The following is a 71,476-nucleotide window of genomic DNA, read 5'->3' as shown; positions in this document are numbered from 1 at the left end:
AAATATTTCTGAGCTGTTGAAGTCTCTTCTACTCCCTAGACCTCAGTTTTCCCATCTATAAAATAAAGGGGTTGCATTAGGAGATCTCTAAGATCCTTCTGGCATTCTATGTTTTGTGTCCAGCTCTGACATCCTGTGTTCCAAGGGCCCTCCCAGCTTTCACATCCTGGGTTCTAAGGGCCCTCCCAGACCTGACCTCCTGGGTTCTAAGGGCCCTCCCAGCCCTGACCTCTTGGGTTCTAAGGGCCCTCTCAGCTCTGACATCTTATGTTCTAAAGTCTTCCTAGCTTTGATATTCTGTGTCCTAGATATCCTGTGTTCTAAGGGTCCTCCCAACTCTGAAATCCCATGTCCTAAGGGCCTCCCAGCCCTGATACCCTGGGTTCTAAGGGCCCCTCCAGCTCTGAGAGTATCTAAGGGTCCCCCCAGCTCTAAGAGTATCTAAGAGCCCTCCCAGTTCTAATATTCTGTTGAGCATAAAGTTCAGAAAAATGTAGTCCTAATTGCCCATTTCCCTAATTGGACTCTTTCTAGAGTGCTGTGCTCAGTTCTGGCCACCACATTTAAGATGGACATTGACTGATAAAGAAAAGTGAGCAGTTCAATTCAAGTGATTGGAGACCATAGGCTGTGCAGAAAATTTGGTTGGAATAACTGGGGATGGATGCCTAGAGAAGAGACTATTGGTACATGTGAATGGACAGGATAGATATTTTTTAACATCCCAAGGGTTGTCAATCAGAAGAGAGCTCGGCTGTTTGGCGCCTAAAGAAAAAGCCAGAACTCTGGAGAGAAGAGACAGAGAAGCCAATTGAAGCTTACTTTCTACTTTTTACAGCTGTTCTGAGATGGAGTGAGCTGCAGCAGGGTCCCTTGTATGGGGTAGGGGGCAGAGATTGCTCCCAGAGTAAAATTTGTATCATTACTTGTCTTGGACTTTGGAGAGAGGATTCCTTTTTTCTTAGGAAGTTCATTGATTCCTCTTCAATTTCTTTTTCTAAAATGGGACTATTTAAGTAATTTATTTCTTCTTCTGTTAATTGAGGCAATTTATATTTTTGTATATATTCATCTATTTTGGTTAGATTGTCAGATTTGCCGTCTGTCATACATTTGGACAAAATAGCTCCTAATTATTGTTTTAATTTCTTTTTCACTGGTGGTAAGTTCACCCTTTTCATTTTTGATGCTAGTATTTTTTTTCTTTCCTTTTTCTAATCAAATTAACCAAAGGTTTATCTATTTTGTTGGATTTATTTTTTCATAGAGTATTACTTTTTTAGAATGGAGTGTGTCAGATGTTATCTGAGCACTTTCTGCAATTCAAATTCAAATTCAAATAAGTAACCCCGGACATAAGTGATTGATCTCGACTCTGCCTCCCTTAAAACCAATTTGCACACGAGTCAAGCCATTAGCCCATGAAGTCACTGGTCCTCTTCAAAAAAAGGATGAACAATACCCTATCCTATTAGCTCTAAGACACATCAGGTAGCTGAAGCCATGGAAAGTTACATAAAGGCATTGGTAGATGGCATGCAGCTTTCTGGGAGGGCTCTTAGAACGTGGAATATCATAGTTAGGAAGAACCTTAGAACATGGAATATTAGAGCTGGAAGGGACTTTAGAACACAGAATGTCAGAGCTGAGAGAGCCCTTAGGGCACAGACCTGGGAGAGCCCCTAGAACATGGAATGTTAGAATTAGGAGAGGCCTTAAAACATGGAATGGCAGAGCTAATGTCAGGATATAAAAGAACATGGAAAGCCAGAGCCAGGAGGGATCTTGGAAGTAAGTAAGAACGAGGAGGGCTCTTGGAACATGGAATGTCAGAGTTAAGCGGGACCTTGAGACATGGAATTTCAGAGCTAAGATAGCTTTGAGACTATAGTATCTTATGCTCCAAGTCATTATTAATCAGAGAAATGCAAATTAAGACAACTCTAAGATACCACTACACACCTGTCAGATTGGCTAAGATGACAGGGAAAAATAATGATGATTGTTGAGGGATGCGGAAAACTGGGACATTGATGCATTGTTGGTGGAGTTGTGAACGAATCCAACCATTTTGGAGAGTAGTTTGGAACTATGCTCAAAAAGTTATCAAACTGTGCATACCCTTTGATCCAGCAGTGTTACTACTGGGATTATATCCCAAAGAGATTATAAAGAAGGGAAAGGGACCTGTATGTGCACGAATGTTTGTGGCAGCCCTTTTTGTAGTGGCTAGAAACTGGAAACTGAATGGATGTCCATCAGTTGGAGAATGGTTGAATAAATTGTGGTATATGAAAATTATGGAATATTACTGTTCTGTAAGAAATGACCAACAGGATGATTTCAGAAAGGCCTGGAGAGACTTACACGAACTGATGCTGAGTGAAATGAGCAGGACCAGGAGATCATTATATACTTCAACAACAATACTATATGATGACCAGTTCTGATGGACCAGGCCATCCTCAGCAACGAGATCAACCAAATCATTTCTAATGGAGCAGTAATGAACTGAAATAGCTATGCCCAGAAAAAGAACTCTGGGAGATGACTAAAAACCATTACATTGAATTCCCAATCCCTCTATTTATGCCCACCTGCATTTTTGATTTCCTTCACAAGCTAATTGTACAATATTTCAGAGTCTGATTCTTTTTGTACAGCAAAATAACGTTTTGGTCATGTATACTTATTGTGTATCTAATTTATATTTTAATATATTTAACATCTACTGGTCATCCTGCCATCTAGGGAGGGGTGGGGGGTAAGAGGTGAAAAATTGGAACAAGAGGTTTGGCAATTGTTAATGCTTTAAAGTTACCCATGTATATATCCTGTAAATAAAAGGCTATTAAATAAAAAAAAAAAAGAGACTATAGTATCTTAGAATATGGAATTTCAGAACTCAGAGGCCCCTTAGAACATAGAACACCAGAGCCATGAGGGACCTTGGAACATAGAATGTCAGAGGGCTGGGAGGATCCTTAAAACAAAATATGAAAACCTAAAGGGACTTTAGATATGGAATTTCAGAATTGAGAAGGACGGTATTCAGTACAATCTTTATATTTTATATATGAGGAAACCAAAACCAGAGAATGGAAGAGTTTTGACTAAGATCACATAGCAGTCAGTGTATAGAACCCAGACTAGAATCCAGTGAAACCAAGGGTTCTAGGAAATCCTAGAACCTAGGAAATCAACAGGATTTTTTCCTTCCACTTAAAAAAATGGGAAAAAAAAATCAAGTTCAAGGGAAAAAAAATCTATCTATATCTATAAATACACACACACACACACACACACACACACATATATATCTGTCCCTTTTGATTTCAGTACCTGATTTTTTAAAAGTTATATATTTTCTATATATATATTATATATTTTTTCAAATTATAATAACAATTTTAACATTCATTTTTTGAAAAATGTTTATTTTTTCTCAATTACATACAAAAACAATTTTTAACATTTCTTTTTTGAGCTCCAGATTCTCTCTTTCCTCTCTCCCCTTCCTCACTATCTCCTTGAGAAGGCAAACACTTTGGTATAGATTATACGTGTGTAGTTATATAATAATCATTTTTTAAATTATAACTTTCAAATTCTCTCTCCCCTTCCTCCTCTCTCCCTTCCATGAGAAGGCAGTCAATTTGATCTAGATTATACATGTGCAGTCATGCAAAATAATATTAGCACCTGATTTTAGTTTCTTTGATTATATAAAAACAATCTCCAAGGAGGAAGATCTTTACTTGCCTACTCCTTTCTCTATTACCGACTTGCTTATGAGAGGATCTGGTTTTAGGTTGAGAAAGGATAGTCAGGTGGGGAAGAGATGGACCCAAGCTCCCCCCAAGCTCTACACTGGCTGATGCTTGACATGTGTCTGGCCTAAATGGGGGGCTCAGTCTTCATCTTCACAGGCATACATTCCGGCTTCCCAGCGAGCAGCCAAGTAATTTTTATGTCGAGTCACCCTTGTGGCTTCCATAATCTGCAAGAGGGAGGAAGGCAGAATAAAATCAGAGAAAAGGGGGAGGTTAATATTTGTGGCTAGTGAAGGTGGGAAGAAGGGGATCCCCAATTTAGTACAGGGTCTGGAACATAGTTGGCACTTTATAAATAATGGAATAATGGCCTAGATTCCCACTTCAGTGACTGGATTTCAAGTCAGAAAACCTGAATTCAAATCCAGGTGAACCATTTAATACTTGGTCCATCACTAAATAATTTACTTCTTTCTTCTAAACCTCAGATAACATATCAAATTAAGATGGGGCTGGATAAACTCATAAGATCATAGATTTAGAGCTGGATGGGATCTCTGAGGCAAGACAAATTGAACCTCCTCATTTTATATATGAAAGGAGTGAGGGACAGGAAAGTAAAATGCTGGTCATATAGCTAGGAAATGTCTGCGATGAAATCCTGACTCCAGGGTCAAGATTCTGTGCCCTATGGCACCACTAGTGGGCTCAAGGTAGCAAATGACCTGCTTGATTCACACAAATAGTGTCTGTAACTGAGATCTCTTGATTCGAAGGCTTGCATTCTTTTTGTGAAATTCCACAAACCCCAGCAAACATTTATTAATTTATTAATAGTTTTTTGCTTTTCCAAATACATGCAAAGATGGTTTTCAACATTTACCCTTGGAAAACCTCATATTCCAAATTTTTTCCCTTTCTTCCCTCTTCCCTCCTCCCCTAGATTGCAATATATAGCCATCCAATGTAGATTAAATATGTTCAATTCTTCTAAACATATTTCTACATTTATCATGCTATGCAAGAAAAATTGGATTAAAAGGGGAAAGAAAAAATGAGAAAAAGAACAAACAAGAACAACAACAAAAAGTAAAAATACTGTCCTTTGATTCATATTCAATTACCATAGTTTGCTCTCTGGATGTGGATAGTTCTTTTCATCACAAGTCTATTGGAATTTCAGCAAATATTAGGTACCTGCTGAATGCAAGGACTGCTTTAAGATGTTTCCCTCAGAGACTTTGAATTCAGGTGAGAGGAAAGCTAGAGATAAAAATATAAAATTCTCCAAAAGTCTTGGAAGGGAATGGGCCCATGTTAGAGATCAAACAGAAGGAACCAAGATTTTTGTATATATCTGTAATCCTGAACTGATTCTTGGATTGTTGCATTCAAAGTGCCTTAAATGACATAGTCTGAAGTCTCACATATTAAAAAGGACCAAAAATTTGTTGATTATTGCAAAGTGAATTAGGAGCTGTGGGAGGAGCCAGTGTCCTCCCACATTTAAATGCCAGTGTCCTGATTCCCAGCTCAGGGCTATGTAGCCTTCATTCGGTCTGTGGCCTGATCTATTCTCACATGGGGAGGACTGAACTTCTTATTGCCTTCCATAATGTTGATTAGTAGGAAAAGTACTAGATGTAGACTAGAGAAGATCTGAATTCTAATCCTGGTTCTAGTACTTCCTAGCTAGGTGACCTATGCCAGTGACTCTCTCTCTCCATGGGTCTCCCTCTTTTTTGTAAAATGGATTTAATAATTTTTAATCCCTTCTAGTTCTAAAAACTGTGATTCTTTGTGACTCTGAGACCCTGATGGCTCAGGAAGAGACTGGAGGAATGAAAAGGGCAAAGGCCCATACTGGAGAAGCTGATCTTAAAGTCAAAGGGAAGGTGACAGCTGAATCTTGGTACTCCATCCCAAGGCAGCAACCTGGTTTCTGTTCCCTTCTCCCATAGCTTAGGTACTGCAGCTAAGGAGAGTGAGACTTACCTCTAAGTCCACAGTGTCAGATGTGTCAAGGCCGGCATACTGTAGGGAAGACAAACAAGCTTCAGGCCCAGGGTGATGTCCCTCACCTCCCGGGGGGCTCTTGCGCCCCCCCCCCCCATTCATAGCATGGCCAGGTGCCAAGTCAGCAAGAAACTCCAGCTCTAAGCCTTTCCCTCCCAACTCTTTTCCACTCAGACACTGACAATCTGAAAAGGGAGCCTTGTGGTCACCCCCTGGAGGCAATTCTGGGCCACTAGGTAAAGCAGAGAGAAGTCTCTCCTTGCTCACAACTTACCCCTACATCCCTTTTCTTCCAGGACTTATCTTGTCCCGGTGACTGGTCTGTCACCTTCCACACCAAGTTTGAGTGGAAGCAGACAGGGGAGAAGGTAGGTGATTCCGAGAGGGAGTAGCTCCCCGTTATACCTGCAGCAGGGAGGAACTGACATTAGCCAAGATCTCAAAGTATTCTGTAGACAAATTTCTCCCTTTCATCCTATACTTCTCTTCAGTTGATCCCTGGAACAAGGCCAAAACAATATCACTAGTTTACCTATCTGAAGCATTTTAAGGTTTACAAAACATCTCTTCAACAACCCAGTGATGCAAGTGATGCACTGGACAGGTAAGGAAACTGAGTCCAGGAGAAGAGATTACTGCTTTGTTTAGGGTCACACATTTAGCAAATAGATTTTGAAAGGCAGAGGCAGTTTCTTGCCTTTAAGTCTACTCCATGGAAGGAAGGAAGAAGAAGGAAGGGAGGGAGAGAGGAAAGAAGGAAGGAAGGAAAGAAAGAAAAGAAGTAGTATGAGGGAGGAAGGAAGGAAGAAAGGGAAAAAAGCAAGGGATGGAAGGAAAGAAAAGAGAGAGGGAAAGAAGGAGGAAGGAAAAAAGGAAGGGGAAAGGAAGAAAGGGAGAAAGGGATGAAGAAAGGGAAGGAAGGAGGGACAAAGGGAGGGAGGAAAGAAGGAAGGAAGGAAAGAAGGAAAGAAACAAGTGGTTATTAAGCTGAAAGGAAGTCAAAGTAAGATAGGCAACATGGTTCTCCTCTCACAGCTGAACAGAAGCCAGGGATGCTTCCTCCTTCCACACATGTTTCCATGGGCACACACACACACATACACACACACAGCCCAGTCATCTCCCTTTCCAAGCCTGAGAATGAGGATGCTACAAGAATAAAGCGGCCTGGTTCAGGAAGTTCCGTGTTTTTGAAGTTGAGAGGGAACCACAAAAAGTGAGTTGGGAACCCACAGAACTCGGGAAAAGAGAGAATGTGAAGGGAAGAGGACACTGAAGGAAGCCTGAGATGCAGACTGAAAAATTAGGGGGGAAAGGGAGTTCCTGATGGGGAGCAAGGCAGGGAGAAAGGGGAAGGTTTGGGGGATGCTGCCTAAGGCTTTGCTGAGAACAATGCAGGCTCCTCACCTGAAGCCACTGAGGAGTGTCTGGAGTGTGAATCTTCCCATTCAAATGTCTGCTCCATCTCTTCAGTAGGAGAGAACACTTCTGGGAACAAGGCATTCCGGCGTTCTTCTTCCAGCTCCCTCTCCCGCTGCAGGACATTCTGGATCTCCATCTCCAGCAGGCTAGAGGACTGGGACCTTAGAGGTTTGGTGTGGATGGTCGCCTCTTCTTTAACAGAGATTTTGGGCTGCCAGACACGTTCCTGCTTGGGAGCACTCACCTTCTCTGGCCCAGGGATGAAGGTAAACTTGAGCTTCATCGGTCGTAGATGGAAGTAATCCCGAAGCACCACGCCCCGGCTAGCATCCCCTGCAACCCGTTCCTGAGCATCCCATGCCTTTTGAGTGATCTTTTGAGGTGGTGACCTCCATGGCTCCTGCCTTTGAGTGGTGGAGGTTTGTGACTTCCAGGGCTGCTCCCTGACCTGTTCCTCTCTCCAGGTAGAGGTTTGTGACTTCCAGGGCTTCTCTCTGATTTGTTCCTCTCTCCAGGTAGGGGTTTGTGACTGCCAGGGCTGCTCCCTGACCTGTTCCTCTCTCCAGGAAGGGGTTTGTGACTTCCAGGACTGCTCCCTGAACTGTTCCTCTCTCCAGGTAGGGGTTTGTGACTTCCAGGACTGCTCCCTGACCTGCTCCTCTCTCCAGGTAGGGGTTTGTGATTTCCAGGACTGCTCCCTGACCTGCTCCTCTCTCCAGGTAGGGGTTTGTGACTGCCAGGGCTGCTCCTTGACCTGTTCCTCTCTCCAGGATACCTTTCGTGAGGAGGGTGGAGGTGTAGTCACACCTTGCTCCCACCTGGAGCTCATGGTGAGGTGCCCAGAGCCCAGTGAGGAACCCGGTTTGTAAGAAGAGTAGGATGGGAATTCCTTCGATGGGAATTCCTTCTTTGTGCTATGTGGATTCAGGTAAGGCTGGTAGGCCTTCAAGGGAATGCGACTAATCTTCTTTCCTTCCAGGTTGGCTTCTTTTGGATGGGTGTCAGAAGTCAGGCTCAGGATGGAATCAGAGCTCTGGACTCTCCTTATCTTGGGGAACTCTGAGTCTTTGGCCCGCTGGTTTGGTGTGGAGGCTGTCCTGCCATCACTGATAAGCTCGGAGAGCCCAGCTTGCTGGCGATGGTCTTCCTCACGCTTTGTGTCCAGGGCTATCTCTCTCTGAATGTATAAGGATAGTGGCCGCCCCTTATCCTTTCCTTTCTTGGCAGTGGAAGTGAAGGTCAGGTTCACCGTGGACAACAGAGGCCGGATCGGGATCTCCACGAGTTCGGCCTGGCTGCCCGATTGCTGCAGGCCCCTCTGCTGCCGAAGATCGGCCTCCCGCTCCTGAGCCCTCCGGATCTCTCTCTCAATGGGTGTCTCCTTGGGACCCTCATCACAGGGAACCAGTTCTGGGCCCTCCGCAGAGACCAGGGTCAGGGCGTCATCCACAGATGACACGGATAAGTGGTCCACAGAGATGCTTCGGGAGCTGGGGGCCAAAGTGTGCAGGCCAGACCTGACTTCCTCAGCATCGTCCCTGATGGAGACAGTATGGCCGTTGGTCAGGCCAGCCCTCCCGGACCCAGAGGAGCTGATGCTTTGGCCAGCATCAGTCTGGATGACTGTAGGCTGCATGGTCTTTTCCCTTGGCTTCTGAGCTGGCTGGGAGCTCGCAGTTGGCTTCTGAGCTGGCTGGGAACTTGCGGTCAGCTTCTCCAAATTCAGGAACTGCTGCCGGGCAGCCAGGAAGTTAATCTGGTCGGTGTCAATGACACTGTCCGAGTCAGAGGCTGAGATGGAGGACGGGCCCTGGCCAGGATGGAACCCATCCAGCTCCTCTTGGGAGCTCCAGCGAGTGGCCACCGTCGTGCTCCTCTTCACTACCTGGCCCCGGATGACCGCCTCTCGCTCCCGCTCGAAGTCCTCCATCCCCTTTGGAAAGGCGTTTTCCCCAGGACCCAGGAGGTACAGCTGCTGTTCCCCCTCCTCTTCCTCCTGAGAGAACAACCTGCCGGGCTGCCGCTCCCCCGGCCAAGCTCGGAGGCTGTAGTTAGGACCCACCTTCACCACCTCTCTTTGGGTCTTTCGCTCCCAGGAAGGAGTCGGTCGCTTGGCGCTATAGTTGTCAGTCACGACATGCTGCGTCTTCTTGACCAGGTGGGACATGGGGACAATTTCCTGAGTGACAGTCACCACCCTCAGGGCCGAGGTCTCCTCTGGGTCAAACCGGAAGCTTTGACCACCAGAATCCATTCCTCTGATGTCCTTGTCCCAGCTCGGGGACATCGACTCCACTTTAACAACATCAAAGGTGTAATGGCTTTCCAGGTCAGTTGACAGGTCACTGACCCTGGATGAGTGGGGAATGTTGAAGATGGGGTACCTGGTCACTCGGTCCATCTCGTTAGGAGCTTCAGGAGCTGCTGACTCCTCCCAAATCCCTGGGCCCTTTTCAAGGCTGGCGTCTTCTCTGAGCTCTGGGGCAGGCCCTGGACTCTCTTCGTCAAGAAGGAATGGACAGCTCTGAGCTCTCTGTGAGAGAAAATATTTGTAGGAACATGACATAGGGGGTCACTTGTGCTTTTTAAAAACACCTACTTCATTCACAGAACCACAATATGCCAGAATTACAAGGAACTTGAGAACATGGATGAGCTTGTGTTTTATACTAGACTTGAAATATTTTAGGACCTAGAATGTCAGAGCTGGGAGGGCCCTTAGAACCCAGGAGATCAGAGCTGGAAGGGTCCTTAGGATCCAGGAGGTCAGAGCTGGGAGGGCCCTTAGAACCCAGGATGTCAGAGCTGGGAGGGCCCTTAGAACATAAAGTACAGAGTGAACCTAATTGTCATTTGATCTCAGTGCCAAGATGGAAAGGTCATATCCATGCTTCTCCAATAGGATTTCTCACTGTTCATCTCCCCATTCTCACTCTAACTAAGGTCACTCATTATTTATACCACTTCAGTATGTTCTTTGGAACTCCTGCTCTCTTGCTCATAAGCATCTCTCCATCCTCAGACTTTTCATCCTTCCGTCCTTGCATTTCACTCACACTTTCCCAGTTCTATCCTCAGGACAACACACCCCAATAGTATGGCAGCTCTCCCCAAAAGTGGCTGCATCTATGCTTGCCCTAGAGCTCCAGAGGGATGGCACTCAGAGTGACCCTGCGGTTTCCAAACCATTCTCCACCATTGCTGTTTTAAATCCATTTTTATCAAACCTCCTCATTCATTTTTACTGGCCTCCAGAACTAGTGGTTGCCCTTTTTTCTCAGTGGCCAGACAACAAACACCTGCCTCTGTCTAGCTTTGAATGCCTTTCACAATCTGAGCAGGATCCACTTTTTCAAGTTTCTCTCTCACATGATCCCCTAACATTTAGGGAGATGTCAGCCAAGTCAAATCACATCAATAAGCATTTATTAAGCACCTACTATGTGCCAGGCCCACTGATAGGTACTTCAGATTAAAAAAAGGCAAAAGATAGTTCTTGCTCTTAAGTTTGTTATGCTTTATTTTGCTCCTTGGTCATCATTCTTTTTTTTTTTTTTTTTTTTTAATAACTTTTTATTGACAGAACCCATGCCAGGGTAATTTTTTACAACATTATCCCTTGAACTCACTTCTGTTCCAACTTTTCTCCTCCCTCCCTCCTCACCTTCCTCAGATGGCAAGCAGTCCTATACATGTTAAATATGGCACAGTATATCCTAAATACAATATATGTGTGCAGAACCGAGCAGTTCTCTTGTTGCACAGGAAGAATTGGATTCAGAAGGTATAAATAACCCAGGAAGAGAAACAAAAATGCAAACAGTTTACATTCATTTCCCAGTGTTCTTTCTTTGGGTGTAGCTGCTTCTGTCCATCATTGATCAATTGAAACAAAGTTAGATCTTCTCTTTGTTGAAGAAATCCACTTCTATCAGAATACATCCTCATACAGTATCATTGTTGAGGTATATAATGATCTCCTGTTTCTGCTCATTTCACTCAGCATCAGTTCATGTAAGTCCTTCCAGGCTTTCCTGAAATAAGCCTGCTCTTCATTTCTTATAAAACAATAATAATTTATATACCATGACTAATTCAGCCATTCCCCAAATGATGGGCATCCATTCAATTTCTAATTCCTTGCCATCACAAAAAAGGGCTGCTGCAAATATTTTTTGCTTATATGAGTCCTTTTTTATAATCTTTTTGGTATACAGACTCAATAGAGACTCTGCTAGAGCAAAGGGTATGCACAGTTTTATAACCATTTGGGCATAGTTCCAAATTGCTCTCCAGAATGGTTGGCTCAGTTCACAACTCCACCAACAATGTATTAGTGTCCTATATGTCCCACATCCCCTCCAACATTTATCATTCTCTTTTCCTATCATCTTAACCAATCTGAGAGGTGTGAAGTGGTATCTCAGCATTGTCTTAATTTGTATTTCTCTAATCAATAGTGATTTAAAGTATTTTTTCATATGACTAGAAATGGCTTTAATTTGAAATGAATTTCAATTAATTGAAATTAATGTGAAAATTTTGTTTATATGCTTTGACCATTTATCACTGAAGAATGCCTGGACATATTTCTACCAACTGTCTTACCAATGAACACCTTTTTGCTCCCAGTTTTCCAGTTTTGGAGTCATGTTTAAATGAGTCTTGCACTTGCTTGAGATTGTGTCCATGAATTTCCCACTCACCATCCGTAAATTTCCATAACAAAAAGTCTCTTCCAGGCTCTTCCAGAGTTGTTCCAGCCCCAATCAGAATTCCCTGAGGGCATGCAATTCCATCCCTTTAATACTTGCATCTCCACTACTTAGCACAAAGCACTTAGTAATAATACTTTTTCTTTCATTTATTGAAACTCTTCTTCAGTAGTTCCAAGGTTCATCCAATTGTTGTTCATTGTATCTTACATATTCTCTCTTCCATCTTTCTCCTCCATGCTTTCTCTCAGGTGCCCCCCATGACTGCAATCCTTTCCCTCCTCAACTCCACCTCATAGAATCCCTCACTCCCTACAAACTTTAACCAGAATCTCCTCCTACAAAAAGTCTAGTTGGATCCCTCATAGCTAATGTCCTCGGTCTCTGTCTCAGATATTACTTTGCTTCTGTTTTGTTCATATGTAGTTGTGTTCATCTTGTTTTCCCCCAATATAACAAGAGGATGAGGATGGTTTGGGTTTTGCATTTGTACATCCAGCGACCAGCACAGTGCCAGGTGCACATTAACAAATGCTTGTTGATGAAGGAATGAACCTTTGTAACTAGGGTAGCAGGACCTCTTCTAGTTCATTCTTCCAATATTTCCAATGAGTCCACCATCTAGCTCATAATGGCAGACCCCATCCCAAGACACCTTTCCCAAAGGATTTCGGTATCCGTATTGTTGATCCCTCTGATCCTTCCACTTCTCACTCTTTTGGACTCTGGTGACTTCCTTTCTCCACCCCCACTTCCTGCCACAACCATAGCTCAGAAACCCACAATTCAGTTTCTCTACTACTTCATAGCTGATGGAGAAAATAGAAAATCACATTGATCTTACTTACTCCAGATTCATTACTGGGCCCTGATTCGGTTCTATATTTATTGCCTTCTTATCTCATTGCAAGGCAACAACAGCAACCATAACAAAAAAAAATATTAATATTAACAGTATTTCTGTAGCACTTGAAGGTTTGAAAGCACTTTATCAACATTATGGCATTTAATCTTTACAACAAGCCTGAGAGGTAAATGGTATTAATACTCCCATTTTACATATGCAGAAACTAAGGCTGACAAACCTAAATTAACCAATCGATTTGCTTAGAGTTAGCCAGCTAGTAAATGTCTGAAGTAGAATTTGAATTTACATTTTCCTGAGTCCAAATCAAGTGCTTTATCCACTACATTAACAGCTGTCTCAATAAGCTTTTATCAATCAAGAAATGATTGTTTCTCTCATGTTAATAACCAATTATTAGTTGAGAATAAGATTTTCCCTTTTCTATTCTGAATTCAGAAATCAGCCCCTAATAACTTATTTAGTCAGCAACTGAAGAAGAGGTTTGATTATGAGACTGGATTTAACATTCACCTTAATCTTGGGGAAGTGCAGTAAAAAGAATTCAAAGTAAATTTTGCCCAATTGTGTGCTATGATTCAGGCAAGCTTGGCTGGGAGTGTGATGATCAAAGAAATGCAAATTAAGACAACTCTGAGATAGCACTACACACCTTTTAGATAGGCTAAGATGACAGGAAAAGATAATGATAAATGTTGATGGAACTGTGAATGGATCCAACCATTCTGGAGAGCAGTTTGGAACTGTGCAGAAAGGTTATCAATCTGTGCATACCCTTTGACCCAGCAGTGTTACTACAGGGCTTATAGCCCAAAGAGATCTTAAAGGAGGGAAAGGGACCCACATGTGCAAAAATGTTTGTGGCAGCCCTTTTTGTAGTGGCAAGAAACTGGAAACTGAGTGGATGCCCAACAATTGGAGAGTGGCCGAATAAATTGTGGTGTATGAATGCTATGGAATATTATTGTTCTATAAGAAATGACCAGCAGGATGATTTCAGAAATACCTGAAGAGACTTACACGAATTGATGCTGAGTGAAATGAGTAGGACCAGGAGATCATTGTATATGGCAACAAGACTAAACAAGGATCAATTATGATGGACGTGGCTCTCTTTAACAATGAGATGATTCACACCAGTCCCAATGATCTTGTGATGAAGAGAGCCATCTACATCCAGAAACCGTGGGAACTGAGTATGGATCACAACATAGCATTTTCACTCTTTTTATTGTTGTTTACTTGCATTTTATTTTGCTTTTGCTTTTATTTTTTTTAACTGGTTTGATTGCATTTTTCTTGTGTGGTACTGTAATTGTATAAATATGTGTGCATATATTGGATTAAACATGTATTTCTACCATGTTTAACATATATTTGACTACTTGCAATCTAGGGGAGGGTGTGGGGGAAGGGGAAACACACAAGATTTTGCAATGTTGAAGAATTGTCCACATATATGTTTTGAAAATTAAAAGCTTTAATAAAAAAAAAAGAAAAATCATTTTAGTGGCTGATGGACAATAGATTCAAATGGGGAAAGTCCCTGGCAGGTAGGAGTCTCCCCTCATCTCCAGGTTCTTACAATAATCCAGGAGAAGTGATGAGGGTTTATATTAGAGGGCTGGTAGTGTTCAGGGGAGAAGGGAACATATTCAAAAGAGGTTACACAGTTTTAAAAGATATGAAGGAGAAAGCCATCTGCATCCAGAAAGGGAACTATGGAGACTGAATGTGAATCAATACATAGTATTTTTACCTTTTTTTTTTTTTTTTTGGTTGTTGTTTGTTTGTTTTTTTCTTTCTCATGTTTTTTTTTCCCCTTCTTGATCTGATTTTTCTTGCACAGGATGACAAATATGGAAATGTTTAGAATTTCACATGTTTAAGTTATATCAGATCGCTTCCTGTCTAGGGGAGGGGGGAAAGAAGAGGGAAGAAGAAAAATTTGGAACACAAGGTTTTGCAAAGGTGAATGTTGAAAATTATCTTTGCATGCATTTGGAAAATAAAAAGCTATTTTTAAAAACAGAGAGAAAGATGCTGCAAAGGTAAAATTAACAGGTCTTGTTAACAGCTTGAATATGGGGGGGTGAGAGATAGTGAGGAGTCCAGAATGACTCATACATTGTGAGTCTGTGGGACTGGGAAGATGGTTTTGTCCTCTATAGTAATATGGATGATAGGAAGGAGGTTGGAGCAGGAATGGCTTAGAGAAAAAGATGATGAGTTCAGTTTTGAACCTATTGAGTTTGAAATGTCTCCTGGACATCCAGTTACAGATGTCAGGAAGGCAGCTGGGATTTTGAGATTGAAGATCAACAAGAAGTGGGGCTGGAAAGGTAGATTTAAGCATCACCAGCACAAAGAAGATAATTAAATCCATGGGAGCTATGAGATCACCAAATAAAGCACTATAGAGAAAGGAAAGGAAAGTTTAAGACAGATCCCAGAGGGATACCTCTATTTAAAGGATATGATCTGGAGAAGGATCTAGTAAAACACACTGAGAAGGAACAGTTGAAGAGATAGGAGGAGAACCAGGAGATAGGGGTGTCCTGAAAATCTAGAGAGAAAAGAACATTAAGGAAGAGAGGGTGATCCAAAGTGGCAAAGGCTGCAGAGAGGTAGAGGAGAATGAGGATTGAGAAAAGGCCATTGGATTTGGCAACTAAGAGATCATCAGTAACTTTGGAAAGCAGTTTCAGTGATGATGAGGTCAGAAACAAGACTGTAAGCAGATAAGAAGCAAGTGAAAGGAGGGAACATGGAGACTTCTGTTGTAGAGACCTTTTTTTTTTTTAAAAAAAAATAATAATAGCTTTTTATTTTTCAAAATACATGCAAAGACAGTTTTCAAATATCCACTCTTGCAAAACCTCGTGTTCCAAATTTTTCTCCCTCCCTCTCCACTTCTCCCCTAGACAGCAAGTAATCTAACAGAGGATAAACATGTGCAATTCTTCTAAACATATTTTCACATTTATCATGCTGTACAAGAAAAAGCAGATCAAAAAGGGGAAAAAATGAGGGAAAAAAAGCAAGCAAACAGCAACAAAAAAGGCGAATATATTATGTTGTGATCCACATTCAATACCCAGTCCTCCCTCCAGATACAGATGGCTCTTTCCATCCCAAATCCATTGGAATTGTCCTTGAATCACCTCATTGTGGAAAAGAGCCAAGTTCATCAGAGATGATCATCTCTTGTTGCTGCCATGTACCATGTTCTCTTGGTTTTGTTCACTTAGCATCAGCTCATACAAGGCTCTCCAGACCTTTCTGAAATATTGAGGTCTTTTTAAGGAATTTCAAAAGGTAGAAGAGATATATAGGACGATAGTTAGCAGGGATGGAAGGATCAAAGCTGGACATGTTGTTTATTTTAGTCATTTCAGTCATGTCCAATTCCATTTGGTTTATTCTTGGCAAAGATGTTGGAGTGGTTTTCTACTTCCTTCCCCAGTTCATTTTACAGATGAGGAAATTGAGGCAGACAGGGTTAAGTGATTTGTCCAGGGTCACATACCTAATATGTATCTAAGGCCAGTCTTGAAGTCCGGTATTCCCAACACCAGGACCAGTGCTGTAGGTTCTATGGTGCTATAGTGGCACAATGGGGAATGAGCTACTAGTTGGGGAGAGATTAAAATTTAGTCAAAGAGTAGGAATGACAGAAGAGGCAATCTGTTGGAGAAAAGGGCATGGATTGTAATCATGTGAAAAAGTAGAAGGGTTAGCCATAGTAAATAGTAAGGCCATTTTATCATGAGAGAAAGAAAAAATAGAAGAAAGTTTGAGGAGATGAAAAAGAGGAGAGAAGAAGAAATTCAGGGCAAATAGTCTCAAATTCATCTCGGAGATACGTGGCAGGTTTCTCAGCTGAGAGTCAGAGCCATGGGATGTTTGAGGAGGGATGAAAAGGTCTGGAAGAGCCACTGCTGTGGAGAGTGGAAGAAAAACTTGACAGAGGAGGTATAATAGGATTGCTTAACAGTGGTGAGAACCCAGTTGAGGTTATGAACTCAATCAGAATAGTTGAGGGACTATCACTATTTTTATTTAGCACTACATGCATAAAGGTGACAAATGGTGGGAGTGATCCAAGGCTGAGCCTTGCCAAGGTATAATAGGTGATAAGGGGGCTAGGGATTCAAGAGAGAATAACTGCAGAGTTGAATTGGTGCACCAATGGGTCAAGATGGAAGGAGAGGAGAAAGTGAAGTGCAGAGGAGATGGCTTGGAAGAGAATTGAGGGGTCAAGGGATTGGAGCAGATGAAGAGCTGAGTTTTGTAAGAGAAGGCAAAAGGAGAGGTGAGAAGCCAATAGATTGTTATTGGATAGGGGGATTTAAGAATTCTTCAACATGAAGTAATACATTTGTGAATGAGAGCAAGATCAAGGCTATGATCATCTATGTGTCATACACAGAGTCAGAGGAATAGGTCATGGAAAGCAAGTAGAGAAAGCAACTGAGTGCTTAGGGAATTTGAGGAAGAATCAATATGCATTTAGAAGTCTTTTACTGTGAAGGTGGGCAGCTAGATGATGCTGGGTCTAGAATCAGGAAGACCTAAGTTCAAATCCAGTCTCAGACAATTATTAGTTGTATGACCCTGGGCAAATCACTTAACCATGTTTGCCTCAGTTCCCTAATCTGTGAAGTGAAATAGAGAAGGAAATGGCAAATCACTGCAGTATTTTTGCAAAGAAAACCCCAAATAGGGTCACAAAGAGTCAGATGTAACTGGAAGTGATTAAACAACTATGTTCCAGGTACTGTGCTAAAAACTATAACTATTACTTCACAAAATTACACATATTTAATCTATATTATATTATTTGTTGTCTGGGGGTGGGTGGGAGCTGAGGACAGAGGGAGAAAAATATGGAACACAAGGTTTTGTAAGGGTGAATGTTAAAAACTATTTTTGCATGTATTTTGAAAAAATAAAAAGCTATTATAATAAAAAATATTACTTCACAAATATAAGTCTGGTAAATAGGTGCTATTATTACCTTTATTTTACAGTTGAGGAAACCGAGGCAGAAAGTACCCATAGTCACAAAGCTAGTGTCTGAGGTTGCATGTGAACTAGGGTTTTCCTGACTCCACTGTGCTATCTAGCTGTCCCAAGAGGAGAGGTTAGACCTGGTTAAGTAAATCTGAGAATCATCCACATATAGAAGATAATTGAATCTGATGAGATCACCAAGCAAAACAGTTATAAAGGGAAATGAGAAGAGGGCTCAAGATAGAGCTTTGAGTAGTAGCCATTACTACTAGGTAGTGGGCATAATTGGGATGATGACGGAGGATGAAAGAGTGAGAAGAAGCAGGCAGAGAGGTAGGGAGAGAACCAAGAGAGAGCAGGAATATGAAAATAGAGAGAGAAGAAAATTTGAAACCAAAAACGATGATTGACAGTATCCAAGACTATACAGAAGTCAAAAAGACTGAGAAAAGGTCATTGATTTGGCAATTAATAATTAAAAAACTAATTATTATAATAATTAATTATTAACCTTAGAGAGACCAGTCAAATGATGAATTCAGAAACCAGATTGTATAGAACTTTTCAAGGAATTTAGATACAAAAAGGAGAATACCTGGGATATCTGGAACAAGTTGGATTTTTTGTAGACTGGGGAGACATGGTTATCTTTGGAGAATGAAAGGGGATAAGCATCTATAAAGCACTTACTATGCTTTACAAATAGGATCTCATTGACTCCTAAGCATTTATATAGCACTTACTACTCACACCTTCCAATTCCTAATTCAATGTTCAATCAGCAAGCACTTTTTAATGTAAAAGCATTGTCCTGCTGAGTGAAATAAGCAGAACCAGGAGATCATTATATATGGCAAAAAGATTATACGATGATCAATTCTTCTCAGACTCTTCAATAATGAGATGATTGAGGCCATTTCCAATGATCTTGTGATGGAGAAAGCCATCTACACTCAGAGAGAGAACTATGGGGACTGAATGTGGACCACAACATAGCATTCTCACTCTTTTTGTTGTTGTTTGCTTGCATTTTTTTTCTCATTTTTTCCTTTTTGATCTGATTTTTCTGATGCATCAAGATAACTGACATAAATATGTATATATACTGGATTTAATATATATTTTTAACATGCTTAACATATATTGGATTATTTGCCACTTAGGGGAGGAGGGGAGGGGAAAGGGGGGAAATTTGGAACACAAGGTTTTTGCAAGAGTCAATGCTGAAAAATTATCCCTGCATGTTTTTAAAATAAAAAGCTTTAATAAAAAAGAAAAATTAGAAAAGCATTATACTAGTTACTATGGAGATGTAAAAGTAGAAGAGGTCATTTCAGGATTATTTAAAGGCAATAAGAATATTTGCCCCATAAAGAAGAAAGAGATGGTTGTTTTCAAGTGTTAAAGAGCTATCATGTGCATGGAGAACTATGCTTATTTTTCTCAGCCCCTGAGAGCATAACTAGGACCAACAGTAAATACTTGTAGAGATATTAGCTCTGATAAAAACTAGTAGAGATGTTAAGAGTCAAATATTAGATCAATATTAAGAAGAACTCCTGAACAGTTACAGTTTTCCAAATATAAAATGTGTTGTCAATGCCACAGAATCACAGATAAAAGTCTCATATCTACCAGCCCTGAAGTCAGGAAGACCTGAGTTCAAATCTGGCCTCAGACATTTAATTTCTTTGTTGTGTGACCCTGGGCAAGTCACTTAACCCCAATTGCCTCAGCAAAAAAAAAAAAAAAAGTCAGAACTTTGTCAAATCTATAAGAATATGAGTCATTCCCCAAGTGATAAATAATCAATAGATATGAACAGGTAGTTTTCCAATGAAGAAATCAAAACAATTTATAGTCATATGAAAAAATGATCAATAGATCAGAGAAATACAATTTCATCCAGGGCCATTTCCAGTCATCCTGATCTATCTCTGGACCCAAAAGGCTCTGGAGGGGAAAGTGAGGCAAGTGACCTTCACAGCCTCCCTCACTTAAATCCAATTTACTTGCATGTCAGGGCATCACCTCTCTGATATCATGAACAACAAAGGACAAAAAACAACTATTTGCCGGGTACTGGCATTTTATTTGATCTTCAGAACACCCAAGCATATAGGTGCTATTATCCCCATTTACAGAGGAGAAAATTGAGGCAGATGGAACTTAAAAGACTTGCCCAGAATCACACAGCTTCCCGACTTCAGGTTCCAAATTATTTTAAAAGGTCGTCTGGACTTACAGGAACTGATGCTGAGTGAAAGGAGCAGGACCAGGAGATCATTATATACTTCAACAACAATACTATATGATGACCAGTTCTGATGGACGTGGCCATCCTCAACAATGAGCTGAACCAAATCAGTTCCAATGGAGCAGTAATGAACTGAACCAGCCACACCCAGAGAAAGAACTCTGGGTGATAACTAAGAACCATTACATAGAATTCCCAATCCTCCTATTTTTGTCCACCTGCATTTTTTATTTCCTTCACAGGCTAATTGTACACTATTTCAAAGTCCGATTCTTCTTGTGCAGGAAAATAACTGTATGGACATGTATATATATATATAATATATATTATATTTAACTTATATTTTAACATATTTAACATGTATTGGTCATCCTGCCATCTGGGGAGGGGGAGGGGAAAGGAGGGGAAAAGTTGGAACAATTTGGCAATTGTCAATGCTGAAAAGTTACCCAAGCATATAACTTGTAGATAAAAAGCTTATAATAATAATTTAAAAAGAGGTTATCTGTGCACATATTTAATCTGTATCAGATTTCTTGTGTCTTGGAGAGGAAGGAAGGGAGAGAGGAAGGGAGAAAAATTTGCAACACAAAGTCTTACAAAAATGAATGTTGAAAACTATTCTTTCCATGCATTTGGGAAAATAAAATACTATGGGGGTGGGTGGGGGAGAGAAGGAATTTGCAGGAGAAGATGAGATGGAATGAGATCACTTATGCATTTTGAGGAGTTTGCCTTGGCCATCTTAACAGGAGAGTTGGGGTTAAAGGATATGATGGGAGGAAGGTACCTGAGTGTCATAAGCTGGATAAAGGAGGAGAAAAAGGAGCTCTCAGCAAACGCTCTCTGTGAAATATGAGACAAGGATTTCAGCTGAAAAGGAAGGAAGGAGACTGTGCTGGGAGGTTTCAGAAGGTCTGGAAAAGATTCTGTGTCTAGTGAGTGCGATCGTGAATCCATTAGGGAGTTATAAAAAGATATCCTTGTTGTGGGGAAGGCCCCATTGAAAGAAACTGAAGATTAAAAAGAATAAATGGTTCCTTCTGGCCTTAAGTCTACGACTCTCAAACAAATCTCACTTCTGAGCTTGAGGTCCACTGTTCCAAATCCCTGAGAGTCATTTCCACTTGGATGGAGTATAGGTACCTCTAAATCAATACATCTAGAATGGAACTCATTATCTCTTCCCCTAAATCCCTTCTGAATTGGTTCTTTCTGAGTGTGGTATTATGTCAGCCTTCTGCATTCAGTGTGGTATTCTGTATAACCCTGGGGTTTAACTTTGAATTTTTTCTCCCTCCTTCACCTTTCACACTTACTCTTACCCACCTCAGTGGGGAGCTTCCCAAGACTGGGGGCTCTCTTTTACCATTCTGTGTATCTTCAGGGCTTAGCACAGAGTATGGTATATGGTAGGAGCTTAATAAATATGTTTATTCATTCAGTTATTTATTTGTTTGTTTATTCATTCAGTTATTTATTCATAAGAAATTTGGGGTTAAGTGACTTGCCTAGGGTCACACAGCTAATACATATTAAATATCTGAGCCCAGGCTTGAATTCAAGTCCTCCTGACCTCATGGCTGGTACTCTATTTACTGCACCATCTACCTGCCCCTTAGTAAATATTTATTGACTGAATGACTGATAGTGACCAAGTTTCATTGACTCCGTCCCCATAATATAACTTGGATCTGTCCTCCCCTTTCTATTGACACCATAACCATTCTAGTTCAGACCCTTTGGACCATTATAAATCATTTTCTAACAGGTGTGTCCCTCACTCTAATTCACCTTTTATAATGTTGTCATTATATTTCTTTCTTTCTTTTTTTTTTTTCCTGAGGCAATTAGGGTTAAGTGATTTGCCCAGGGTCACACAACTGGGAAGTGTTAAGTGTCTGAGACCAGATTTGAACTCAGGTCCTCCTGACTTCAGGGCTGGTGCTCTATCCACTGTGCCAACTGGCTGACCCACTATCTTTCTTTATACATACATTAATTAGTCTCTCACCATCACTCCTCTGCTCAGAAATCTTCAGTGGTTCCCTACTGTACAATTTAAGCAGGGATAAGACATTACTAAGGGAACCCCTGAACAGGGGTTCAGAAAGACAGTTTTTATTGGGGGCCTCCTTGAGAATCATACGACTCTTTAGAGGCAAGCAACCACTGCTTCTGTCTCTTCCCTTAGACATATCCCCCCTCCCTGCCTATCATGTTCACATTGGATATCCACATTACCAGCCTGTTGAGCCAGGGGACCAATGGATACTTCCTAGGGACTTCAGAATTAGATAAAGGAATCAAAGGGCCTCAAGGGCCCTGGTTGAGTCCATGTTCCTCAATTTTTTTTTTTTTTTTTTTTTGCATTCTAAAATTTTTTTAGTGTAAAAATCGAGGCAAAATATTAATAGATTTGAGGTATAAACTCACAACAATAGTAGTCTTTCTACTTCATTAAAAAGATATCTCATATTTGAAAGCACGGAAGCATCTTCTCCTTCCTTGGACTAATGAGAACCGTTTTGGCCATTGATGAGTTTCAACTTTAAATCCCTGTTTTTCAATCCATATAAATCACAGAAATTCACACCTAGGTTACAACCTGAAGCAGTGTAGTAGAATTCTATTATCCACTATAATTGGGGGAAATGATAAGATTTTTTTGAAGTCATGGAATTTTTATGTTAACATGAACCTAAATCTAGAAGTTTGATTTAATTTTAATCAAATAAACCTTCCTCATTTTTAATAAATGAAAGATCACAAGAGATTCCAGGGAAGTTAAATGAGTTAGCCAGAAAGACAGTAAGAAGCAGAAATGAGATTTCAAACCAGGTCCTCTGAATCCCAAGAATATTGTCCCATAATGCCTTTCCATTAGGCAGGGGCCATCAGACAAGTGCCCAGATAGGGAAGTAACTAAGAATGCAGACATTCTTCATATCCAAAAAAGGATGTGATAAGGTTAGAATAGCAGTTGGCATTTACATAGCTGCAAAGCACTTCACATGTGACCAAAGCCAAGGTTGGTCTCTTGGATGTCCATCACTGATCTCTCTTCCTCTTCTTACTCCTTCAAGAGATTCCGTCCTTGCTGGTATCCTTCACTGCCCCTGTTTCTATCCTTTGGTGGCTCCTCTTAGGTCTTAAACCTTCCATAATCAGAGGTAAAATATATCTAATGCCTTAAACATTACTGGTTTGTCTAAATGTTGATTAAAACAACAACCACAATCATTTAGACAACAATAAAATCTCCTTAAATCCCCAAATTACAGAAGCAAGTTGAGAAAGGTTCAAAGAATTTATGAGAGTCAGGACTAGAACGCAGGTCTCTTGATTTCCAATTCCATTCCTTTTTACCTTGAATGATGGGGCCTTGGGCTAGGACTATAACATCGAGGAATATAGCTCATGCACATGTATGACCCTTACCTTGTCTTGACCCTCTTGGGGACATTCTGAGTATGGGAGTGGGTATGATATTAAAGCTCTCCTTTATTTACATACCCATCTCCTACTCCCTCTTCCCCTGCCCCATTCCTCCCAACCCTAGTTTTGTCCAATATCTAATTATAAACACTCCAACTAGAGTTTTTTCTCCAAGTTCTGCACTACTGCTCTCTATACCTACCAAGGGTGAAAATTAGCCAAAAAAAGGATACCAGTGGAAATCTGTTTTCCTCTTCTCCCTTCTCTCTCCCTCCCCATTTTCCAGATGGAGACAGAAGTCTTGAGCAGGAAGGCAGAGATAAGAATGACTAAAACTAACATCTGTACAGTTATTTGAGTTTTTAAAGTGAGTTTTAAAAGTCTCCTCCCTCTCTCATTCCTTCCTTCCCTCCTTGTATCCATCTGTCTGTCTGACTCATTCAATCATCACAATTATCTCGGGAGAGAGGGAAGAGGGAACAAGAATTGAAGAGGTGGAATTGGGAAAAGAAATCCTTCTCTGGGTCTCAGTTTACCTCCCAAAGATGAGTGAGCACGGTTGGAAGCCTCTGGTGCCCCCACCCAACTGTCCCCGTCCTCCTATTTTGTCCATCCTCCCAGGAAGGAGCAGGAGGCTTTAGGTTGATGGAAAAACAGAATGACATTGGGAAATTGATTTATTTAAGATCATGCGATGAGTTGGAAAAAGCTAGAATAGAATCAAGGTCTTTTGATTCCTTTGCTCAACTCACTACATCATCTTAGACAAATCAGTCTCCAGTGTGACTCTGTTTTTCTATCTGACAAATGGCGCCAGGGTCAGAACTCAGTTTCTTTCATTTCCAGCTTACCCAAAGTCACGTTGATTTCTTTTTTTTTTTTCAGACCAAGGGTAAGACTTGATATTTATTCCTATTCAAGTCCATTGTACTAGATTTGGCCCATCATCCTAAGTTGTTGAGACTTTTTTTTTTTAGAATCTAAGTCTTCCAATTGTATTAGCCATCCCTTTGATCTCTGCAAATTTGATGCCATCTATACCTGGATATAATCAATTGACAAAAAATGTTGACTAGCACATAGCCAGAGACATTCCACTAGAAACATCCCATGAGGTTCATACTGACCCATTAATAATTTGGACCAATCAGTGCCACGGTTCTGAATCCACCAAACTATCACCTAGTCAATTTCTAGTCCACATCTTTCCACTTTTACGGCAAGATTATCATGAGTGTGTCAAACACCTCAATTATGTCTACTGCATTTTCTTTATCTACCAAATTAGTAATCAGATTAGAATTATTATTACAAAATGAGATAATATCGATAAAGCACAAGTTTTATTTATGTTATATGGTTGTTCGATCACGTCCAACTCCTCATGATTCCATTTGGATTTTCTTGGCAAAGAGTAGAGTGATTTACCATTTCCTTTTCCAGCTCATTTCACAGATGAGGAAACTGAGGTAGAATGAAGTGACTTGCCCAGGGTCACACAGCAAATAAGTGCCGTAGGACAAATTTGAATTTAGAAAACTGTGTCTTCCTGACTCCAGATCCTATGAACTGCGGCATCACTTAGCTCCCATTTGCTTACTATGACTTATTCTTAATGAACCCACATAAGGTCCTGGTGATTGCCATTAAAAAACAAAAACCAAAAAAAAACTTTTTCAAATCCTGCCATAGGTTTTGGCTCTGCGTAAGTTCTTCTAAAACCTCATCCAGCTTCCCATCAGCCAGGGTCAAGTTTCACAGTGAAAGTCCCTACAGAGTGGATGCAGTGGGGCAGACAGAGTCCAAGGGGTGAGTAATAAGGAAAAGAAATTTCCTGGAAGAATCACCCCATGAGTCAGGCTATTAAAACGACAGAATTCCTGAGACTGAGAGAGAATAGTGATGGTGGGGAAACACTGAATGAATGCAAGGCCCGTATGCCGGGTACTGTGCTAGCGCTCTAGGAATCTTATCTCATTCGATCTTCGCAACAAGCCTGGGAGATGCTATCATGATCCCCATTGTACATGAGGAAACTGGGGGGAAAGTCTAAGTGACTTAGCCATGATCTCACAGTTAGTAATGAGTATCTGGGAAAGGTCTTCCTTATTCCAGGCCCACTGTGCCCCCCAGTTACCAATGGTCTCATTCAACCCCTAAAATCGCCTTCTCTTAATTTAATATATGTGTGATATATATGTGTGTGTGTATGTGTTAATGTGTGTTATATATAACATATATGCACATCGTGTGTTATATAGTATATATTATACTGTATAGACAGACAGACAGATAGAAAGACCGACAGACAGACAGATAGACAGACAGACAGACAGATAGATAGACAGGCAGATACACACACTGTGGTATACATGTTGTCTCCCTCCATTAGGCCATAAGTTCCTTGAAGGCAGGGACCATTTCACACTTGCCTTTGTACCTCTGGCACTTTAGCTCAATAAGGGACACACAGTCACTTAATAAATGCTTGTTGATTGATAGTTTGATGGACAAATATCTGATCTTCAAGGAAGGGGACCCCACCTCTCAAGGCAAGTCATTCCCCTATGGAATTTATATCCAAAGAAGAACTAGAGATCATTACTGATCACAAAATAGAAAATTTCGACTATAACCAAACTGAAAAGTTTTTGTACAAACAAAACTAATGCAGACAAGATTAGAAGGGAAGCAATCAACTGGGAAAATATTTTTACAGTCAAAAGTTCTGATAAAGGCCTCATTTCCAAAATATATAGAAAATTGACTCTAATTTATAAAAAATCAATCCATTCTCCAATTGATAAATGGTCAAAGGATATGAACAGACAATTCTCATATGAAGAAATTGAAACTATTTCTAGCCATATGAAAAGATGCTCCAAGTCATTATTAATCAGAGAAATGCAAATTAAGACAACTCTGAAATACCACTACACACCTGTCAGACTGGCTAAAATGACAGGGAAAGATAATGCGGAATGTTGGAGGGGATGTGGGAAAACTGGGACACTGACACATTATTGATGGAATTGTGAATATATCCAGCCATTCTGGAGAGCAATTTGGAACTATGCTCAAAAAGTTATCAAATTGTGCATACCCTTTGATCCAGCAGTGTTACTACTGGGCTTATATCCCAAAGAGATAGTAAAGAAGGGAAAGGGACCTGTATGTGCACGAATGCTTGTGGCAGGTCTCTTTGTGGTGGCTAGAAACTGGAAACTGAGTGGATGCTCATCAATTGGAGAATAGCTGAATAAATTGTGGTATATGAATATTATGGAACATTATTATTCTGTAAGAAATGACCAACAGGATGATTTCAGAAAGGCCTGGAGAGTGAGTGAAACGAGCAGAGCCAGGAGATCATTATATACTTCTACAACAATACTATATGATGACCAGTTCTGATGGACCTGGCCATCCTCAGCAATGAGATGAACCAAATCATTTCCAATGGAGCAGTAATGAACTGAACCAGCTACGCCCAGCTAAAGAATTCTGGGAGATGACTAAAAACCATGACATTGAATTCCCTATCCCTATATTTTTGCCCACCTGCATTTTGGATTTCCTTCACAGGCTAATTGCACAATATTTCAGAGTCTGATTCTTTTTGTACAGCAAAATAACGGTTTGGTCATGTATACTTATTGTGTATCTAATTTATATTTTAATATATTTAACATCTACTGGTCATCCTGCCATCTGGGGGAGAGGGTGGGGGGAAGGAGGGGAGAAATTGGAACAAGAGGTTTGGCAATTGTCAATGCTGTAAAGTTACCCATACATATAATCTGTAAATAAAAGGCTATTAAATAAAATAATAATAATAATAAAAAGAAGTCATTCCCCTATGGAAAGACCTAATTGTTAGAGAATTAAGTTGAAGCTCAGTGGCCCAAATGCTCACTGAAACCGGGCCTGGTAAGTATTTATGGCCCGAGGGCCATATTTCCAATTCCTTATCTCTCCCTTGAAACTGGCCACCATCCAGGAAGCGCCAAAGTTCTTCTGGGAAGCCAGAGCAGGATGCCCACAAATGCCACCGCCCAGGGAAACTTCCCAAGGCCATGCCCTCTCCCTCTGCCCCCAAGCCAGGACCTTGGAACTAGGGAGCACATGCCAGAGATCCGCCCAAAGGCTTGTCTTGCAACTTCGGAGACCTTGGATCTCTGATTGGGCCCATCAGAATTCATCCTCTGCTGTTTTTCGGATCTTTGATCTCCTGTCTTTCAGTTTAAGTTTCACCTCTTCCAGGAAGGCCTGGAGTGAGAGCTAGAAGGAAACTTGGAGGAAGGCTTATCAAGGTACAAAATGAAGCCCAGAGAAGCTAATTTACTTGTCCAGGATTGCACAGCTAGTCAATGACAGAGCCGGGATTTGAACCAAGCTCATCTGATTTTCAAATCTGGTGGTGGACCCGAGTTCAAATCTGGTCTCAGACACTCCTAGGCTGTATGACCCTGGACAAGTCACTTAACCCTGATTGGCTACCACACCCTCCTCCCCAAATCACTGAGGATCTTCCTTTTCCCCAAAGGATACCTGTACTTCCCTCTACTGGCTCCTACTGACCTGTCTTTGAAAGAACAGTGAACAAGAAAGTGCTTCCTTTTAAAAAAAGAATTAGGAGGCAGCCAGGTGGCACAGTGCATAGAGCCCCAGCCCTGAAATCAGTGGGACCTGAGTTCAAATCTAGCCTCAGATACTTAACACTTCCTGGCTGTGTGACCCTGGGCAAGTCATCCTGGGCAAGAATTAGAAGAACATTGTGGGGAGAGGGGACAGAGAAAAGGGGAAAAAGTGGATTTGAAACCAGAGATTTCTAGGATGAATTCTGGTTCTAACTCCCTAGTATTATCTTAGACAAGTCTCTCAATCTCAATGTATCTCAGCTTTCCCCTCTCCAAAATGAGGGAATTGTATGTCCGCTCTTTGCTTGGGGAGATGTTTTTTGGGAGGCAATCAGGTTAAGTGACCTGAGAAGGGTCACACAGCTGGTACGTGTTTGGATTTAAAGGCAAGTTTTCCTAACTCTGAGGGCTGGTGTGCTATCACTGTGCAATCTAGCTGCCTCTATGTTCGCTCTTTTTAAAAAACTTTTTTTTTTTAACTAATAAGCATTTGATTTCCCCCAAATGGGAGGGGGGGGGGGAAGAAAAAAGAAAACTTTTAAAATGAAAGGATTCTAGAAATTACACTTCTTTTTAGCTCCAAAACCTATGATTTTTTTTTTCAGAGTGTGAATATATTTTATTAAAAGATGGCATATATACAGAATTACAGGTGATCATATCCAGAATAATGAAATAAACTAATCATATTTACACAGTCTCAAAATTTGAATTCCCTTCTTCTTGACTAATAGATTAATCATTGATTCTTGTCTGACTCTTTTTTGAGTCCAAAAGTACTTCTTTGGTTGCAAAACCTATGATTTTTTTAATGCCACATTAACTCCTAACTTCAGTCCCAACCCCAAATCACAGTCCTTAGCCCTCATTCTAATTGTGCCTTGAACTCCAAGCCCTTTAGAATCTGTCTCTCTCTGTTGTCTGTCTGTCTATGTCTCCCATCCTCCCTCTCCCTCTCTATTTCTCTCTGTGTTTTTCTCTTTCTCTGTCTCTCTCTCCTCTCTTTGTCTCTCTCTGTCTCTGTCTGTCTCTCCCCCTTTCCTCCTCCTTCTTCCTCTCCCTCTCTCCCATTTCTCCCTCTCTGTTTCTTTCTTTCTTTCTTTTTTTTTTATTTTATTTAATAGCCTTTTATTTACAGGATATATACATGGGTGACTTTACAGCATTAACAATTGCCAAACCTCTTGTTCCAATTTTTCACCTCTTACCCCCCCACCCCCTCCCCTAGATGGCAGGATGACCAGTAGATGTAAAATATATTAAAATATAAATTAGATACACAATAAGTATACATGACCAAAACGTTATTTTGCTGTAGAAAAAGAATCAGACTCTGAAATATTGTACAATTAGCTTGTGAAGGAAATCAAAAATGCAGGTGTGCATAAATATTCCCTCTCTGTTTCTGTCTCTGTTTCCTTCTCTCTCTCTCTGTCTCTGTCTCTCCCTCTTCCCCCTTTTCCTTTTCCTCCCTCCCCATCTCCCTCTTCCCCTCTCTCTCCCTCCCCCTTTTCTTGCCCCCCCCCCCAGACTTTGGAAAGCTCTCTGTGGCCTTTGCCCTTTGATAAAGCCTCTGGCAGGTTGGCAACCCCAACCTGGTTTCTCAAGGACAAGGCCCCGCATTTAAGGAGGCTTCATTCCAGCCACCAGAGGCTGCTGCTCCACCAGCTCACTTACCTGGCCCAAACTCCAGGGCCCACCCTGCCTAGCCCTGTCCCATCTCCCCAAGTCCAAGCAGGGATCTTACCTATAGATCTATAAGTTTACAAACAAAGTCTGAAGCCAGGAGAGGGGCACAAAGGGGATGCTGGGGATGAGATCGGATTTAGAAGCAGCTGGGCCGCGCTGATAAGCTCCTGCCCAGAAGACAAGGAAGAATTCCAAGAATCCCTTGCCCCAACCGGCCCCCTAGGGAAAGGGAAGTCTCAGTTTCTTCATCTTTAAATGGGCAAATCCTACTCTAAGATCCCTTTCGGCACTGACATCGTGTTCTTTATTCTAAGGACTTTTAGTTTAACATGCAACGTTTTTAGATTTTTTTTAAAATTCTGACAGTCTGTGCTATTTGTTCTAGGGTCCTTTTCAGTTCAATCAACATTATTTTTTGTGTTCTGACATTTTATATTCTGTATCCTGAGAGATCTTTCCTGCTCTGATATTCTGTAGCTAGGTTCTAAATTTCCTCTCAGCTCTGACATTCACTGTTCTAAGACTGATAGTTTATGTTCTAAATATCCCTTCTAGCCTAGACACGTATCCCACGGAGGCCTCCTGGGTAACCCCCTGTATCTAAATGAGGTTTTCCTCTGGAACCCACCCCTTAAACAGGCATCCAGGGTCTCCCGAAGGCCACCAGGGAGGAGAACCCTATTTCCTGAGGCAGCCTGATTCACTAGGAGATATTTCTCTTTACTGTGAAGTTTCTGGCCTTAGGGCTGAGACAACTCCATAAAATCCAGAACACCTACCTGACCCAGCCCCTGGAGGAGGAGATGTTATCTTTCTGGCCCTTCTTGTTCAACGGGACCTCCACTTTGGGGAAAAGGGGAAGGAGGGAAGATCAGAGACCTGTAAATCTTGCCCCGAGCCACACAAATGTTCAGTTAGAACAGTGTGGTACAGAGGATAGAACCCTGGATTTGGAAGTGTCTGACCTTAGTTACAGTCCCACATTTGCAACTCACTACCTCTGTGGACAAAGCCCTTTCTCCGAAGAGACTTAATTTCTTCACCTGGAAAATTAAAAGATCTGTACTAAACAATCCCTCACGTCCTTTCCAGCTTGAAATCTATGATTTTATGAGTCATAAAAACGACTCCCACTTAGACACACAAGGACAATCACATCCAACTCCTATTTACCCAGTGCACCATCTCCCTGTACAATCTCATACTCAGACAGAGTCACGCCGATGAGCTCTCCAAACACACCCTCCCTATACAAACTCACCCATTTACCCTCAGAAACATCTGCTCAGACTTAAACACAAACCTATATACTGATCCCTGAACAGAATTAGGGAGTCAGGCCTGGAAAGGACATTTAGCGATTGTAAACCCCAACCTCGTGGTACACAGAGATGCGAATCCACTCTCTCGCAGGAACGCACAAAGATAATTGTCCATGTACTACTCCCCACAGAAAGACAATTATACAGGCTCACCCTCAGAAACAATCCCGGAGACCTCGTTCCCCCCTCCGCGGCCCCACTTCGCCAAGGTCCCCACGTCCCCTTCGAACCCTTACTTACCGACGCCGAGATGGGTCCCTCCGCTCCCCAGACCCAACTGGCTGGATCTCCCTGGCCAGAAATGACCAAACTGACCGCTCCCAGCCCCGCCCGGCCCGGTCTCCCTCCCTCGGCCCCGCCCCAGCTGCTCAGGTTGCCAGGGAGGGGAGCAGGTGTGGCCTGAGAGCCCGGGTCCCCTGTTCCCCTTCCCCGCCCCCCTCAGGGGCTCCTGAAACAAAGTCCAGGTCCCATCGAACAGGAGGGGCCAGAAAGACGATATCTCCCCCTCCTACACTTCAGGTGGGCAGAACGCAAGGGCCGGGGCGGGCACAATGCCCAGTGCCAAGGCTTCCCAGTGGCTGGGGCCAGGCGGGGTCAGCCTTGGCCCTGCAGGCCTCCAGACTTGAAGAACAGGGCTCATTCATAACCTGCCGGGGACTGAATAGTACTTAGAAATTGCTGGATCATAGATTCTGAGCTGGAAAGAACGTTGGAAATCAGGTAGTCCAAGGTCCTGGTTTTATAAATGAGGAAGTAGCAGTCCTAGGAGAAGGCGCTCTGACTTGAACACTCAAAAATCCCAGATGCAGGAGGACCCTCAATAATGGATCCAACCTAGATTCCTGGGCCATAATTCCCTCTCGGGCCCTGACTTGCAGCCTGTGCTTGAAGACCTTTAGTGATGGGGAACTCACCACCAGCTCACTCCACTTTTGGACAGCTCTGTCTTAACGGAGAGTCTACATTTACTTCTCCCACCCATGGCTTCTGATTTTGTCCAGAGGCCAGACAGAACAAGTCTGACCCCGTCCCTACAAGGGTGTCCTTCCAGGCTGAGCCCCTCTGCCCATCCAATGGACCTGCCTCCACCTCTCTGGACCTGACTCCCTCCCTTTCCATTCCAAGCTACCTTCTTGCTACCCCCTGTCTGGGATGTTCCCCTGGAGGCCGGGCTCTCTGTCCTGGACCGGCAGAGAAAAGAGCCTGCAGAGGACAGGGGCCCTGGCTGTTAATGGCTTAGGAGGCTCCTGGAAGTCCCCCAGGGGGTGCGAGAAAGAGGAGGGGACCAGGGACTGTGTGTATCTACTGGGGGCTTGGCCCTCCCCCTCAGGCCAGGATTCTTCTGAATGCCTCTCCTCTCCAGCCTGAGCTGCCCGACCTATAAAATGAGGAAGCTGGATTTGAGAAGGCACTGATGGTCCTCCCAGCCCTGAGACTCTATATTCTAAGGGCCCTCCCAGCCCTGACCTCCTGGGCTCTAAGGCCCCTCCCAGATCTGACACCCCATGTTCTAAGGGCCCTTCCAGCTGACCCTGCCTTCCAGAAACCAAACAGGCTAAACATGGGTCTGGCTGCTTTCACTTTCCATAGTTCTTTGACATCCAATTTAACGTTCATAACCTCCCTGCCCAAGAGGCAGGGGTTATATAATTATTCTTGTTTTATAAAGGAGGTCCAGGAGAGGAGGGACTATCATCACTTAGCAAGTCATCAGCACGGGCAGGGCTGCCCATTTCCGCAGCCGTGGTCCGGGTGTGGGGATGGCAGGGCAGCGGCAGAAGGGACGCTGATTTTGTCCATGGTGGGGGGGTGGATGTGGGGGGATGGGAAGATGGGAACAGCGGGGCTCCTACCTGAATCTTCGTCGTGGTGCAGAGCACCTGCCAGGGGCGGGGGTAGCTCAACATTGAGGGGAAACGGCGTGGGCTGGGTCTAGATCAGACGGGGACCAGTGGGCGCAGGGTCCCAGAGTGCAGTCTGGAGAAAGGGGACAAAGAAGAATCCAGGGTCTGTTTCCCACCCCTTCTCATTGTCTTTCACAATATCCCCGTGAGGGAAGAAGGGAACAAGACTAAAAAGTATATCCCCCTTTTGCACTCTCCATGACCAACCATCCCTAACCTTCCCCATTCTAGTTCTTCATATTTAAATGTTTCCATTGGTATCTGGGGTTTGGGGGAATGTACAATTTTCCCTCATTTTACAGATAAAGGAAACCTGTTAAAATCATTCTGTAAATTATAATAAAAAGGTGACATCATCACCATAGCTAACATTTACCTAGCTTCCACTGTGCTAACCACTTCACAATTGTCTCATTGATCCCCACATTGGGGGGGGGGGGGGGGGGGGGGGTCTTTTCTTTCCCCTGAGGCAATTGGGGTTAAGTGACTTGCCCAGGAAGGTTAAAGTGGCTGAGGCTGGATTTGAACTCAAATCCTTACGACTTCAGGGCTAGTGTTCTATCCTCTGCACCAACTAGCTGCCCCTTGAGGGATCTTTTCTATTATCTCCTCACTTTCCCCACCACCATCAATCATAGGAAACTGGCTCCTTGATCCTTACCCCACACATGGTACCCCAATGATTCAGGATGGAAGGAATGGCCAATCTGAGGAGACCCAAAAAAAAGGGACCAGTGCAAAGGGCTGCTTAGACTCCCAAAGCGAGAAGGAATTACTCCTAGGGCAACTTGTCTAGCTCTTCTGCAAAGAGGCACCCGCCTCCCCTCTCTGGGCGTTTCCACATCTAGAGAACCAGGGGACTGCACTAGTTGACCTTCAAACTCCAAACCTATGACCAAAGCTAAAGCTCTATATAATTTGCTCTCACCCTGAGCCCATGTCTTTAGCTTTGCCTCAGCCCCCAGTCCCACTTGGACGAGTCTAATCAAGACCGTCCCCCTTCTCTCCTGTCATCGCCAGAACAGCTTCCCTAAAAGCCTCTGGTTAGAAGGATCCTTAGACCCCTTTTCTCCCAGGTTTTCTCCACCAGTTGAACTCAGCCACTTTTTTCCCATATAACTCCACCAGCCCCTTTTCCCTACAAAACAGGAACTGAGGTGTTCCTCTCCCCATAGCAACCAGGTAAGGGTATATCCTAGGCAGGAAAGCTGCAAGGAAGGAGCTGGGGGGGGGGGATGAAGATCCCCATATGGAATCCAGACAGGACCCTGGATGGGCCCAGGAGCACGTCCTCCATCTGGAATCTCCAGATCATATTGAGGACCAACCGAGGGAAAGTTAAGGATAAATTAAGGAAGACCCTCTTCATGTTCCCCCCAACTGCCAATGCTACCAGGCCTCGGGGAGGGCTTTGCCTTGAGCAGGGGAGAAGGGAATTTGGAATTCATGGCTCGGGTTCAGACTCACCTGTCTTGGAGGGGAGTCTTCCCAGGCTGGGCATAAGCTGGAGCCGTTCTAAGTGCTCCACACCTGTGCCCAGCTCCCACCTGGAAAAAGGAGTCCCCAAAGGGCCTGGCCCAAGGCTCCCTTTGGGATCCTGGAGGAAGACAGGAAGTGGGGCATAAAAAGCCACATGGATCCTGCGTCAGCAACTCTAACCATCAGCCACCTCTTTTTATGACTTAATCACCAGGGCTCCCTATGGACACACCCCAGCCCGGGGCCCAGGTAAGAGGTGCCCGAGGGGCCACCTCCTTCAGGAAGCTCTTCCAGATTTTAACCCTCCCAAGAAAGAGATCCGGGAAGCTGGTAGGGGCAGGCTGTTCACACTGTTTATTTGCATCTCCAAAGGGGGAAGGGGGGAGAGAGAGGAAGAAAAAGACTGATTTTGGGGGGTACTTTTGTCATTACAAACAGTGAATGGAACTCATAAGGGCCTTTTCACTGAAAGAGGGTAGAGATAAGGAAGGACACTTATGGGAGGCACAAAGGGCAGAAATTTGGGGCAGACCTTGGGGAGGGGCACAACTGGCTGGAATGAGAGAATAAGCAAGGAAGGGAGGTGCAAGGGCGCCCACACCTTCCCTCCCTGCTCTGGTCTCCAGGCCATGATGGGGGAGCAGAAAGGCATTGGGGGTGCTGTACCCCTCCCATACCAGGGACCTGCCTGGCCATGCTGGCCCCCAGGGGCTGGGCCAATCAATGGCACTGAGCCGGGGGTGGGAAGGTCAAAGCCAGCATGGATCGGGGTAGAGGCGTGTGTGCACACAAGCATGTATGTGTATACATTTCAATGTGTGTGAAGAGGGCACCCAAACTCATTACCAGACACCTTTGGGTTCGAGAGATGGCTCTAAGCATTTGGGGGTGGGGGGCAATGTTTCTAGCACATATCCAGAATTGGGAAAGGGGGGAGACGGTGGCAGCAGTGAGGAAAATACCGGATCAGAATAAGAGGAAATGATGTCCATTTTCATACTGAAAAACTGCCACACAAGTATCCCGGGTACATACATAATTTCATATTTAATATTTTGGAGGGAAAAATATCACTAAGTATTGAAATCCTTATGTTACCCTACTCATACCACATGGGACACCAGTCAGGACTGCCAAACCAGCATGGTTAAGGGAGATCTCAAACCCATCCAGTAACAACTCTATCAAAGAAGGAAAGGCCAGACTTCATCTTGCTGGACTCATGCTGGCTCCCAGTGACCACCACTTTATTGACTTCCCTTTCTAAGCACTTCCACACTCCCTAGAACACAATTTTCCTGGGCACCGAGGTCTAGCCTGTAGCTTTTAGAATTCACAAAACTGGGGACTACTGGACCAGGGAGTCATGGGCGTGGAAGGGGTGCTCCTCCTGGTAGTGTAGCTCGGGCAATAGCAGGGATGGGGGGGTGGCTTTGTCCCCATGCTCCGTGGTCCACTAAAGAAATGACCAAAAGCCGGCCAGGATTGGCCCTCAGGGACATGGCCTGATCCAGAAGCAAGCCCAGTGAGAGCTGGGCTGTTGGGCCAGGAGAGGGAGACGGGCCAGACTGCTCCAGAGAAGGGCTTACTGAGAGCATCTGGGCCTGGGCCTGGCCCTGGGCCCTGCGAGTGAGGGCCCAGCTCCAAGACTTCAGGTCTTGCTAGACCGCTCTGGGCCAAGGGCGAGGGGACATGCTTGTGTTCCCTAGCAAACCCAAGCTGGCCGGCAGAGCAGATAGAAGATGGCACAGGAGGGAAACGGGGCAGTCTCTGGCAAGTTCCAATCAAGTCCCCTCCTACCCCGGGCCTGGCTCAGCCAAAGAGAGAAGCACCAGATGGAGAGGGCCCAGGGGATCAAGGGGCGGAGGGGGATGGTCAGCTGGGGAGAAGCATGCTAGGGCACCCACGTCCACAAAGAGCCTCTAGCGAGAAGTCGCCCAAACCTTCTGCTTCCTCTGAAGAGGAAGGGGCTCCCAGTGCCACCGAGGTGTACTGCAGGGGGGCTTTCCCGCATCCCAACTGCACCTGGCTCACCCTAATCTGGTCCCTAGCATTTGAGGACAGGCTGGGTCCAAGCTGATCACCTCAGCAGCCCGCCCCTGGAAGGCCTGGGTCTTATCCCCTGTGGGGAGTGGACTCCCACACGGAGCTCGTCAGCGGGTTCTAGACCCAGCCTCTGTACCTGAAGAGGGCCCAAGTTCAGAGCAGCATCTCCAACAATGTCCCTACATTCTAGAGCAAAAGTTTACCACACAAAATTCAAGACAGTGAAAGCTCTGGGAGTCTCTCCACCAAGGCCGAGGAAAGGGGACCATTTTCACTGAACAAACAGACCCCCCCCCAGTCCATGCCAGGAGCGTGTCTAAGGAAGAACCCTTCCCCATCACTCGCAGCTTCCTGCAGTCTCAGCTCTGGTTCACCTCGCCTTCCTCCGCTGGTTCCGGGTTCACAAGTGCCAGAAAGTTCTGCTTCCCCCCCCCAATAAGCAGGACCAAGTAAGACTAGCTCTTCAGGAGCTCCGGGGGACCCTGGGAGGAAGCCCCCACTGCCAAGTGCTGATCCATTCAGAGCAACAGAGCTGGGGACAGCCTCCCAACGGGGTCGCCTCTCAGAGCCAGCTGGATGCTTCTATGGCCTCCATCCCTCCAGGGCCCTCCCCTGCGTGGGACAGGTGGGAGAGACTCGACCCATCCGTCTTCCTCCAAGGACAGAACCAGAGATCTAGAGCTGGAAGGCCGCCTCCCCCAGGGCCTCATTCTCCATTAACCGAGGCTGGGGGAGGCCACTTGCTGAAAGTCCCAGATTAAGTAGCAGAGCCGGGCTCGGAGCCCGCATCTTCTGCCTCTGAGGGCAGCACTCGGGACAGAAAAGGAGACGCCCCAAGCCCTCCCACAGGCCCGAGTCCTCCCGCAGGCCTGCGTGCCCCCCGCGGCGGAAGGCGGGCCCAGGTTGTGATGGCCCGGGAGGGCTCAGGCGCAGGGTGGGGGACTCCTTACAAACCGCACAGCCACGTCCTTGTTAATGAAGGAGGGGAAAGAACTGCAGCTAGGGGCCCGTGTCGTTGAATCGGTCTGTCTGGATGTCTGTGTGTCCGTGTGGATGCCCTTGTCTGTGTGTCTAAAGCGCGTCCGTGTGTCTGTGTGTGAGAGAGATCGTTGTACGTCCGTGTGAGAAAGATCGTTGTATGTCCGTGTGTGAGAGAGATCGCTGTACGTCTGTGTGATCTAGTCCTGGGTCCCTGCGTACAATGTTCCTCAGTGCGACCGAAGGGGAGCGTCTCTGTCAGAGTTCTTGGGCATCCATCTCTATGTCTCGGTGTGTGCAAGGGGGCAGGGACATTTATTCCTGGACATGGATGTTGTTGCAGGGAAACGGGAGCCGTCCATGTCAGTGAAACTGTGTGTGTGAGAGTGTGAGTGTGAGTGTGAGGGCGCTGTCGTCCGGGTGGGTGGGAGGGCGCTGGGCCGTGGCAGTTTGGCCAGCAGGGTACGGCACAGAGTGGCTCGAAGGCGGCATCGGGGCCAGGGGACAGGCCCCGGGGGCCTCACATCACAGAACAACACCGACAGCGCTGTTTCTTCATATCCAGGTCTTTGTCCGCGCTGGCCGTGACATCAACTGGCTGGCTCTGGAGGCCGGGCTTCTCCCCAGCCTGGTTCTCCTCCTTGGTGTCCGGGGCAGAGGGGGTGGCGGTGGCCGACGGCTCCTGGGCGCTCCCGTTGGGGGGGGCCGGGTCCTCGATCACCACCAGCTCGGCCTTAATGGTATCCTGCAAGCCCAGGACTTTCTTGGTCTCCGCCTCATCTTCCACATTCTGGTAGCCCATGAAGATCATGGTGACCGGCTGCTCCTGACTGGCCTCGGTGGCTGCAGCCTCGCCAGGCTGCGCTTGCACGCCCGTAATCTCCCGCCGGGGGGTGGGCTTGGCTGCCTCGGGGGTCCCCTGGGCTTCGGGGGCTGCCGTCACCATCACCTCGCTCAGCGTCACCTCGTCAGCTTTGTGGATCAGCTCGTCCACCTCCGAGGAGCTCAGCTGGTGGACACCGTTCTCCGTGGCACCGTCCACTGCGTGAACAACTGTAGGGAGCAAGGAGGGGAGAGAGAGACAGGACTGAGAGGAGTGACCTTGGGACAGAGGATAACTAACACAGCCAGGGCTGGTGCTGGGAATACTAAGTCTGCCCTACAGGAATAAGGAAAGAGATCAGAGGTTCAATAAACCTGCATTTGGATGGAGGAGAACTGTGTCTCCCTCTCTTAACAGTACCAGTGAGAGCCACTTGGTGAAGGTCAACAGCTCTGACCTTGGAGTCCAGAGAATTAATTTTCTCCCTCCAATGGTTAAGTGGTAGCAAGTTCAAGAGGCTTGAATATGGACCTGGAAGAACGATTCTCTTCTGCGATAACCGAGATGATGACTAGGAAACGAAGAGGCCCCTGAAGGATCTGACTAAATATCTGGGAGACACAATCCCGCTCTGGTAGTTCTGTTCTTCCCTGCTTTGGGCAGTCCATCCCTGCTCCACACCCCAAGTTTCCACAACTGCACAATGACAGAGGGTCCTGGCAGCTTCTAACACTGTCTCCCCTTAGTTCCGAACAAAATTCTCCAAAGCTCAGTGGCTTGGAAGCCAGGGATCTTTTTTTCAGAATTCTGAACTCAGAAATTAAAATCACTCCCATTTTCACCTCAACTTTCTAGCCCCCTTAGATCTAAACAAAATTTTCTAAAGGTAAGTAGTAGCTTGGAAGCCAAGGATCTTTTTTTGAGAACGCTGAAGTCAAAAATTAAAATCACTTCCATTTTCACCACAACCTTCTAGCCATGGGCCACAGGAGGCGGGATAAAAGACCTGCTTTCTACAGAGGGCAGGTGACCTCCCCGAAGTCACACAGCCAGTGTAGCAGGGCAGCCGGGGTTGGCACAGCAGCCTCCCTGGCACCTGGCCCGGCTCAGAGAAGGGGAGTGTTGAATTCCCGCAGCATCAGCAGCCAGGGAGCGAGGTCTTGATGGGGGCCCCCAGCCCAGGCCTTTTCTGAAGAGAACCAAGCCAGGGGGAGGGCCCGCTGCTGCTCCGACCGCTGGGTGGCACCCCTGCCCCACCCAAAGTGGGCACTGGGCTGGCACGGGATCAGGGTGAGGTCAGGGCACCAGGAGGAGAAGGCACACTCAGGTTGCCATGGAGATGGATCACCTTTCTGTCACTAAGCAACCTGGGTCCAGTTTGGCTGGCTCCGAATCCCCCAGGAATAGTGTCCAGGTTACTGGGGGGAGGGAGATTCCCCCAAAACTGGAAGAATGGACTCAGTGTTCTAAGGGCCTTGTGGCTCCGAGATTCTCGAGGGGCGCCGGTGCCCTTGGGCTGCAGAGAGTTTGCCCCCAGGCTGCACAGACTCGGAAGCCGGATCCCTCGCGCCTGGAGCCCAGGCCAGGCGGCCAGGCTGGCGTCCTACCTTTCATTTCGTCCTCATACACCTTCACCCCTTGCAGAAAGGGTTCCTGCGGGGGCAGGGTGGTGCTGGACAGAACCTTGGTTTCTCCAGTCACCCTATCCTTCTCCACGGTTATCTCCACAGAGTACATGGCTGAGACACAAAGGGGGACAGGAGTTACCACACGAGCATCCCAGGCCCCAGCCCCGACCTCGGGCCAAGCAGGAGCGAGCAGAGGAGCGAGGCGGGTGGGTGAGCGGGAGGCCAGGTGAGCAGGAGAAGGCCAAGCGGAGGCGGCAGTGGGACGCTACCCACGGAGCATGGCTCCCAGCACACGAGGGAGCATCACCAGCCACAGGCCCAGGCTTCAGGGCCCAGCTCCCCGGGAGCATCTCAGGCAAAGCCCTCCCCTCCGAGTGTCCACGTTCCCCAACAAGGCATTGGAACGTCTCCTTCCACTTGCTGCCCCTTCTTCGAGCTGCAGACGGGATTTGGAGTCCAAAGTCCTAACAGTCCGACTACTATAACCATGGGTCACTTGCTCTTACTAAACCCCAGTTTTTCCATCTGTAAAATAAGGGGGGAGGGGGGTTGCCCTAGCACCATTAGATTCCATTCTACCTTTAAATACTAAGTTTTTACGTCACATGTGAGTGAGGGTGGGACAGTAGATACCTCAGGGTAAGGGAGACCTGGATCCCTGGAGGGCTTTGATTCCCGCTTCTCCTTCTGCCCCCTGGGCCAAACAGAACCATTTCAATCCCTTTTCCACATGATGGTCCTTCAGGGATAACTAGCATCTCTGTCATTACCTGTTCCTTGTCTTTCCTGCAGACTAATAATTCCTAACGTTAAGTTTTCTCTCCCCCCCTCATGGTTCAGATCTCCCTTTTCTGCTTAAAGATATCCTTCCTAACACATCAATCAACCAACATTTATTAGGCCGTTACGTGTACCAGGCACTATACTAAGTAAAAGGCAGTCTCTGCTCCGAAAGAGCTTATAATCTAGTGAAAATAGTCTTAGCGCTTAACCCAGTGCTTGGGGTTATGAGTAGGGAAGCGGAGAACCGGGCAATCCCACCATGTTCTGGCCCTTTTGGGTTGCACAGCGCTGCTCACTGGAACCCCCAGAACTCTGTAAATTACTCTCTTAACCATATTTCTGCCAATCATTTAGGCAGTTACTTAAAAAAAAAATACAAATGTAGGTAGACAACTAATTAGTGTGGTGGCTAGTGCACGGGCCCTGAGGTCAGCAGGACCCAAGTTCTAATCTGGGCTCAGACACTTAGCACTTCCCAGCTGTGTGACCCTGGGCAAGATACTTAACCCCAATTGCCTCAGCACAAAAAACAAAAAAAAAAAAAAACTGTAGGACTTTTTACTTATCCTTATTACATTATATCTTATCATATCTGGACCATTCTGGCCCATAGAGATCCTCTGGATCCCGTTATGCAACAAGGTTCACAGCCAGTCTCCACTCCTGAGATTAACCATGGGGACCCTCCCTCTGGAGCTGTTTTCTCCCCCCCATTCCATGACAGTGCTTCTGCTCTGGCCACATGAAGGGCCCACAGTGGAGTCTGGCCTCCAGGGGCTTAGACTCTTCCCAAATGGGTCCTGACTCCCCTCTCTCAGAACCCTCAAGAGGGACTGCACACTCTGCTAATGGGCACCCCCCCAGACAAATGTCTGCCGGCACCCCAGACCCGGGTCTCCCTCATCCTGCCCCGTGGCCTTCAGCGTCCCCTCTGCCGAAGAGTGAGCCGGTCCCCTGCGATCAGGCCACACAAGGCTGGGTGAGTGTCCCAGGCGGGAGCGTGAGTGGCTGGTCCAGACAGATGGAGGCATTTGGGACTGGAAGCAGCGAGGCAGAGGTGGGTTAGGGCTACCATGCAAGGGAGCCCCCTCCAAGGAGGGGAGGGCGGCGTTTGAGGGGCAGCCAAGCAGAGGGGCCAGCCCGTGAAGGTAGCGGCGGACAGAGTGTCCCATGTGCAGAGACCCGGGACCTGGGAAGGCCTCGGTCTGGACATTCTGTCCCGGCAGCACAACCCAAGCAGCCTCCCCCAAGGACTCTGGACCAGGCTTTTAGGGCAAACCCTTGCTGCCCAGTCCCCATTTCCAGGCTAGACCCGGGCTAGGCCCCCCAGCCAACACCCCGCAGCCCCCACTAATCCCAGATGATGAAAAATCACCAACTCCACTTCCTCTAAGGCTCCTTAACACTGCAGCCCAGATAATCCATTACCTATAAAGTGACTGAATGTCATGAACAACCAATGGAGAGAGAGAGAGAGGCAGGAGGGTCCCAAGGACAGGGACCTCCCCTGACATCAGGCGCTGGCCCAGAGCCTTCCAGGGGAGAGGGAGCAGAAAAGGGAGACATTCACCACCCACCTGCCTTCATCATCTCCGTGCCTTCTACCACCTTCATGGGGCTGCTGGTGATGATTTTCTTTTCTGCTCAGGAAGAAGCAGAAGCAGCGGTCAAAGGTCGAGACATAGAACCAGCCATCCCCAAACACATTTCCCAGAGGAAAAATCCCATGTTACAGACAGAAGCTGTGACCGGACACTAGAAACTTTCTCAGAAAAAATACCCTGCTAGGGTTAGAGCTGGGAGCGGCCACAGGAATGATTGAATCCAACGCTCTCAGTTTTCAGGTGGGGCCCAGAGAAGGGGAGCAATTTCCCCAAATTCATCCAGAATCCAGCCTCGGATCAAGTCTTTGCCCCCCACCCCCAGGCTGGCTCTCTTAGGGAGAAAAAAGGGTGGGGAGGCTCAGGAGGGAAGCTCTCCCTTTCCTTCCTGGGTCTTTATTTCCCCGTATTAAAACAAAGAAGTTAAGGAAGATCTCTGAGCATCCCTTTAGCTTTAACCATTTGCTCTTCTGAGCTTCTCCAGAGAAACCAACCTCCAGCAGTTTCCCTGCATCCCTAACTCTGGCCACCAGAGGGCAATACTATGACCCCCCCCCCCCCCCCCCCCCCCCCCCCCCCCCAACCCTCTCCCCCCCCCCCCCCCCCCCTCCTCCCTTGCACCTAAACCCTCTCAATGTAACCCTCCCGGTCCCAGGGACCCCAAAGACTCACCTCTGGGGGAGGCCACTGGGGTCTGCAAGTGAAGACAGGGGAAAGGTCAGCCTAAGGTTCCCAGGACCTGGTCCCCCCTCCCCCCTTCCACAGACCCAACCAGAGCAGGCTGGTCTCCTTCCTCGTTCCCCAGAGCCCCTGGCTTCCAGCTGCCCAGGCCCCCTGGCATTAGCCAGAAAAAACAGAAAATGGGAGGGAGCCAGTTAGTAGCTTTCTAATGCAACCGTTTACCTCTCAGGAATTGGCAAGTGCTACAATTTAGGGATCTGTTTATTGTTTTATTGTTTTTTGTTTATTGTTTTATTGATTGTTAAAGCTTAAGAAAGTCATGAAGAAAATGTTTAAAATGCAGACTAAATGTGAAAGTGCATCCTCTGCATGTTGTTTTTCCTCTTGAAGAATTGGCTGTTAGAAAGGCCTGCAGAGACGTAGATGAACTGATGCGTGAGTGAGCAGGAGTGAAATGAGCAGGACCAGGAGATCATTATATACTTCAACAACAATACTATATGATGACCAGTTCTGATGGACCGGGCCATCCTCAGCAACGAGATCAACCAAATCATTTCCAATGGAGCAGTAATGAACTGAACCAGCTATGCCCAGAGAAAGAACTCTGGGAGATGACTAAAAACCATTACATTGAATTCCCACTCCCTATATTTATGCCCACCTGCATTTTTGATTTCCTTCACAAGCTAATTGTACAGTATTTCAGAGTCTGATTCTTTTTGTACAGCAAAATAATGGTTTGGTCATGTATACTTATTGTGTATCTAATTTATATTTTAATATATTTAACATCTACTGGTCATCCTGCCATCTGGGGGAGGGGGTGGGGGAAAGAGGGGAAAAATTGGAACAAGAGGTTTGGCAATTGTCAATGCTGAAAAGTTACCCATACATATAACCTGTAAATAAAAGGCTATTAAATAAAAAAATAAATTAAAAAAAAAATTGGCTGTTAGCTCATCTTTTTTTTGACTTTGGTATTTTTTTCTTATTTAAAAAACGATAAGAAGAAAAACATAAAAATAAAATAAAGCAGAACAGAACACGGAACAGAGGATTCAAAACGTATAATAAATTACCAGTTTAAGAAAGCATATATATATATGTATATATATATATTAATTAATAGAAGAAATTGTGTCCAACTTTACTTTCTTGTACATTTGAACTAAGTATTCTCCAAAGCAGCATGTTTTGGATCCCACTGGCTCAGGCAGAGGGTGGGAGTAATCGGGGAGGCTAAGGTAGGGCCAGGCTCCTGGGGACAGGAGCACAAGGCAGGAGATGGAAGGGAAGGAGAGAGTTCAGGAGACTCTGGCTCTGGCTCTGGGAAGGCCAGATGTGTCCTGGCCTGGGTAACAGGGTCAATGGAGCCACCTTAGGGAGGAAACTGCCTGGGATGGACAGCATCCGGCAGCTATTAGGAGGGAGAAGGAAAGGGACATTGGGATGGAAAAAGAGCCTTCGGCAGGGATGCTAAAGCTTGGTCCTGTTCACTCCCTCCAGGAAGCCCTCCCAAACTGACCTTCCCCTCCTCTTCACCCCCTCTGATCTTCTGAAAACCTCAAAATTCCCCCGTGGAAGAGGGCTCCCCCGAGGCAGCAATGTCTCTAACACCCCTAGAGTCACTTTATTCCTAGGACCTCACCTTCTGGGAATTAAGAATCTTCTCTTCCTTCCTCTCCTCCTTCACAGGACTTGGGGCTGGGGCAGAGACCACCACGTTCTCCTTGGTAACTGGGGCCGAGTCTCCCGTCTCCAGGACCTCAAGCTCAGTCTCCAACCTAGGGTAGGACAGAACCCTTGCTGAGGATCAGGTTATCAAGGATGACAGATGGATAAATCCCAGGACTGAAAATTCAGAAGATTTAGCCACCTATCCAGTGGGTACCTTTGGGCAAATCCCTTCCTCTCAAAGCCTCAGTCTCCCCATCTGTAAAATGGCTTGATGATCTCTAAAGACTCTAGTTCTGATAATGTATGAGTAATAGCTCATTAGCAAAATCCAGGATAATTGCCTTTTACTTAACCTGGGAGGATGCTTATAGATCACACAGTCACTTGACAGATAAGGAGATTAAGTCACAGATAGGAAATGGTACTTAGCTAAAACCACACAGCAGGAATCTAGATTATAATCTAGATTCTGATGTTTAATCTGAATTTCTTTCCAGATAAGAACGGCTTGGGGGGTGGGGGTGGGGGTGGGAAAGGGTTAGAGGAAGGAGGGAGGACCTCAGGCAGACCCACAGAAAGCAGAGATAAGTTCCAATGACCACACCCTTTGCGCTCCAAGTGACAGGGACACTCACTTCCCAAGCACAATAAATCTCTGGAAAGAATAACTTACAGGATCCAGGTTTTCCCAGAGTCCAAAACCCTTCCCTTTCCCCACCCCCCCAGGCCAAACACAGCTGGCTTGGGTGGGGTAGTGAGCCCAGGGGGTGTGGCTTCCTCCTGGCTGAGGGGGAGGTGTCACTCAGCCCTGGCCTCCCCAGGTGACCACACCCTTCCCACCCCGGCCCAGAACTGTAAGTCCCAAAGCACATTAGCTGTCAGAGTGCTAGGCAATCTCTCCCTTGAATACCCCCCCTTAGGGCAGGGCTATTATTATTATCATCATCATCATGAGACATAATAATGGACCAAAAACTTGGGTGAAGGGATCTGGGCTTATGGGGATATCCAGGAGCCTCCTCTCTATTATCCCTATTTAGAAGCAGAGGGAACCCCCAATCCTCCCCTTCTGTTGGAAGCCAAAAAAGAAAAGATGGGGACACAAAGAACTACTCTGTGCCAGGCACTGTGCTAAGTGCTTCACAAATAGCTCATTAGAAAGTGCTGTCTCATAAATGTGGAAAAAATATGTTTAGAAGAATTGCACGTTTTGTGTAATGTACTTTCTAGGGAAGGACAGAGTGGAGCGGGGGGGGGGGGGGGGGTAGGAGGGGGCAATCTGGAACTCAAACTTATTCTTCAAAATAAAGTTTTGCAAGAGTGAGAGGTGAAAATTATCTTTGTACGTATTTTGAAAAAGAAAACTTTTTGCATGTATTTTGAAAAATAAATTATTACAGAAAAGAGAAAATTATCTTTGCATGTATTTTTTTTTTTTTTGCTGAGGCGATCGAAAAATAAAAAACTATTACAGAAAAGAGAAAACTACCTTTGCATATATTTTGAAAAATAAAAAGCTATTTATTATGGGGGGGAGGGGGGAGAAGGTGCTGTCCTTCTAGTTAGCATCTTCAAATCTCTTATGGGGAGGTTGGCTTCAAGATTTGGCGGTCCTGACTCACTCTGCTTCTTGCCTCCTCCAGGACTCAGTTTTCCTCTTCTGCAAAATGAGGGGCTTGGACAGAAGAGTTTCTCAGCCAGGATGGGGGGAGGCAATCATGGGAGGCTGTCTCCTCCCTTCCCAGCAGGATGGGGCCCCAGCCCGGATGTCCCCCTGGCTGGACGGAGGCTTTGTCTTAGCCCAGACTCAAAGAGCCTGTCTCCCCTCTCCCTCCCTAGGCTTCTGGCCCCGGGATCTGGCTTCCGTGGAGGGGAGGGTGAGTGAACTTGCCCGGCTAATGCTGGGCTGGGTCCGGAACCAGGGGCCCCTGGGACTGCATTCCCAGCACCTCTCAATCTGATAGATGCCCCCCTCCCCCATCAGCCCGGGCAGACAAGGCAAAGTTAGGTCCCCACTCCAACCAGGCACTTTTCAAAGGCAAGAGCCAAATTACGGCTCATTTATTTTACATATTTATATGTATGTGTCTATGTATCTCCTCCTTTAGGTATAAACTCCCAGTGGTCATTTCTAGTGCCTTTCACAGCACCTGGTACACAGTAGGTACTTAATAAATGCTTGCACCCAGACCAAGCCCCCCCACACTACCCGGCAAGCCCAGACTGCTTCCCCACCTCAGGATGGAGTCCTCCAGCTGTTTGACCTTCTGCTCGTCCTCTTGCATTTGCTTCTTCATCACCTCATCCTCCTGGGAGTCAGTGGGGGGGGCCCCCTCCAGCAGCCATCGCTCCCGTAGGGCCTTGGACTGTGGAGACACATCAGAGTGGGTGGTAGTCTCTCCCACCACCCAAAACCCAGGCTTGAACACTGAGCAGCTCACAGGGTCCCAGGGAGAGGGAAGGAGTCTGTGACTTCTGCCTCCTCCCTATCACTGCAAGAGGCACCTTCTCTGCAATTTATAAGAACCCAGAGAGGTTATTCCAGTGCTCAGGATGTGCCAAAGGTGGGAAACAGAACCTTGCATTTACAGGTGGAAAGCACCTTAAAAAGTGGGGCTCGCAACACAGTATTGTTGCTTTGTTGTTATTGTCTTGCATTTCGTTTTCTCATTTCTTTCCTTTTGATTCTTTTTTTCTTGTGCAGCATGTTATTTGTGGGATATGTATGGAAGAACTGCATGTATTTAACATATATTGGATTATCTGCTGTCTAGAGGAGAGGGGGGAGGAAGGGAGGGAGAAAAATAATCCAACGGAACACAAGGTTTTGCAAGGAGGAATGTGAAAAACTGCCTTTGCACCCGTTTTGAAAATAAGAAAACTGAGGTAGAGAGAGGTTAAGTGACCAAAGATCACACAGGCAGAACATGACAGAATTGTGGCTTAGCTTACTGCTGTCCTCCTTCTGGAGCCTAACTAAAGGAAAAGGGAGGCTACTGGTCATCAGAGGGGCAGGTACCTTTAGATGCTGCAGTTGCCGCCGGTCATCTTCTAATTGCCGCCGTTTATTCTCAATTTCAGTTTGTCTCTTTCTCTTCTCCTAAGGAATAGATGTGAAGGGAGAGTTAGTGACAAAAAAAAGATTCCAACACACTTATTTTCTCTTTTTTCTTTCCTTCTTTTCTTCCTTTTTTCCTTCCTTCCTTCCTCCCTTTCTTTCCTTTCCTTTCCTTTCCCCTCCTTTCCTTTTCCTTCCTTCCTTCTTTTTTGCTGAGGCAATTGGGGCTAAGTGACTTGCCCAGGGTCACGCAGCTAGGACGTTATTAAGTGCCTGAGAGCAGATTTGAACTCAGGTCCTCCTGACTTCAGGGCTGGTGCTCTGTCCGCTGCCCGACACTTACTTTCTGGCAAAGCTTCGATCTCAACTTCTCACTTAGGGGAATCCAGCACTGACTCTGGGCTAGGAAAATAGCTAACAGAGCTGGGTTGCAATGCCATCAACCACCGGCAGGTGTCATTACCTACCAACTGATCTTGAACCTGAACCTTTTAAACTTCAGATTGAATCACATCCATTTATGCAAGTTTCACTCAGCATCTCAGAGCTAACAAATCCTTAGAGACCATCTATTTCAACTCTTTTTTTTTTTTCATTTAAATTTTAAATTTAATTTTTACTTGCAAAAGGAAATCTATTTTTTCTCCTCCTCACTCCTACTCCCATTGAAAAGAAAAAAAGAAAAAACTGAAATTCTCATTACAAATAGGCATAGTCAAACACAACAAATTCCTACTTTGGCAGTGTCTAAAAAATGTCCCAGCTTGTCCACCATCTCTCTGTAAGGAAGTGGGTGGTGTCCAACCTTCCCCTGCCAAGCTGAGCAGGGAGCAAAGCTAAGGCTGTCCCTCTGGCTTCCCAAGCATAGGACAGTGGCTTGTCACTCTATGTCACATGGTCTGCTTGAAAATGGAGTCGGTCCCTCCCTGTCCCTCCCTGAGACTCGCTTTAAAATCAGAGATTTATCCCTGGATTCAGAGCTGATATCACTAAGTACAACCTCATGATTTCAACACAGGATGAAAGTAGGAGATCAGATGATTTATTGAAGGTCACACAGCTGCAGAGTGGCCCAGCCATGATGCAAACCCAGGTGCCCCAACTCTAAATCCAATGATTTTGCATCATACGATTGTTCCAAGTTGTACAGTAGGGATGATAATTACTGCCCTGCTATTGAAAGGGCTTTTTTTTTTTTTTTTTAAACCCATCCCATTTAGGAAAATTCCAAGGGAAGGCGAAATCTCATTAAATACATGAGAACTGGAGCCCTGAGGTAGAGACCGGCCTGTGGTCAGACAAACATGTGGTACATGTTACAAACAGGTCCTGCATCTTGCTGCCATCAGAATTAAATGGGGTCGTGCATGGGAAAGTTTTCTCAAATGCAAAAAAGTATTTAAGTGCAATGACCATTATAATTATAATTATTATTTATTATATAAATTATAATTAACTTTATTAATGTATGTTCTAATAACAAATATTGAATGATCTTTATCATTGCCACACACAAGCTCTCCACGGATACATCACTGTTATGTAGAGGTGACCCTGGGTTCCTGAAGTCTCTCCCAATGAAGCCGGAGCTCTGGCAGGTTGTCCTAGGCTACAGAGGCTTTGATGATAGGCCCAGTAACAACAGATGACACGATGAGAAGAATCTGCTTAGAAGCTAAATGTGAAGAGAAACTCATCTAGTCCTAGGGGCCTGGCCTTAGGGACAGTCAGCATTTTACAGAGGAAATTAAGGCTATATTATATTTATATTATATTATGGCTATATTATAGCTTTATATATTACAAAGGGATCCTAAATGTTGAGTTGGAAGGAACCTTATAGGTCATTAAGTCAAAACCTATTTTATAAATAAGAAAACTGAAGAGGGAGGTCAAAGAATTACTGGCTCTTCTCAATAATGCAGCGATTCAAGACAATTCCAATAGACTTGGAACCGAAAATGCCATCTGCATCCAGAGAGAGAGCTATGGAGACCGATTGTGGATGGAAGCATAGTATTTTGTTGTTTGATTTTCCTTTTCATGGTTTTCCCCCTTTTGGTCTGATCTTGTACAAAATAACAAATCTGGAAATGTGTTTAAAAGGAATACACATATTGAACCTTTATCAGATTGTTTGTTGATTTGAGGAGGGGGAGGTAAGGGAGGGAGAGAGAAAAACTTGGAGTACAAAGTCTTATAAAAATGAGTGCAAGATGATTTTTTCCTGTTTCACACAATGAGACATGACACCCCCACCTACACCCCCCAGCTTAATCCAACATCACTAAAGCCCCCATAGGACTAGGAGGAATGCCAGGGTACTCACCGCAATGGCCTGAAGCCTTTCTTGTTGGAAGGTGGTCTCTACAGAGACTCTGTTTTAAAAAAATAAAGAAATAGCATGAAATCATAGACTTGAAGATGTGACTATGGCCCTTTCCCAAAGAGCTGGCTGGCTCCCTTAAGGCAAAGTTTTTCTCTCCTCCCTATAAGGGTATCCCTTGATTCAGGCCAGTTCCAATGATGAAGAGAGCCATCTGCACCCAGAGAGAGGACTGTGGGAACTGAGTGTGCATCATAACATAGCATTTTTGCTCTTTTTGTTGTATGCTTGCATTTTATTTTTTTCTTTTTTGATTTCATTTTTCTTGTGCAGCAAGTTAACTGTATAAATATGTATGCATATGTTAGATTCAACATGTTTTTCCCATGTTTAAGATATATTGGGTTACTTGCTATCTAGGGGAGGGGGTAGAGGACAGGGTGGGGGGTTGAGGGGAGAATTGAACCACAAGGTTTTGTAAGAGTTAATGTTGAAAAATTATCCATGCATGTGTTTTGAAAATAAAAAGCTTTAATTTAAAAAATACCTAAAAAAAAAAACCTAGAGCATTCCTATTATTTAGCAGAAGACCAAGATGTTCACAGGGCTCCCCAAAATGACCTAACCTCTCTACTGCTCCCCTTCTCCCATCAAAAGCTACCTCTCCTCCTAGCTGTCCTCCAGAAAGCTGTCCCAGATTGCTTAGGCAGGAATTTCCCATCTTTACCTCCTCTCCACCCCACTCTCTTTTCTCTTGCCCCTAGCACAGGAGGATGGAGAATCATCTATTAAGCCAAGTTTAACGTAAAGGAAGATACCTCCATTTCCTGTAATAAAATATAACCAAGTCACCCTTGCTGCAACATTGCCGTCTGCAAAGTGCTTTGAGATCCTGGGACATAAATCCCCCAAAAGCCCAGAACTGCTTAGACCAGCAACACACCCAGGAGCAGAGTTTCTGATGAGCAAGGGAAATGCTGAGTGCTAGGGATGGGAAATTCTGGTTAGGAGCCAGGGACCCTAATCCTGCCCCTGTTGTGTCTAGTCCCCATCTGTCCTGGGCAGACACACCATCCTAGGCCCAGCTCAGCAAGAGGGCAGGACTACCCTACCACTCGATACCCTCCCGTTCCCCACCCCCATCCCATAGCAAAATGATCGCCACCATCTCCTGCCTCTCTCTGCCCCTGGTGCCCTTGGAGCTGAAATTACACCCGGGTCTGAGGTTATCAATTGCTTCTCTTCCAAGGAAGAGATTTGTCCCTCCATCCTGGACTCAGGTATGGGAAAAATCAAACAGTTCTTTGGTTAGAACAGGAGAACTCTAGATTCAAGTTGATATAATTTTTTTTTTTTTAAACGCTGTATTTAGGGTCAGAGGACATAGGGCTAAAACCTGGGTGTCAGAAGATCTCACAGGTTTCACAGGAGCATTTATTTAGAATTGGAAGTCTTCAGGTGTTATCGGACTCAACCTCCTCAATTTACAGTCTCTAACTTTGCTCCAAATATGATGAGATATGATGATCTTGGACAAGTCTCTTCTCTATGGATCTGTTTTCCCCGGACTGTAAAATGAGTTGTTTGGCCCCAATGCCCTGGATTCTGTGATCTGCCCTTCTTTCGGCTCCAGTGGGGCCCCTAAATCTGGCTAGAAGCCTGAAGATCTGAGTTTTCCCATTGCTGCATTGCTTTCCAGTTGGCAAAGGACAGTCCCTTCAAACAATCAATCCCATGGGGTAAGGAATATCACAAGGATTATCATTCCCATTTGACAGGTGAGGAACCAGACTCAGAAAAGTCCTAAAAACCAAATAGAAACTGCTCATTTTTAAAGACTGGGAAACAAAAGGGAAATAAGTTTACCCAAAGTCATCCATCAAATTAGAAGCAAGGACAAAACTGATGAGGTTAGATGATATCCTGAGTTCCCTTCCACCTCTAAATCTGTGATCCCCAAATCCTATGAACCCCAGATCTCCTAATTATACTCATCCATCAGAAATCTATAAACTGTTCTCTTCTCATCTCTTAACATTGATGGCTCTCAATTCCCAAGTAAAAATTCCTCCCCTCCTGGGAAGGTATTGTTATTTCCATTTCATAGCTGAGAAAACTGAGGTGACAGAGTTAAAATTTCTTGCCCAGGGTCGCACAGCTTATAAGTGTCTGAGGCTGGATTTGAACTTAGGTCCTCCCGACTCCAAGTTCAGTACTTTAGGTCCTCCTGACTCCAGTACTTTATCACCATCTCATGTAGCTGCTTCAATAGTCAGACCTTAAAATTCATTATCAAGGACTCAATGACCAGTGGTACTCTCTATTTAGCAGCCCCATGCCAGCTTTTATCAAACTTCCTTCAGTCAACTCTAGGACATAGACCGGTCAGTCAGAGCCATCCACTGAGTCACCAGAAAGGGAATGAGCTCTATATCCCATCACACCTGAGCAAAACTTCCTCACACCCCTCCCCGAGCTTCAGTCACTGAGGCTCCGAGTTTGGGATCCAGGAGGTCAGTCTTGATTCTGCCCTTTCTTTCATGTTTGACCATGGATGAGCCAATTCCCTTTCTGGACTTGGTTTCCCAGGTATAAAAACGAGAGTAGATCAGATAGCTAAAGCCTCTAAATTACATGTTCTAAAGGCCCTCTCAGCTCTGACATCCTGTGTTTTAAGGGCCCTCCCAGCTCTGACACTGGGTTCTAAAGGCCTAACCAGTTCTAATATCCTGTGTTTTAAGGGCCTTCTTAGGTTTGACATCCTGTATTTTAAGGGCCCTCCCAGCTCTGATACCCTTGGTTCTATAGCGCTTCCAGCAGTGACATCCTGGGTTCTAAGGGCCCTCCCAGCTCCGACACCCTGGGTTCTAAAGGTCCCTCCCAGCTCTGACTTCCTGGGTTCTAAGGACCCTCCCAGCTCTGACATCCCATGTTCTAAGAGCTCTCCCAGCTCTGACCTCCTGGGTTCTTTTTATTTATTTATTTATTTATTTATTTTTTAGTTTAATAGCCTTTAATTTACAGGATATATACATGGGTAACTTTACAGCATTAACAATTGCCAAACCTCTTGTTCCAATTTTTCACCTCTTACCCCCCCACCCCCTCCCCTAGATGGCAGGATGACCAGTAGATGTTAAATATATTAAAATATAACTTAGATACACAATAAGTATACATGACCAAAACGTTATTTTGCTGTACAAAAAGAATCAGACTCTGAATTATTGTACAATTAGCTTGTGAAGGAAATAAAAAATGCAGGTGGGCATAAATAGAGGGATTGGGAATTCAATGTAATGGTTTTTAGTCATCTCCCAGAGTTCTTTTTCTGGGCATAGCTAGTTCAGTTCATTACTGCTCCATTAGAAATGATTTGGTTGTGACCTCCTGGGTTCTAAGGGCCCTCCCAGCTCTGACATCCCATGTTCTAAGGGCCCTCCCAGCTCTGACATCCTGTGTTCTAAGGGCCCTCCCAGCTCCGACATCCCTTCCAATTCCCAGTGTGTGTTTTAAAAGCCCTCCCAGCCCTGCATTCTTGATTCTAAGCTCTCCCTGCCCAGCTTGAATATCCTTGAGCAGCAGCAATTACCCACCTGTGAGAAAAAGCCCCAAGGAAGTGAGGGGAAAGGGTCTACAGTAAGAAAAAAGGGAGTGGTATTTATATAGTCAACTATTACAGGCCAGACACTGCGCTGATCCCTTTATAAATATTATAAGCTCCCTGCCCAGCCTTCCCTTGTTATTTGGGTCCCCCTGTCAGAGTCTGGGAGAGTAGGTGATGATCCTGGGGAGGATGCTGTTGAAGGCCAGAGCTGTCCTGATTGGAGCAGTCTCTGTCTCAGTTGGGTGGCTCGTCCCAGACTTGCAAATAGCCCCTCCTTCGGAGGGATGAGCTCTTCCTCCCTAGCTGCTCAGTGATGGCCAAGTAGAAGAGAAGGGCAGGAGCAGGGAGAAGCTGGGAAAACATGAGGGCTGAGCTCTGAAGGAAGGCCTTCAGCAGGTGGGGCCTGGGCGGGGCCCCAGTGTCTGGCCCCCAACTTCAGAGCTGGCCAAGCCTCCAAAGTCCAGGCCCCAGCTCCGGAGTCAGCCAGGCAAAGAGAGTCCATCCTGATTAGGTCAGCTCCCAAAAGTCCAACCCCCAGCCTCAGAGCCTGCCAGGCCCCCCCAGCTCTCCACCCTGCCCATCCCCAGGGAAGCTGCTGATCAGTGATTTATCCGGGGGCCCCCTCGGGGAGGCGGGTGCCCTGGCAACACCACCATTGCCATGACAACGGCGCTTACCCAGGCGCGGGGGAGAGGGAGCAGCCCACGGAGAAGGTGGGGGGATGGGTTAGCCTCAGGACCCGCCCCACAGCTGCTCCCCCAGCCCCGCCCAGGTCCCCTCCCCCTAGCAAAGAGAAAGCCAAGGAGGTGAAGAAGTAGAAGCTCTTCTCCCAGCAGTCCACACCCCCGACTCAGGCAGCCCAGAAGCTCTGTGGCCGGTCTTGGCTCAAAGGCTGGTGAACTTGGGTATAAGCCGAATCTCAGTTTCTTCAAAGCTCACCTTCCTCCAATAAATCTCCCCAGAGCTCAGCAGGAAGGGGGTCCCAAGGGGCCCTGAGCTGCTCCCCATGGCCCTGTCCAGAGGTCTGATAAATAATTATGGAGGGAAGGAAGGAAGAGCTCCATCCCATCAATTGGAGATCAGCTTCATCTTTAGGGGAGGGAACCTCCTCATCAGTAAAGGAGGAGCTGGGAGTGAATTACCTCTAAGGACACAGTCTGGACCTTGGCTATTTCTGTTATCCAACCACATTAGATTGGGTGCGCTTTTAGCTTTTCTTTATGTCCCCTGCACTGAGCACATAGTAGGTGGTAAGGAAAGTTCTGTTGACTTTGAAAGTCCCTTCTTCAGGTTCTTAAATCTCTCTGATCCTATTATTTTTACCCCAAGTCCTTGGAATGGAGGGAGGGCCAGAGCCCATTCCAAATTGACCACACCCCAGAAGGGTTGAGTAATTTGTCCAAATTGCTAAACTGGGTGGGTGGGGACTGGAAGGGGCTATTCTGGCTTGCAGACCAGATTAAGCTAGGATGTAGTCTGGCTCAGACCAGTCCAGGCCCGGAAAGCTGCCCTGCCTTGAGCCATCCCCCCCATTCAGGGAGGCTGACCCCGCTGAGGGGGAGAAGGACGTCTGGACACCAGGAAGAATCTGGACACATTCCTGTTAATTATTGAGAGGAAACAGCTGCTTCAACCTGGGACAGACCTGACTGAGGAGGCCGCTGCAGGGGGTGGGGAACGGCTGCTACTGGGGAGGTCTCCGCTTGGCTGAGGAGCCCAAACTCTAACCAGAGGGGTGACAGCTGCTGATCAGTTCTCTAACAGAGAAACCGGGAGTCCAAAGTCTTGTGTGGACATCTCCCCCTCCCCCCCATTTCCACTGTTCCACAGAACAAGGATTTCCCTTTTTGATACCCGATTCCAAGGGCTGGGAACCAAGTTGCTTTGGAAAGCCTGGGACCCCACATGTAGGTGACGGGACCTTGGGGAGCCCTCAAACCAGAGAGCCTCAGCCCACATTCTGGATTGCTTTAAATATCTGGATATTGTAAATCCATTTTACAATTTAATATAACTGCATTACAATTTTACTATGTTTCTTTTATAATCTTATGAACTTTTATGGATTCTGAGGCTTTACCAGAATGACTGTCAAATGTTCAGTGTCCAGATTAAGACAACCCCCTCATTTTACAGATGGGGAAACTGAGTCCCCAGAAAGGGGCTAACCACTGCCCGATGTCTAAGTGGCAGGGCCTGAAGGGGATGTTCTTGACTTGGGACTGTGGTGGGCTGGGATGTGCATTTCCTTGATTCTCCACTAATTTATCAGCCTCCTCCTTTTGGCCAGACCCAAGATCTGGACTGAGGTTCATTCTTGCCCTTAGCCAGAACTCTGGATAAATTCTAGAAGACTTTCTGGAGGAAGTGAGCCTTGAGGAAATGTTTTTTGGCCCAGAAGAGGTTTGCACTAGTTTCTTAACAGTGAAAGCACAATAATCTCTACCCATCTTCATCCCTCCAACACTCCCTGCCCAAAGCCTATAATTGGATAATTATTGTTCTGTCCTTTTCCCGACTCTATCTGCTCTTTGGGGTTTTCTTGACAAAGATACTTTGGAATGGTTTGCCATTTCCTTCTCTAGCTCACTTTAGAGATGGAGAAACTGAGGCAAACGGGCACTCAGCTAGTGAGTGTCTGAGGCCACATTTGAACTCGGGACCATGAGTTTTCCTAAATCCTCCCCAGTGCTCGATGCACTGTGGCCCCAGCTGGATCATCGCAGACCCAGAGGAGAAAGGCCCTGCCAGGGGCTTAGTACAAAGAAAGAACTCTCAGATTCTACCAACGATAATCACTGTTAACTTATCTAAATCATTTAGCCTGTGTGGGTCTCAGTTTCCTCATATGTAAATGAGGGAGTTGAACTTAATGGATTGAGGTTCCTTCTACCTCTAGGTTTTAGAATCTCAGCCAATAAACATTTATTAAGTCCCTACTGTATACTAGGCAAAATATTAAACTTTCTTTTTTTGCAAAGCAATTGGAGTTAAGTGACTTGTCTAGTGTTACACAGCTAGTGTTTGAGGCTGAATTTGAACTCAGATCCCCATAACTCTAGAGCCAGTGCCATCTAGCTATCCCAACATGCTCTTTTCTCTCGTGTCCTTCTCTTTCTCCATAGCCCATGATCTAGGCATACAGGAACTACCTAATAAGGACTCAGTCTTTTTCCTCCCGAATTTTCAAGTTTCCCAGTTACCTCAGGAGGCCGTTTTAACTCCACTGCCTGCTATTCAAGGTAATTTCCAGCCATCCATTAGCTGGAATACTATTAGAATTCTCTGTGCCTCAGTTTCCTTATCTTTTCCTTAATAGCACTTTTGTCCAGGGGTCAAATACATTAGCACTTACTACTTTCCTGGACCTCAGTTTCTTCACCTGTAAAATAAGTAGTTGGTGGACTATTTGACTTGGTTCTAGACCCCAAAGCGACAATATGTGTAGTTGCAAGTATTATGAAATACTTTGTAAACCCCAAAGCACCGTATTGATTAGCACCCTATATGAATTCCCATGGCTAGCTAGGTGTGACCATAGTGCATAGAGCACAGGGGCTGAAGTCAGAAGCCTCATTTTCCAGAGTTCAAATTAAATCTTAGATACACACTAGTCATGTGATTTTGGTCAAGTCACTTAATCTTGATTGCCTCAGTTTCCTCAACTGTAAAATGAGCTGGAGAAGTAAATGGCAAACAGCTCCAGTGTATTTACAAGAAAACCCCAAATGGTGTAATGCAAAGTCTGACATGACTAACAATTTATTTTCAGCTTTATCTCATTTTTCTCCACCATTCTTTTTATTGGGCAAAACAGGAGGATCTGCTCAATCTCCGCCTGTCTACTGCCTTTATTCAAACACTTTTCTGTGTTTGAAATGTCTTCTCTCCTCCCAGGGGAAAAGGGGTCCCATTACTTGGCTTTAAAATCTAGAGCTAATGTCACCTCCATCAGGAAGCCTTCCATGATTGCCTCTTGAATAATTTTCCCCTAGGGCTTCCCATTGCATTTGGAACTTCTTGTATTTATTATAGAACACATATCATAATTATCTGTGTCATCATGTTGTGTATCCTAATTATCTGTGTCATCTTATCTCTCTACTAGTCTTGTGATAAGCAGGACTGTTAGAAAGTCTTCAGGAAACTTAATGCTGAATAAACTACATAAAATCACAGAAAATTAATGCGGGAGACAGAGCAATTCAGTACAACTTTGGACCATGGAGCATGAGGTCTAGAGCCTCGGGTCACCTTGTCTAACCTCCTCATTTCACAGATGAGGAACCTCTGAAGCTCGGAAGCGATTGGCCCAGAGTCATACAACTAAAAATAATACCAAGTAATAGTAATACTATGAGATGAGAGTCATCTACACCCAGAGAGAGGTCTGTGGGGACCGAGTGTGCATCACAACAGAGCACTTTCACTTCTTTTGTTGTTGTTTGCTTCAATCTCATTTTTTCCGTTTGATCTGATTCTTCTTGTGCAGCAAGATAATTGTAGAAATACGCATGCCTGTATTGGATTTACATATATTTTTACCAAGTTTAACATATATTGGATTACTTGCCATCTAGAAGAGGGGTTGGGGGGGGTAGGAGGAAATTGCAACACAAGGTTTTTCAAGAGTCAATGTTGAAAAATTATCCTTGCATGTTTTGAAAATAAAAAGCTTCAATTAAAAAAGAGACACAGACGTAAAAAAAAAATGCAAGCCTCTTACAGGGCAAAAAATAATAATACTAATCACTAACATTTACATAGCACTTACTATGTACTAGGCACTGTGCTAACCATTTCAATTATTTCATGTGATTTTCACAAATCTAAAAGGCAAGTGCTAATGTTATCCCCATTTTACAGATGAGGAAACTTGAGGCCAATTTTGCTCAGAGTCCCATGACTACTAAGTGTCTGAGGCTGGATTTAAACTCAGATCCTTCTAGTAACTCTGTCCTCCCCATGATGCTGCCCCTAAGGGTCCAGTAAGCTCCTTGGAGACAAGAACAGTTTTACTTTTGGCTGGCACACAGTAGGTGCTTGTTTGGCTTTGCATGCCCAGGGTCTGGCAGGTGCTTAAGGGGCAGAAGATAATATCCCCCGCAAGACAGGGGACCACAGGATTATCTCTTCTATGGCTCCTTCTTTGTCCTCAACAGCCACCATTCCAGCTCAGAACATCATGGCTGACCTCTGGCACTGCCCTCTGGAGCCTTTCCCCTGCGCGCTCTCCTAATCAATGCTCCCAAAGCACAGCTCTCACTGTCACCCTTTGACCAAAAAGATCTGTAGCTCTCTACTCTTTCTAAGATGCACTTGCAAGCTCCCCTGTCTGGAATTCAAAGCCCACTATGTCCTGTTCCAGCTGACCCTTCCACACTGTTACACATTAACCCGCCTTCACCAGACTGGCCTTTTTGCTATTTCTGTACGAGAGGGAGGGCTCCGGCTCTGTTTCCCTGAAAGAGCTGTTCCCCAGGCTTGGAACACACTCTCTCCTCACGTAGGACTCTTAGAGCTTTCTTCAAAACTTGGTTCAAACACCTCAGCCTGCGGGGAGCCTGGCTCCCAGAGACCCCTGGGTGCTGGAACCTTTTCTATCCCTTATACTTTTATTTCCCATAGTCTAGGCTTTATTTATATGGGCACATTCTCTCTCCAATACAGCACCTAAATTAATTAGCAAACTTTGATCATTTAAAGAGTAACCTGAACTGACTAGATCAGCCTCCCAGACAGGAAGTCACCAGCTCTTTTCTGGTCCATGTGCCTCCCTGCCAGTGTTGTATCTATTCAAAAAATACGGATAAAGTATCTACTATTGATACTATAATACAAATTATAGTGGATAGAGTGCCAGGGCTGGAGTCACAAAACTATTTCAAATCCAGCCTCACACACTGACTAGCTATGTGATTCCGAGCAAGTCATCTCACCCTGCTTGCCTCAGTTTCCCTCTGTAAAATGAACTGAAAAAGAAAATGGCAAATTAGTCCAGTATCTTTGCCAAGAAAATCCCAAATAGAGCCATGAAGAGTCGGACACAATTTAAAAAAAAAGCCCAACAAACAACATTGATAGTATACTCCAAATGGACAGCCAGATGGCACAATAGTTAAAAGTATTGAGCTTAAATTGAGTTTTGATGCTAGTGAGTGATCCTGAGCAAATCACTTAACAGCTCTCAGTCTCAGTTTCCTCATCTGTGAAATGGATGAAATAATAGCACCTTCCTCCCCAGGGTAGTTGTAAGGATAAAGGGAGATAATGTACATAAAGTGCTCTGCAAATCTATTTAAATGCTGGCTATCATTACTGTGTATACAAAGACAAAAATGAAAAAAATGACAGGCCTTCAAAGAGCTTCCTAGAGTCCAGAGGTCATCCCAGGGTTGGTTGGACAAATACATGATTTCTAGGGTCTCTGGTTTTCATTTGCCAGTAGAGATAAGACAACAGAGATATCTCTTTAATATACAACATTCCAAGATAACTGTGTGAAGAAACTCTTCCCGATTTCAAATCGAAATCTTGTCCCCTAGTAAGTTCTCTCTACATTATTCCAAGTGCTTGTGAGAGGGGGCTCACACACATACACAAGTACACAAACATTCACACTCACATTCAAATAGCAATATTATTCCTCTTTTACTTCAGGTAGGCGAAGATGGCCAAAGACAATTGCCCTCCCTTCTCTCTCTCACTTTACCAAAGAGTACTTAAGCACTAATAGTCAGTGTGATAGAAGCTGAGGATACAAAGACAAGAATGAAATCCTACTAACCCTCAAGGTGCTTACATTTTATTTGGACAATGCAGGGTCACACATGAGTAAACATAGGTACATAGAAAAAAATGAATTCACAGCAGTGGAGTGTAGAGCAGAGTAGGAAAGACGTCTTGTTGGAGGTGGAAGAAGTTGTGCCTTAAAGGGAGAAAGGGATCCCAAGAGGCCAAGCAAGTGAATAAGCATTTATTAATGTACTCTAATGGTACTGAGAATTGAGCTAAATACTGATACAAAGATAGGTAAAAAATGGACTGGAATTGAGAGGAAGAGCATTCCACACATGATGAAGGACAGGAATAATCTATATCTAAAGACTAAACATTCATGTTTTATAAATGAAAAAAAATGGAGACTCTAAATGTTCAAGATTACAAAGCAAGTCAATTTTAAAGCCAAGTTTCCCGATTCCCAATCCAAAAAGCATCATCTGGTGTGGTCCCCCTTTCCCTCCCCTCCCCCAGTCCTGATTAACTTGTATCTACATGTCTATGACTATCTCTCCCATTAGAATATAAGCCCCTTAAGGGCAGAAACTTTCACTTTCATTTCTGCATGTCTACTGCCTAACTGCTTGGCAAACAGCAAGTACCCAATAATTGCTTGCTGATTGATATCCATAGAACCAGTCAGTATATAGCAGAGGCAATACTTGATCAATCTGTTTTTTGGCCAGTTCCATTCCACCCTGCCAGACTGGCTTTCACATTCATATATTTATGAATATATTTTCACATACTTCACATTTTACTGTAAAGTCTACAAAATGCTTTCCATAGGATTATGAATATTATTGATAGTGAATAATTCCCCCAATAATAATAATTATCTACACAGATGCCTTCTGTGTGGGTTCTAGAAATCCCACAATCCCCATCTTTTCCATGGACATGCAACATGCTCAGAGATGTGCTTTAACGAACGAATGGATGAAAAACTCCAGCCCATTTCTCCAGCTGATCCCATTTCTATGCTTTTATCTCCTATAAATGACACCCAATATTCCTCCCAGCTCTGCTGATTCAAATTTCTAAAACTATCTTTCCAGACCCAGTTCAAATGTCAAGAAGCCTTCCAGAATTGCTACCCCCATGTTACCAGCCAGGAGTGAGCCCTCCTTCCAAAAATGGTCTAATCATCTCTGAATGGTGAATCCCCTATGTACAAGAATTAGGTTTTAATAGATCTTTGCTGATCCCTCCCTTCTCCAAGTCCATCTTTTACCCAATACCAAAATTCTCTTCTAAAACATGTCAATATCTTACTCCAAAACCTTTGAGGGTTCCCTAGTGCCTTTAGGACACAATCCAAACTGCTCAGCTGAGCAATAAATGCCCTTGAAACTCTCACTCCATCTACCTTTTTTTGGGGTTTTTTTTTTTTTTGGTTTTTTTAATATTGCTCTTATTCACACGCTCGGTTTTGGCCAAGCCGGATGCCATTCGACCCTCCTGTCTGTTCAATCAGAGAGATCAGCCCCTTGCTTGGAATATCCTCCCTCTCTTTTCACCTGTTGAAATCTTTCTCTTCCTCCAAACTCCAGTTCAGATACCACCTGCTACCTCCTCCTAGAAGCTTTCCGATACCACTGGCCCTTCACCTGAAAGCATTACCCCACTTTTCAATGTCCCTGGAGTTCTCCGAATCTCTTTTGTCCTTAATACAATTTAACTTGTGTGTATTTGGAATCCCCCTTATTAGATGATAAGCTCCCAGAGGACAGGGTGGGGGCCGAATCTGTGTCTCATCAGCTGGCATGGAAATGTAGACACTTAGTAAATACAGAATATAATTAAATTGGCGTTCCAGCCAAGAGTTCAGCACCGAGGACTAGGCTACGGTGGGGGGCTCTATACCAAATTCTGCTTAGGTCACGGCTCAGCCATACATTGGAACCTCTGGCTGACTTTTGAGGCAAGTGCTGAGGTAAACAAGGGAGGAAAAGATGGGCTGGGTTGGGCTGCTCTCTCCCTCCAGGGCCCCAAGGCTCAGGGCTGGGTTCCCTCTGGGATAGGGCTTTGTCTGCTAGTCAGGAGTTTCTAGAGCAAAAGGGGCCAAGTTTCAGGCCAAGCCAAGGGTGGGGCCTCCTCAGTCATGGGGTGAGAGGACTAGAGAAGGTTCCTAGAATCACCATCTGAGATCTGGAAAGGAACTGGAGAGCTCTTGCAGCTCATTTAACCAAGAGGGAAACTGAGGCCCTGATTGGAAAAGGATCACAAGGAAATTCAGGGACAGGGCAAGGCAGAGTCCACATATCTGGACTTCCCAGTTACAGCATCACTGAAATTTGGGTTTGCTGGGATGGGACAGTGATTTAGCCAGAGATCCCAAAGCACCTTTCTAAAAACCTGGGATATACCGCGAGCAATCCAGTGGCTTTAGAGAAGGCACTGTCCCAGCATAACAGCAAGCCTTGCTAAAGGGGCTTCCTAGGGAGCAGTCACCCCCAAACTGGAAAATGCTGGCCTGTTGTTCCCAAGTAGAAATACTAATCAAAGGAGACAAGGAAAGAGATCTGAGCCATTGTGGGGAAAAAGCTAGTGCCTCTCTTGACTCAGTTTCCTTGTCTGCAAAATGTGGGAGTTACACTAACTAACCAGGGTCCCTTCAAACTCTTAACACTGTAAGCCTCAAGCCAAAGCTCAGACTTTTCCCAATGTCCCACTCCCACCCCCCTTCATCCTACCACCCCCTACTCTGGGTGTGGATGTATCTATGCTGTATGGATATAGTTACATTCATGCTGTTTTAGATGGGGGAGAAGGGCCCACGTTTCTGCTCAGCACCGTGCCTGGCACACAGTAGGCACTTACTATTGCTGACTGACAGAACGGGGTAGGGGGAGAGTGGGAAGGGATTAGCCTACTGCGCTGTGTGAAAGCAGGAGGGAGGGAGTTGGCCCATAGTTCTATTAGCAGCGATGAGGAGGTGGCCATCACGATATGAAGAATGAGAAAGAAGTTGTCCGTGAATTAACGAGCATTTACTCTGGAGAGAAATGCGGGCTGGGGGAGGGGTCCGGGAATGCTGCCAGGAAGGGAAGAGGGTGATGGGGTTAGCCTACGGCACTTTGGGGAGACGGGAAAGGGGACTTTGTCAGCTTTCTTTCAGGAAGGGAGAAGCTGAAGACTCTGGGGAGGATGGAGAGTAAGAGCAGGACTTAAAGGGGAAGGGTGAGGATGGGGATGGAGAGGAGGATGAGAATGGGGGTGAGGGGACAGGCAGAAATCTTGGCTTGAAAGACCCAAGACTGCAGAAGTTGCAAGCCTCCCTTCCCCAAGAGTCAGTAGGGCCGTGCCCATCCTCTCTGCCTTTCGGAGCACCTGTGCCTGGCGGGGGATCAGCCACAGGCCCTGCCCTTGAGTATTCGGGAGGATGTGGCCCACAGTAGCCTAGCTCCCTACATCCCTTTCCCCACCTTGAGGGAGCATCTTTCCAGAGCACAGGCGGGGGAAAGGGCTGGGACTAGGAGGCCAGGCCCACCACCACCTGCGGGAAGCCTCCAGTCCAAGCTCTCGAAGCCCCTCATTTCGCGCCCCCCCCCCCCGGGGTGCAGTAGGGGCCACCGACAAGGGGTGGGGCTAGCCACTGACAGCCTCAGCCCCAAGAAGCAGACACAGGTTATTATATCAGGCCCTTTAACCACAGAGAGACGGGGGGAGAGAGTGAGGGGCGCCCATGCCCGGAGCCTTAGACTCCAGGTCCCAAGCTTCAGTCTGCAGACGGACCCCTGGTTGCCGGACCCTCCGCCCCAAAGCGCCCGGTCTCCTTGTTCCAGACCTTTAGCTACCGGATGCTCGGGCGCTCTCCCCCCACCCCCCGAACACCGCAGCCCTAAGACATCCCAGGCCCCAGGCCCCCAAAGCCCAAATCCTCCAGCCTTGAGACCTCCAGATCCCCAACGCCCCCAGACCCCGGCTACTCACTCCATGGCTCCCGCAGTCCGGGCGTCTGAAGCTGGCAAGAGGAGGAGGAGGAGAAGGAGGAGGAGGAGGGGGAGGAGGCGGCGACGGCCAGGGAGGGGTTGGGGGAGGGTGGGGCGAGGGGGGAGCAGCCTCGGGGGCTGAGGGGTGGGCCCCCGCGGCGGGGGCGGCGGCCGGGCCCAGGTGGAGAGCGGCGGGGAGGAGCCAGACGCCAGATCCCCGGCGCCCGAGGTGCCCCCCGCGCCCGCTGCGCCCTCACTCCCCGCCGGCTAGCGCAGGGGCGCGGGGCTGGTCCGGGCTGCGGGGCGCGGGGGCGGGGGCAGGCGGAGGCTCCGAGGCATCGCAGCCCGGAGAGGAGGGCAGGGAGGAGCGGTGTTATTGTCCGGGGCGGGCGGAGGCACGGAGCGAGGGAGCTAGCGAGCGCGCGCGGGGGAGGGCTGAGCTGCGGTGGGCTGGGCTGGGCTGGGCTGGGGCTGGGGCTGGGCCGGGGCCCGCGAGCGGTGCGACGCCGCCTCCTGCCGACCACTGGCCATCACTGCAGCCCGCCCACTCCCCATCCCAGCCCCTGCTCTCCAAAGCGCCCCCCTCCCCGCTCCACCGCGTGGAAAGTCTTTCCTCCGTATAGTCTGGAAATGTCCCTTTGTACCCAGGCCTTTGTGGGAGCGAGCCCGGGATGTGCTCATCCCTCCTGTGCAGGGCTTTACAGAGAAGGGAAACTGAGGCTCAAACCAAAGGGGAGCGGGAAATTACAAAATCCTTGAAACTCAGATCTCCGAGGGTCCAACTGGTACCCCCACAGCACTCTCCTTCCATCCCCCGCACGGACTCAGTTTCTTCAGCTGTAAAGTGCAGAGGTCGCCGGCCCACACGGGAATTTGTTTTCCTTGGTTATTCGTATTTGTTGCAAAGGTTTTGTTTTTCTTGTTTCCTGTATGGGCGGAGTGATAAAGCCCGCTCAGGTGGGGAAATTGAGGCATTTTTTTTTTTTTAATGAAGAGAAAAGGCCAGAAAACAGCATATTTAGAAATATGAACTCATTTGATTCTGAAACAATTCTGGGCGCTACTTTTGGCTTCCCTATTTTAAAGATAAGGAAGAAGAGGCAGAGGTTAAATGACTTGCCCAGATAGTAAGTATCTGAGGCAGATAATATGTATCTGAGGTCGCATTTGGACTCAAGTTTTCCCGTCTCTAGGTTTCTACCATTTTATTTGGGGTTTATGATCGGAATAAAAAGCAAGAGTAATTTTTAAGTTAACTAAAATAAAAGGGGGTGGTAGGTCTTTAAGATACTTCCATTAGACATCTCTTTGATAGGCCCTTTTCTCTCTGACATTGCCACCGTTCAGGTTCAGATCCCTGTGACTCTGGTCTTCACTCTTACAACAGGCTGCTAACTGGTTTCTCTGCACTCCAATCCTCATTCACTTAGTCACCAATTAGATCTGACCAGGGCACCTCCCTAATCAAATAAACTCCACTGGCTCCCTATCACCTCCAGGATCAAATATTCTTTCTTTTTTGGATAGTATTTGATTTTTAAAATTTATATCTAAAAACAATTTTTAAAAATTCATTTTTAACATAAAATTTTCTCCCGGGTCTTTCTGTCCACCTCCTTAACATATGAAGCAATTTGATATAGGTTAGATATGTGCAATCATGTAAAACATTTCCATATTAGTCATGATGTAAAAGAAGAAACAGTTTGCCAAAAAAAAAAAAAAAAAAAAAAAAAAAGTTACAGCTTGCAAAAGGAAAAAAAACCATGAACAAAAATAAAGAAAGTGAAAATAGTTTGCTTCGATCTGCATTCAGTCACCATAGTTCTTTCTCTGGCGGTGGATAGCATTTTTCATCATGAGTGCTTTGGAATTGCTTTAGATCCTTGTATTGCTGAGAGAAGAACTAAGTTGATCATAGTTGATCATTTCACAATGTTGCTGTTGCGATGTACAATATTCTCCTGGTTCATCTCACTTCACTTTGCATCAGTTCATATAAGTCTCTCCAGGTTTTTCTGAAATCTGCCTTCTTGTCATTTCTATAGAATAGTATATATTAATTATATTAAGGCAATAGTATTCCTTTACATTCATAAATCACAACCTGTTCCGTCATTCCCCAATTGATGGACATCCTCTCAATTTCAGATTCTTTACCATAAAGATAAAGAGGTGCTACAAGTACTTTTATATAGATAGATCCTTTTCCCTTTTTAAAAAATTTCTTTGAAATAGACTTATTTGTGATATTACTAGATCAAAGGGTATTCGAAATTTGATAGCCCTTTGGGCAAAGTTCCAAATTGCTTTCCAGAATGGTGGGATCAGTTCACGATTTCACCAACAATGCATAAGTGGGTCCTAATTTTCCAACACAAGATCAAATATTTTCATTGACTAACCCTCTACCCAACCCATTGCTGGAATTCTCTCCCTCATTTTTGCCTCAGCTTTGCTAGCTTCCTACCCATCCCAGCTATAATCTCATCTCCCAAAAAAGCTTTCCTCAGCTCCCTTTAATGCCAGTACCCGCCCTCTATTGATTGTCTCCAACTTATCCTATACATATAGCTTGTTTGCTAATAGATGGCTACTTCTGTTTCCAAAGGACTCTGAACTATTTGAAGTCAAAGTCTGTTTTTTGCCCTTGTTTGCAACCCTATGCTAGCATACAGTGGGCTCTTAATAAATGCTTGTTGATTAACAATTATTTTTGTTTTGCTTTTTATTTTCAAAACATATACATGGATAATTTTTCCACATTGACTCTTGCAAAACTTTGTGTTCCAAATTTTCTTCTCCCCTAGATGGCAGGTAATCCAATATATGTTAAACATGTTAAAATATGTTAAATCCAATATATGTATACATATTTATAAAATTATCTTGCTGCACAAGTAAAATCAGATCCAAAAAGGGAAGAAAAATGAGAAAGAAAAAAAATGCAAGTAAACAACAACAAAAAGAGTGAAAATGCTGTTGTGAACCACACTCAGTTCCCATCTCTCTCTGGGTATAGGTGGCTCTCCATCACAAAATCATTGGAACTGGCCTCAGTCATCTCATTGTTGGAAAGAGTCACATCCATCAGAATTTATCATCATATAATTTTGTTGCCATGTGTAATTTTGATCAACAATTCTAAATCTAGCTGGTTTAAATACTTCCCCAGCCAACCTATTCCATTCTTGGATAGCTCTGACTGCTATAAGTTATAAGCCAGACATAATAGACCTTTCTGAAAATAATTTCTATAGAATAGTATTATATTAATTATATGAAGACAATAGGATTCCATGACATTCAGTAAATCACAACCTGTTCAGTCATTTCCCAATTGATGGACATCCTCTGAATTTCTGATTCTTTATCATCACAAAAAGAGGTGCTACAAGTATTTATATATACATACCCCACCCCACTTCTTCACTCCCACCCTACCCTCCATTGCTATTTGCCCTGACCCCTAGTAATCCTTCTAATACTTGGAGGCTGCTATCATGCTCCACCTAACTTCTAAGTCTTAGAGAGAGAGAAAGAATGGTGTAATAAAGATAATAATAATTATTATAATACTAGTAATTAATAAGCTAGACATGACTTGGGGCTAGGATTATTCATCAGAAGGTCACTATCTTTCAGGGACTGAAGGATGACAAATCCTGTTTTTACACATACAGAACTCAAGTATTTTAGAGAACTCAATCACACATTGTCCTGGAATCAAACCATTATCACAGATGAAAATGTTGCCCATGATTGCCTAAATATAGCATTGATCCATGAGGACAAAAACAAAATATTTCTTAGATATCACCGTACCAAATACATTATCATCTCCAAGGTGTATTGTTCAGTCATTTCATTCCTATTAGAATCTTCATGACCCCATTTGGGATTTTTTTAGCAGAGATAGTAGAATGATTTGCCATTTTCTCCTTCAGTTCATTTTACATATGAGGAAATTGAGGTAAACAGAGAAGTAACGTGCCCAGGGTCACACAGCTAGTAAGTGTCTGAGGCCAGATTTGAACTCAGGTCTACCTGATAACAAGATCCACAGAATGAAAAGCTTCACAATCTAGAGATCTGGAAGAGGTTCTCAGAATCCTGTGGGAGTAGTCTGGGGTTTGAGGAAGCTACTCCATTAGAGCCTACAGAGAAAGAATTTATATCCTGATTCTTTTAATCAACTACAAAAAGGCAGTTCATTTAGTGGATTAGGGCAATAATTATGATTATTAGCTATTAGATATGGATATTAGAATTAATTTAAATTATGTGGAATTATTATGACTATATTAATAGAATTAATATCAGATATAAAATGATAACAGCAGGATCACAATTTATCTCAAGCCCATTTCTATCAAAAGCAGTCGTTCCACAAACATTTATTAAGCACATACTGTAGGTTAAGCAGTAGGTGATGAAACTGATGGAGTGCTGGATCTGGAGTCAGGAAGGCTCCTTTGGAATGACAGGTCTGGTTCCTCTACTCATTACAAAACAATTTACAGACATTATCTCATTTGCACTTCATAATAACCTTATGAGGTAGCTATTACAGATATAATAATTCTCATTGAAATTTCTCAATGAAATAGACTCGAAAATTTAAGGGATTTGTTTGAGCTTATGATGCTAATAATGATTAACTTTCATAAAGCACTTTTACTTCAAGGTCAAAAAAGCACTTTCTACATATATTCTCATTTGATGCTCACAGAAATCCTGAGAGATGTGTCATCATTAATTCCATTTTACAGATGAGAAAACTGAGACAGGTAGAGGAGAAGTGCTGCTCCCAAATCACATAGCTAATAATAGCAAAATACATTTGAACTCAGGTCTTCATGCCTCCAGGGCTAGCATACTATCCACTGCATCACCTAGTTGCTATCATGAAATGAATTGATTGATTCCAATAGATTTGGGATGGAAAATGCCATCCCCATCCAGAGAGAAAACTATGGAGACTGAATATGGATCAAAGCATAGGATTTTCATTTTGGGGGGGTTTTCTTTCTTGTGTTTTTCCCCTCTTTGGTCTCGTTTTTCTTGTACAACATGATAAATATGGAAATATGGTTAAAAGAATTACACATATTTAACTTGTATCAGATTTCTTGCTGTCTTGGGGAAGGAAGAAAAAAAATTTAAATACATTCTTGGGGCAGCTAGGTGACCCAGTAGATAGAGCGCCAGCCCTGAAGTCAGGAAGACCCGAGTCCAAATCTGGCCTCAGACACTTAGGACTTCCTAATTGTGTGACTCTGGTCAAGTCACTTAACCCCAATTGCCTCAGCACAAAAAAGAATACAAAGTCTTACAGAAATGAATGTTAAAAACTATCTTTACATGTAATTGAAAAAAAAAATACTATTGAGAAAAACAACCAACAAAGAAAGGAATTGTTTGAATCAGTTGACCACTAAAGTCAATTTATAACCTATAATTCCAATTAATGAACTACAAAGTTTTAAAACTCTAAATTTATGATATTGTGAGATTCTATTTGGTCTGGCCATATGTCCCCAATTTTGAACATCATGGTTGTTATTATTCATTATTATTATTGTTATTATTATGACTAAGATTGAATTGGGAATTTTAAGTGATTTATGACACTGCTGACACATACTGAGTTTGTGGTTTATTTAAAACCTATTGACCTTTTTTCAAATTAAATTTAATTCAATAATAATATATTAAGTGTCTTCTATGTGAAGAACATCTTTCTTGTTGGAGATGATATAAAAATTTTGATAAGATTGTTATCCCTAACATTCTTAAAAATCTGATGATTATGAAAGGTATGAAATAATTGGAAAAATATTGGGAAGAATTGTATGAATTGTAAAGTGAAATGAATAGAACCAAGAGAATAATTTATACAATGACAACTTGTTTTTTTCCCCCACTGAGGCAATTAGGGTTCAGTGACTTACCCAGGGTCACTCAGCTAGAAAGTATTAAGTGTCTGAGACCAAATTTGAACTCAGGTCCTCCTGATTTCAGGGCTGGTACTCCATCCACTAAGCCACCTAGATGCCCCAAGACAAACAACTTTAAAACATTTAGGAACTCTGATTAATGTAATGACAAATCACTATTCCAGAGAAAAACACACACATGTGCATATATATTTGAAAAAATGTATAGGAAATATGTAATATCTATCTACATATATATGTGTATGTGTGTATAGTTAGGTTGTTTTCAGTTATATCCAAGTCTATATGATCCCATTTACATTTCTTGGCAAAGATACTGCAGTAATTTGATATTTCCTTCTCATTTTACCAATGAGGAAACTGAGGCAAACAGTAAAATGACATACCCAAGATCACACAGCTAGTAATCATCCGAGGCTGAATTTGAACTCAGATCTTCCTGACTTTAGGCCCCATTCTTTATCTACTGAACCTTTAGTCAGCAGGTAAGCCCCTTTAAAACAATTAAAAAATAACATAAATTCATTTTAAAAGTGAGGGAGTCCTCTCAGAAGAAGGAATAATGGAAAAATGGAATATGAAGAATTCAGCTAGCTAAGACACAATATGAAAATCCTCCCAGATGCTTCATTGTGGTATGGAGGTGACCTTGAGTTCTTGGAGGCCATGCTAGCAGAGAATCAATTCTGGCAAGGTCTTTCTTTCTGGAAAGGAGCCCGTCCAGCAACAGGCAGCTTGCTAAACAACAAGCTAGCCAAGAGGAGAGAATCTAGCAGTAGGCTGGAAATCTGATGGTGAGCCATGGCCATGGAGACTTGTGAAATGAGAATAACACAAAGTGGTCCCTAGTCCTGTCAGGGCACATCTGAAATGATGGGGATAGAGGATGCTGAGGATGACATGGTTATTAGACCACCTAGAAACATTCACTAACTAGTAGGTGATGCAGCTGGTAGAGAAACACACCTAGAATCAGGAGGACCTGTGTTCAAATGCAGCATCAGACATTCACACTAGCTGTGTATCTTTAGCAAATAACTTCTGTTTGTCTCTA

The 71,476-nt window shown here is 44.8% G+C and overlaps 2 protein-coding genes across 3 annotated transcripts; both read right to left on the bottom strand.

Moving 5' to 3' along the window:
* Positions 1–3,494: 3,494 nt before the first annotated feature.
* Positions 3,495–9,802, bottom strand: MISP (mitotic spindle positioning). The gene is made up of 4 exons (XM_031948276.1): positions 7,197–9,802; positions 6,064–6,194; positions 5,769–5,807; positions 3,495–4,000 (listed from the first exon to the last, which is right to left on the bottom strand). Exons 1-4 carry the CDS (start codon positions 9,775–9,777, stop codon positions 3,911–3,913), a joined length of 2,841 nt encoding a protein of 946 aa, XP_031804136.1. The 5' UTR covers positions 9,778–9,802; the 3' UTR covers positions 3,495–3,910.
* Positions 9,803–34,873: 25,071 nt separating this feature from the next.
* PALM (paralemmin) lies at positions 34,874–64,552 on the bottom strand. 2 transcript variants are annotated; one of them, XM_031948274.1, is made up of 9 exons: positions 64,464–64,552; positions 50,144–50,192; positions 47,776–47,856; positions 46,992–47,122; positions 44,728–44,863; positions 43,068–43,089; positions 42,372–42,434; positions 39,991–40,122; positions 34,874–38,613 (listed from the first exon to the last, which is right to left on the bottom strand). In XM_031948274.1, exons 1-9 carry the CDS (start codon positions 64,466–64,468, stop codon positions 38,081–38,083), a joined length of 1,152 nt encoding a protein of 383 aa, XP_031804134.1. In that variant the 5' UTR covers positions 64,469–64,552; the 3' UTR covers positions 34,874–38,080. The 2 variants fall into 2 exon arrangements, with proteins under 2 accessions (XP_031804134.1, XP_031804135.1); XM_031948275.1 differs by lacking the exon at positions 39,991–40,122.
* Positions 64,553–71,476: the final 6,924 nt, after the last annotated feature.

Source organism: Sarcophilus harrisii, chromosome 1, assembly GCF_902635505.1.
Source record: "Sarcophilus harrisii chromosome 1, mSarHar1.11, whole genome shotgun sequence".
Taxonomy (NCBI): Eukaryota; Metazoa; Chordata; class Mammalia; order Dasyuromorphia; family Dasyuridae; genus Sarcophilus; species Sarcophilus harrisii.
This window is presented reverse-complemented; position numbering and strand designations above follow the sequence as displayed.

Excerpts from the sequence above, each read along its gene's own strand:
- MISP (XM_031948276.1), bottom strand. The coding sequence starts at position 9,777 with ATGTCATGTTCCTACAAATATTTTCTCTCACAGAGAGCTCAGAGCTGT. Across the intron at positions 6,195-7,196 it reads ACACTCCTCAGTGGCTTCAG|GTATAACGGGGAGCTACTCC; the intron begins GTGAGGAGCCTG and ends TCCCTGCTGCAG. Across the intron at positions 5,808-6,063 it reads GGAAGAAAAGGGATGTAGGG|TATGCCGGCCTTGACACATC; the intron begins GTAAGTTGTGAG and ends TCTTCCCTACAG.
- PALM (XM_031948274.1), bottom strand. Across the intron at positions 47,857-50,143 it reads AAAGGCTTCAGGCCATTGCG|GAGAAGAGAAAGAGACAAAC; the intron begins GTGAGTACCCTG and ends TCTATTCCTTAG. Across the intron at positions 43,090-44,727 it reads AGATTCTTAATTCCCAGAAG|ACCCCAGTGGCCTCCCCCAG; the intron begins GTGAGGTCCTAG and ends CTTCACTTGCAG.